The sequence below is a fragment of the Mobula birostris genome, chromosome 2 (assembly GCF_030028105.1).
Source record: "Mobula birostris isolate sMobBir1 chromosome 2, sMobBir1.hap1, whole genome shotgun sequence".
Taxonomy (NCBI): domain Eukaryota; kingdom Metazoa; phylum Chordata; class Chondrichthyes; order Myliobatiformes; family Myliobatidae; genus Mobula; species Mobula birostris.
Window position 1 is genome coordinate 53868196 of NC_092371.1, and position 72089 is coordinate 53940284.

Genomic DNA, 72089 nt, shown 5'->3' on the forward strand with positions numbered 1-72089 from the left:
TACCCTATGCCGTAGCCTGATGCGCACCTCCCCAAAAATGTAACGATGCGTCGTGGCGACGCAGACCGCAACAACTGTGATTGGTCTGCTTGGTAGCATCGCATTTCCTCCTATGCTGCAATAGCTTCCCATTGGGCAACTGAAGGGCAGGGAAGGAACTCTGGCTGCAATGCTTTCTATAAAGCTTTGCAGACCTCAGGAATTATTGAGGACCCTGTGCTTGACGCCAGTTTGTAGCTGGCTGCTCCAGCCTGTTGACTTCCACCTGAAGCTAAAACTCGAATGGTAATTGCCAGTCTCTGAGGATACTGTGCGTACACTGATGCGAAAGAAGTGGTTGGAGACAATGAACCGAATCATCAAATCTACCTGCTGACACCTGAGAATATTTGAAATGCATTTCTTCGTCCATATCTCTCAGTGGCCGGACAAGCACAGAAAATTCACCCTCCTTCAGGTTCAGTCGCCATTGTTTGAAGTTTGAGTTTTTTCGTGTTGAGTTTCAACACGAAGAAACCCAACACTGTGGCATAGAAACCCCACCACTAACTAGCATTTTGGCGGTGAATTGCAGAGCGACGCAGACACACCAATGCACAAGTATAAATGCTCACAACGGTGTAGCCCACTTGCATAGGCTACGGTGTAAGCTAGTACGTACAAGTATAAATCAGCCTTTAGATTCACACTATTGCAGCGTGAGCAACCTGGGTTCCATTTCCTAGCGTAAGGGGCTTATACATTCTCCTTGTGGTTACGTGGTTTTCCTCTGGGTGCTTCGGTTTCCTCTCACCTTCTAATAAGGGTTAATAAGTTATTTGGTGACATGGGTGGAACTGGGCAGCACAGCCTCGTTGGACTGGAAGGGCCTGTTCCTTGCTGTATCTCTAAATAAAAATAAAATTCAAAGATGCACAGGTACATTTATTATCAAAATATATATGCAGTATACAACCCTGAGATTCACTTTCCCGGACAGCCAGAAAACAAAGAAAAACCAAGGAACCAGTTCAAAAAAAATCATCAAACATCAATCCACCCCCATGCACAAAAAAAAACCACATTGCACAAATCGTAACGAAAGAAAACAAGTGAAAAAAAACATAGAATATAAAAACACAAAATCGAAAAGAGTCCAAGCATATTCAGTTAAGTTCAGTATTTGTTTTTTTCACAGGATGCCCCTACTCAAAATCACCCAAAACAGCAACAAAAAAAAAGGAGCAACAGGAAACCAGAAAGACATCATAGTGTGAACTACAGAGTCCAATCCACAAACTACATCAATTAAACTTTGCCCAAGACCCATGGATTCCAACACTATTGAGAGATCATTGGCATGCAAGAACCTTCCTTTGGGAGCAGTGAGCAAAAGAGAAAGAGAGACTGCCACATGCAGACACCTTCCTCTGGTAGCAGTAAGTGATGGCACTGAACACCCGCTCACTTTCCACCTTCATCTTGATGATTTCAATCTTCCCCAGCACTTTACCAGCAAGACTGGCGAGAAATGGAGTCGATCATGGGCTCATGCCCCACCTCCAGACTTCATAACCTCAAGGCCACACACTTCATTGGAAAATTCAAAGAACCCTCTCAGAGACATCAAAGCACCAGATCGTTCAATCAGCCCGACAGCACACCACCAAAACACAACCCAGCAATACCTGAATAATTGTTTTAGCAATTAAAAAAGTGATGGTGTTCGAAATAAGTTTTGAAAGTCCTCAATAAATTCTTTTGGAACTCCGATCAGAATTATTTCTGGAGTTCAACAGATAACTCAAATATCCAACATGTCTGGTCAGTTTTACCAGCAAGCTTTCATGTAATTTTCAATCAACTCACCAGTGATAGGTAGGAAAATTAAAGTGTCAGAATTTGATTACCGTACCAGAGCAAATCTAACTCATGGATTATAAAGACAGAAATTTGATCCAAGAATGCCTTTTTCATGCATAAATAAAGTATAAAAATTATTTTAACCAGGGTAGACCCTACTAAGGATATTTTTTAGATGAAATACCACCCATTTTGAAATTGGACCGTCATTTTCTTCAAGAATCGTGTTGAACAGATGTTGACACAGTTGTCAAGTTGTGGCTTAACTAGAGCTTTATAAAGGTTCTCCATAATCTCACTGCCATTCATAACTTTGCACAATATGCCCAACCATTTCAACTATTTATGTACATATAAATCAGCATCATCCTGCTTTTGTATACCCTTGACAATTGTGACATTTAGTGTATATTGTCTATTTTTATTCTGCCTGCCTAAATTTCATCTGCCATTTCTCATTACCCTATGCCTGCCTCTTTAGTACTATTCCCCATTATTTATTATACTTCCAGATTTTGTATTGTCTTCAAATTTTTGAAATTCTACTCGTATCCTTTTCAAGTTAGTAAAATACTGTATATGAAAAAATGTAGTCTTAACACTGAACGCCAGCAAATATCACTCTCTGCCATCCCCCAATCTGAAAAAAGAGTTATTTACTCTCTCTGTAACACATACAAAATGCTGGAGGATCTCATCAGGTCGGGTGGCATTTATGGGTAGGAATAAACAGTTGACATTTCGGGCTGAGACCCTTCATGAGGACTGGAAAAATCTGAAGTGCAGAAGGACTTGGAGAATCCTCATGTAGGATTCCCTAAAAATTAATTTACAGGTTGAGTCAGTGGTGAGGAAGGCAAATGTGATGTTAATATACATTTCGGAAGGACTAAAGTATAAAAGCAAGGATAAGATAAGATAAGGTAGATATTTTATAGACCCTGAAGGAAATTACAGTGTTGTTGTAGCATTACAAGTGCACAAATATGCAAATAAATCAAATATTAGAAAAGAAGTAAGAAAGAATGAAAAATAATTTACCTCAAACAGTCTAACAGGAAGGGATCTTCACTTCCTTGACTATAGGTTGATTGATTATAGAGCCTAATCGCTGATGGTAAGCATGACCTCATATAGTACTCTTTGGAGCAGCACAGTTGTCTTGTTGAAATGTTGAGGCTATATACAGCACTGGTGAGGACCCACTTGGAATTTTGTGAGCAGTTTTGGCTGACATTGGAGAGGGTTCAGAGGAAGTTCACAAAAATGATTGCTGGATTGAATAGCCTGTCATATGAAGAGCATTTGATTTCCCTGCGCCTTTGCTTACTGGAATTCGGAAGAATAATAGGTGACCTTATTGAACCAGCAAAATGCTGGAGGTTAACCTTGCGATAGACTGGCATCCTATCCGGGGGGGGGGGGGGTGAGTCTCGTACTCTCAGTTGCTTCACACCACACAAACCAGCATAAGCACTGGCCTGATGGGCCACAAAGGCTGGGGACAAGATTTTTTTTAATTGAAAACTATCAAATGTTGTAAGGCCTCTCTAGAGTGGACATGTAGAGAATGTTTCCTATGGTGGAGAATCTAAGACCAGCATATACAGTCTTAGAATAGACAGGTATCCTTTTAGAATGGAGATGAGGAGGAATTTCTTTAGCTAGGAGTGGTGTATCTGTGGAATTTGTTGTCACAGGTGGCTGTGAAGGCCAATTCATTGAGTATCTTTAAGGTAGAGATTGATAGATTCTTGATTAGTCAGGGCATGAAGGGATACAGAGAGGAGGCTGGAGATTGGGGCTGAGAGGGAAAGTTGGATCTGTCATGATGGAATGGGAGAGCAGACTCAATGGGCCAACTGAGGTCTTGTGAAAGGATGGGGGAAGATGCCAGAACAGAAAAAGGGTAGGGTATAGTGGAAGGGATAGAAGCTTGAATGTGATAGATGGTGGAGGAGGAGTGATGAAGTGAGAAGCTGGGAGGTGATAAATAGAAAAGGTAAAGGGTTGAAGAAGAAGGAATCTGACAGGAGAAGAGAATGGACCATGGGAAGCAGGAGAAGCACCGGGGATCGGGGGGAGGGTTTAGGCAGGTAAGGAGAATGGAAATAAAAGGAGAGACAGAGTGGGGATTGGAAGAAGAGGGAAGGGGAAGGAGAAGAGGTAGAGAAATCAATGTTCATGCCATCAGGTTGGAAGCTACTCACACAGAATATGAGGTATTGCTCTTCCAACCTGAGTGTGACCTCATTGTAGCAGTAAAGGAGGCCATGAACTGACATGTCGGAATGGGAGTGTAGATTGGAATTAAAATGGTTGGCCATTGGGAAATACCGGGAAAAAATGGAGTGAAGATGCTTAACAAAGCGGCTCCCCAATCTACCGACGGGTGTTACCAGTGGAGAGGAGGCCATATCAGGAGCACCAGATACAGTAGGTGACTCCAACAGATTTGCAGGCGAAGCGTTGCCTCACCTGGGAGGACTGTTTGGGGCCCTGAATGGAGGTAAAGAGGTGAATGGGCAGATGTAGCAGTACTTCTGCTTGCAGAGACATGTACCAGGAGGGACAAGGGAATCATGGAGAGATCAGGGAAGGTAAAAATGTGCTTTTGTGGGAATGTCCTGTTGAAGAAGGCAGAAGTCACAGAGGCTTATGGCACGTAGGTAAGGGCAAGAGGATCTCTATCCCTGTCAGTGGGGCTGGAAGATGGAGTGAGGGCACATATCCAGGAAATGGACGAGATGTAGGTGAGGGCAGCATCAATGGTGGAGGAAGGGAAACCTGTTATCTGTCCTCTTTGTTTTCTGTCCTAATGCTGGTTTTCAATCCAGGCTGCCACTGATTCATATAATGAGTCCCTGGATCTCAATTCTCATTGCCAGCCTATTATGTGGGACTTTGTCAATTGCCATTTAAAAATCTATATAGACAATATTTTCTCATTCTTTCCTCAGCTTCCTGCACTATCATGCCAAAAATCAATTCAGTCAATACGATTAACCTTTAATGATTATACACTTTCTCACTTTTATCAATTCAGACTTCTCCATTTGCCTACCTTTTCTCCCCAGATAGCTGTCCCACAAAGCTTTTCCACCAATGAGGATAAACTGACCATTCTGTTGTTACCTATGATTGCCCATACATTTTATGAACGTAATTGTCATAGTTGTCATTTTCCAGTCTTTATCTGCATCCCAATTTTCTAAAGTATATTGGAAGTGTATTTCAAGTCCTCATGAATCTCCATCTCCATTTTACTCACCAACTCAGGATACATTCCATCCTAAATCATTTATTTCATTTAAGCAGTCATCTTTTCCTGTGCTATTCCTTCATCAATTTTCACTCCTTAATCTTATTCCCTGAGGAAAATCAAATCCCCGATCACATGCTCATGTAGAAATGAACCAGTAAACTCCATTTCTTCAAAACTGAGTCATTAGTTCTCTTAACTATTTAATTAACTATCTCTTAATGAAATTTCACTCATCAGCTTCTAACAACATAAGTGCTGAAAAAATTGGTTCATATTTAATAGCCATTCTGAACTAGTAGCTGTAAACAGCAAGTCACCCAAATATATATTTTAACAGAATTTAATTAATTCCAATTTGATTATTTTGATAATGTTACTGGCTCTGTCGTAAACATTGCATATTTGGAGTTCAGTTAGGGTCAGGCCTCATTAGTTAGGTTAAAGGTTGGGTGGGGTAAAATCATAATATGTAGTTGTCTATGCTATCTGTTAACTGAGATGGTAAGCAAAGATCCAATTTGTGTGTTTTGTTTCCTCAGCTAGGTACCAAACATCTTGTTGGCATATTCCATCTCACATTTAAAGAAGGCCAGAAAGCTTGTTCATTCTTACCACTATTGCTTCTTTTCATTTTAGCAGCAAATGAATTTATTCATCTCATTTGCTGCAATTAAATGCATATGGAGCTTCTACACATAATAGTGACGGCTGTCCATTAATAACCCATTGGTAGTTTGGAAAGCTTAAGAACACAGGGTGGACACTAGATAAATACGTTCCCTCTTAATTAGTGTCAGGGAAAGCTAATAGGTTCATTATCATAAATGTATTTAATCAGAAGGCTATTGCTACTCACTACCTCATATTTGCATACCCATTCAAAGAAGTATGAAAATCATGTCATTAGTTAAAAGTTCAGTTTCTCCACAACTCCTATTAGTGGCTAGGATCACAGGCTATTCAGGGACAGTGTCTTTTATCCAGACCAATCCTGTGGGATACACAGCTGTTAACATCCCTAATAGGACAGCTCAGCTGTTTCAATGTTACATCCTGCTTTAAATTGCTTTTCAGTTGAATCAGTAACCAATGTAGCACATATTTCTTTATACATAATCAAAAATGCATAAATTTTTTTGTGCAAGAAGTATTTAAGTTCTGAACAAAGAACAGAAACAGAAGTTGAAACTTTGAAATCATGGCTTCAAATACCCATTGTGGCTTTGAAAGTTGGCATTCTTATTGCATAATACATTAAAAGACCCAGTAGTAACAAAAGTTCTAAAATATTGATTAACGTATGAATCTTCATAACTGAGGAGGGACTTTGTTAGTATGGGGAGATATCTTCAACACTTTTAGAGTGGCTGAATGTAACAACATATGTAAAAGCCACTGGTCAGCCAGGCCCTATCAATAATTGCTTTGCAGACCCAGCCATTCCTTAAGCAAATGGAACTCTGCAAGTAAAGGTTAAGTGGACCCAAGCCATATTATCACCCACAATCTAATTTTTCCACTGAAATTCAATAATCAATGTAATTGAAATGAAAAAAACCAGATGGCTTCGTAAATGTGAAAGTGATCTACAGTGTTTGATTTACATTTAGGCAGCCAGCTGAAAATCTAAGCACAGCTAAATGCCCTCCTCTAGTTCTGTGATTAATTTTCATTGGTATTGGTTTTGTATGTTGCACAAGCGCAGACATGCTGTGTAGAGGTGAACCAAGTCTATATGCTACCCATCCAAAATGTCATTTTTTTAAAGGCGTTTCCTCTGTAGACTTGGGATAACCAATAGGAAATTGCAGCTCCCCTATCTAATTTAACCAAGATGCAATACTTAATACGTTGCCTCTGATCTTTCTGGTGCAGGGATTGCTGCCTAAACCAAGGGGGCTGGAGATACAATTTCACCACCATCATTATCTATATGCGAGAAAACATGAGTTCATTTGATCTTAACACAGTTGTATTTTGTGCTAAAAAGCAATGTATTTATAGCAAATGACTAGAGCACACCATATCAATTATCACTATGTCAGTGCCAGTGTACAGACAATTAGGCTATTTTGTTCCTGTAAAATTATACCTTATTAAGCTTTTTGCGGTTATCAAAAATGCACAACAGGATTTTGGTTTTATTTCACATGCTGTTCTCCCAGACGGAAGAGACATCTGTTTTCTGAGGATTAAAATAGTTCAACCATAGCATAATGTTCTCTGCCACAAAAGAATCAATCTTACAAGGGCCATACTTTCCACTCAATTCTAATTTTTGTGATAATGTAGACGGTAATAATAACAGCAGCAAAATCTATTTATATAATGCTGTAAAATGGCAAGGAAAAGGCCACAAAGATCTTCACGGAAGAATAACCAACCAAAAATAGTTATTATTTCACATTATGAGGAGTCCAAGCAGATGACCGAAAGAACAAGCTCAAAGGAGCATCTTATAGACGGAACAAATATGTGAGGACTGCGTGTCCTCATAATCTAATCTAATCTAATCTAATCTATCTAATATAATGAGACATAAAGGTTTCGAAAAGGAATTCCAGGCCTTAAGACCTGCCAGTTGAAAGCTCAGTACCAGCAGTAGGGAAACTTAACCTGAGGACACACAAGAGTTCAGAATGAAAGGAATGCTGATATCTTGAAGGGTAAAATGACAAGAGGACATTACAGTAAAAGGGAGATGTAAGGTGAAATCAAGAATGAGTAGCCAATGATTTGGTGAATGTGGAGGCTTTCAGGGTGGAAAATGATGACTACAAGAGGCAGGGAAAGTCAGTGAACATCAGAGGTCACTAGATTTTGATGCAACATTGACCAGTCAGCCTACCTGAGCTGGCACCTCTGGAACCCAGGATGGTTGAGAGTGGTCCAGTGTACATGGTTCACTGTTTATGGAATCATATCATGGTTGGGGTATCCAGGAAGTGCGCAGCCCAGAGGAGATATCTTTCTTTCTTTTTCTTTCTTCTCTTCATTAATCTTTTTATTGTTTTTGAGAAAACATATATACAGACAAGGGGAGAATTATCTCAAATATATATCAGAAACAATATAAACAAAAGATAAAATAGATAATATTATAATCATACATAGTAATAAGCAAGTATACAATAGATAATAAAAAGGACAGCTAATTCTCCTCTTATCAATTCATAAAGAGAGGAAAAAAACATTAAAATTAAAATAAAGGAAAACACCACTACACTCAAAAAAAGACAGGGAATAAAAGGGGACTGGGCAGTCCATTCGGAGGATACAACCAAGAAAAAAGGAAAGACTTTCTGATCAAATCTAAAACTTCGAAAAAAATGAAATAATTGGAAGAATAATAAATCAAATCAGATGAAAATATAAAATAAAAGATCACCATATTTGCTCAAATTTAAAGGATGTATCAAATGTCCGACTTCGTATTTTCTCTTAACTTAAACAGGACATAATGAAGGAAAGCCAAAAAAAGAGAGAAGGTGGTTTAGAATCCTTTCGCTTCAGTAATATGGCTCTCCTATCCAATAAAGTCGAAAAGGTTGAGCAGAAACAGGAAAATTTCCTGCTTCCGATGGGATAATCCCAAAAATTGCCATGAGTAAATTAGGTTGTAAATCCAAATCCAGGACTTCTGATAGCATTTTAAAAACTTCTCTCCAAAAGTTATCTAGCTTTATACAAGACCAAAACATATGAGTTAAAGTGGCTACCTCAATGTTACATCTGTCACAAATAGGATTAATATTGGAAAAAATATGTGCTACTTTATCCTTTGACATATGGGCCTGATGCATTTCCTTGAACTGTATCAAGGAATGACGGGCACAAATAGATGAGTTATTAACCAAATGAAAAATTTTACTCCATTGATTATCTGAAAAAGGCTCTTGAAATTCCCATTCCCAAAAGAGGAGATATCTTAGGTGCTGTCCAGTTACATCTTAGATCCATCACTAATCAGGGTGTTCCACTGAACCCATTCGGATCGTCCTGGGCCATCAGGGGCTGGATGTGGGGCAGGGGTGTAATATCAGGCTTGCTAAAGCAGGCTTATCCCTACCTCCGTACAGCTAACAGGAGTCACCTGCCATTGTTTCCAACTCATTACCTGAAGCCAATTTAGACCCAGTTCTCTTCTGCAGCCCTTACTCGCTCATTCAAACCAATCGGCCTCAACCATTTGCTACTAGTGCCTTCAGTTACCTTGTTGTCTTGTCATGATAAGTATCCATTCTCACTTGCTTTGTAGCCTTATGTAACATGTTATTTTACAGTTTACTATTGAAACAGGCACTCACCACTAAATTATCTCCACTGCTCCGCATTTGGGTCAAGCCTTTACTATGCTTCCTGACATCCATCAATTTCCCCTCTCCTGCCTCCAATCCCTCTTGTTTTACCACAGGAGATTCTGCAGCTGTCAATTATCTCCTTTTCATTTGTCAAGGGCTCAAGCACTCTTTCTCATTTGCATATTCTGTACTTCATACCAGTTTGATAAGCTGAAACTGATATTGCCTCCTCTACATTGGGGAAAAAAATCAAATACAGATTTGGTGGCTGCTTCATGGAGTGTTCCTTCAGTCTACAAAAGTAATTCTGACCAATTAGTTGCCTATTGGCTTAACTTTCCATCCCAATGCCATATTGACCTTTCTGTTTTCAGGCTCCTAATCTTCTAATAAATGTTAGTGTTAGTGAAAATCAAACAAACTGCATGTGCTGGAGATTTGCAATGAAAATAGGAAATATCTGAAAATCTCAACAGGTCAGACAGCCACCTATGGAAAGAGAAACAGTCAACAGTTCACCCCAGCCATTCTTTGTCATTCTGGGAAGGAGTCCCAGTTCCTAACTCTGAAGTAGGTTTGCAGACCAAAACCTTGAATTTCTTTTTCCTTAGATGATGCCTGACCTGATGACTATTTCCAGCATTTTCTGTTTTTATTTAAGATCAGTGGAAGCTACGGAAATTTCAATTAGCCAATTTACAACTTTCTGCACTCAGCATAAAATTAAACCATTTCAAATAATGCCACCAATAGGGGTTACAGTATTTATTTTCCTTTGGTAATTTTAGGCAATGACATCTAATTACCATTTCTCCAGACCTACCTTTGGTTAGTTACCACAATTTATGACCCTTTTTGCCCTATTCTACATCATTTAATTTCTTCTGCCTTCTATACTAAGCCTTCTTTGTGGTCTTTTCATTATTTTCTCTTGTTCTCATATTCTTATGAGACAAGAGACAGCCCTTAGTACATTGAGTTTAAGCTGGCTCTTAGAGCAATTTTATTAGTCCTGGCTTCCCCACTTCTCTGAAACTATTCTCTCTAACCTGCTGATCACCTCCACCTGGAAACATTCAAGAAATCATCAGAGAACCTGAATGACTACACCAGGGTCTTTACAGACTTCATTAAAAACTAAGCTGTGGATGAGCGTGTCCCTACAAAATCTACGTTCAGGGTTTTCCCCAATCAGAAGCCCTGGATGAACAATGAAATCTGGAATCTGCTGAGAGCCTGATCAGAGGCATTCAAGTCTGGAGATCAAGAATGCTACATGACATGTAGGTATAATGTCCAGAAAGCCATCTCATAGGCAACGTGGAGATTCCAGACTACACTGGAATCAGTGAGGATGCCCCACAGCCGTGGCAGGGTATGAATGCCATAACTTCCTACAATGTTAGATTTTGCAACATAGGGAACAGCAGAGCTTCATTTCTAGATGAGATCAATGCCTTCTATGCTTGCTTTGACCTGTAGAACAGGGAAAAGCCATTGCTCACTCCCCCCATATCTCCCAATGATCTTTTTGGTTTCAGTATCTGAAGGTAATGTGTGGGCTGCCTTCAAGAGACTGAATCCAAGGAAAGCATCCATTCCAGATGGAATACATGGTCGAGTACTGAAGACCTGTGCTGACCAACTGGCTGGTGTATTCACAGATATCTTCAACCTCACTCCAGCAGTGTGTAGTAGCCATCTGCTTTAAGCAAGCATCAATGCTACTGGTGCCCAAGAAGAATGTGGCAACCTGTATAAATGACTATTATTGGAAAATGCATTGTATTTTCTATGTATTACAGTATTTACTCAAATGCACACATTGTATTTTCTATATTTACTATGTAACCACTGCTAGCTCAATAGAAGGTATTCACTATGTAGCCATGACTTTTGACCTGTTCACTATTAATTCATGAAGAGAACTAGAATGAAACCAAGTAGAAAGATAACGGTGGCGAGTTCGGTGATGAAATATGGGGCAGTATGTCAATGCAAGTCCAGTTAAGAAATAACTGTGGTTAGGGATGAGAGGACATATAGTCTAAAATGTAAACTAGGACATAATTAAGTTGGGGAGTAAAACAATAGTGGAAAGTCGAGAGCAGATATATTGATGATATGTAATCACAGGCCAACTGGATATGATAATGTAGCTAAGATAGGAAATTGCTATAAAAAATGCTGTATACAAGCCTCGACGGGCAGTCAGCTACTAGCTTTCTGATTGTCTCAGCTTTGATTTGCAAATTAAAGTTTAAAACATCTTGACGAGTTTTCTGCGTCTCTTTGTCGTTTGTGAGAAATGAGAAACCACAACACTATCACCCAGTGGCACTTACATCCACAGTGATAAAGTGTTTCGAGAGGCTGGTGTTGAAGCATATCTGCTCTTGTCAGTGTGGCGAGTTGGATCTGCTCCAACTCGCCTACTGAAGCAAAAGGTCAACAGCAGTTGCTATCCTGGCTCGTTGCAGAACCTTGGAACATCTGGACATCAAAGATGCATACATCAGGATGTTCTTTATCAATTACAGCTCAGCATTTAACACCATCATCCCCTCAAAAGTAATCAACAAACATCAATACCTGGGCCTCAATACCCCCTTGTGCAATTGGTTCCTAGATTTCCTCACTTGTAGACCCCAGTCAACTCAGACTAGCAAAAGCATCTGCTCCACAACCTCCATCAGCACACGAGGCACCGCAGGAATGTGTACTTAGCCCCCTGCTCTACTCGCTTTACACCTGTGACTCTGTGGCTCTGTACAGCTCCAACACCATACAGTAGTTTGCTGATGACACCACCGTTGTGGGCTGTATCACAGGGGGTGATGAATCAGCATACAGGAGAGAGATTGAAAACTTGGCTGAGTGGTTTAATAACAATAACCTCTCACTCAATGTCAATAAGACCAAGGAACTGATTGTAGACTTTAGGAGAGCGAAACCAGAGGTCCATGAGCCAATAATCATTGGAGTATCAGAGGTGTAGAGGGTCAGTAACTTTAAATTTCTGGGTGTCACTATCTTAGAAGACCAGCCCTGGACCCATCATAGAAATATTATTGCAAAGAAAGCACAACAGCACCTATACTTCCTCAGGAGTCTGCTGAGATTCAGCACCTCTTCAAAAACGTTGGCAAACTTCTATACAACACACATAAAAGTTGCTGGTGAACACAGCAGACCAGGCAGCATCTCTAGGAAGAGGTGCAGTCGACGTTTCAGGCCGAGACCCTTCATCAGGACTAACTGAAGGAAGAGTGAGTAAGGGATTTGAAAGTTGGAGGGGGAGGGGGAGATCCAAAATGATAGGAGAAGACAGGAGGGGGAGGGATGGAGCCAAGAGCTGGACAGGTGATAGGCAAAAGGGATACGAGAGGATCATGGGACAGGAGGTCCGGGAAGAAAGACGGGGGGGGGGGGACCCAGAGGATGGACAAGGGGTATATTCAGAGGGACAGAGGGAGAAAAAAGAGAGTGAGAGAAAGAATGTGTGTATATAAATAAGTAACAGATGGGGTACGAGGGGGAGGTGGGGCATTAGTGGAAGTTAGAGAAGTCGATGTTCATGCCATCAGGTTGGAGGCTACCCGGACGGAATATAAGGTATTGTTCCTCCAACCTGAGTGTGGCTTCATCTTTACAGTAGAGGAGGCCGTGGATAGACATGTCAGAATGGGAATGGGATGTGGAATTAAAACGTGTGGCCACTGGGAGATCCTGCTTTCTCTGGCGGACAGAGCGTAGATGTTCAGCAAAGCGGTCTCCCAGTCTGCGTCGGGTCTCGCCAATATATAAAAGGCCACATTGAGACCACCGGACGCAGTGGCCTTTTATATATTGGTGAGACCCGACGCAGACTGGAAGACCGCTTTGCTGAACATCTACGCTCTGTCCGCCAGAGAAAGCAGGATCTCCCAGTGGCCACACGTTTTAATTCCACATCCCATTCCCATTCTGACATGTCTATCCACGGCCTCCTCTACTGTAAAGATGAAGCCACACTCAGGTTGGAGGAACAACACCTTATATTCCGTCCGGGTAGCCTCCAACCTGATGGCATGAACATCGACTTCTCTAACTTCCGCTAATTCCCCACCTCCCCCTCGTACCCCATCTGTTACTTATTTTTATACACACATTCGTTCTTTCACTCTCCTTTTTCTCCCTCTGTTCCTCTGACTATACCCCTTGCCCATCCTCTGGGTCCCCCCCCCTTTCTTTCTTCCTGGACCTCCTGTCCCATGATCCTCTTGTATCCCTTTTGCCTATCACCTGTCCAGCTCTTGGCTCCATCCCTCCCCCTCCTGTCTTCTCCTATCATTTTGGATCTCCCCCTCCCCCTCCAACTTTCAAATCCCTTACTCACTCTTCCTTCAGTTAGTCCTGACGAAGGGTCTCGGCCTGAAACGTCGACTGCACCTCTTCCTAGAGATGCTGCCTGGCCTGCTGCGTTCACCAGCAACTTTTATGCGTGTTGCTTGAATTTCCAGCATCTGCAGAATTCCTGTTGTTGGCAAACTTCTATAGATGTGTGATGGAAAGTGTGCTGACTGACTGCATTATGATCTGCTTTGGGAACACCAATGCTTTTGAGTGGAAAATCTTACAAAAGGTAGTGGATTTGGCCCAGTACATCACAGGCAAAACCTTCCCAACTATTGAGCACATCTATATGAAAAGTTGCTGTAGAAAAACAACATTTATCATCAAAGATCCTCACCAGCCAGGCTATGCTCTTTTCTCACTGTTGCTACCAGGTAGAAGGTACAGATGCCTCACGACTCACACCACTGGGTTCAAGAACAGTTACTACTCCTCAAACATAAGGCTCTTGAACAAAAAGAATTAGCTACACTCATTTAAGGACTCTTCTATCTTGTTATTTCACGCTCATGATTTATTGCTATTTATTTATATCTGCATTTGCACAGTTTGTTGTTCATTGATCCTGTTTACAGATACTGTTCTATTTATTTGCTACGAATGCTGGCAGAAAGAGAACCTCAGGGTTGTATGTGCTGATGTGTATGTACTCTGATAATAAATTTCACTTTAAACTTTGAACTTTCTCCTGTCATCATCTGTGCTAGTAGTGCTTACAGTAGTCAATTATGCTATCAATCAACATGCCTTGCAATATGATAGAAACCGGACCATCCAGGGGAAGCACCAAGTAAGTGCAAAGCCCAAATCCAATTGTGATCCAAGGCCAGAATTGATCTTGGGCTACTGTAGCATTACTGCCACACCAATGTGCTACTGCTGTGTTCTTTGCATATTTCATCTTTGTTCTTTTCATCTCAGTTGTAATGCAACATCGTTGACTTGTAAATGAACTCTGTTCCTCTCTCCAGAGAGACTGCCTGATACGCTGAGTATTACCAGCATTTTATGTTTGATTTCCAATTGCCTTTTGTGCTTTGCAGTTCGCTCGAGGTGAAGGCTAACATTCAATTAGCATTTTTGATTGTGGTTTGCCGTCTACTGGCTTTGAATTATTATGTACTTTGATTATACAATCTGCACAGCTTCTAGTCTCTCCACGGTCAGGTGGAACATTTTAAATTGCACAGATATTCTGTATAATTTGTCAATTAATAGTTTTCTCATTATCTGAGCTCTGTTTGAAGAAGATATTTGATTAGTTATTAATGTGCCCTAGCTATAAAGACTAATGAGTACAAGTTAATAGAGGGGGGAATGGTTTCCTTACCACATAGTCATTTTACATAAAAGTACTCTAGAGGAATTGGTACACGACTGCTCAGAATATCCTTCACGGTTTCTATTATCTTTTTCTTCTTTGTTGGCAGTACTTGGGCCAGGGATTCACAGGAAATGAAGCAGAAATTGCATGCTTTAAAAACACTTTGAGGACATTGTTGAATCTTTTCTTGTTTTAGAAGATGCCTGTGGACAACATGAATGGAAATGACCAGGTACTTTGTGCATTAGATGATAAATAAAAAAGGGAAGAGATACAAAAATACAAACCTATGAACCATGCTATAAATTCTGATTTTTTGTTCACCATTAGTCTTTCATTGACTTCACACAGCACATAAAAAATATGATCCAATTTCTTGACAGTGGTACTTATTCACTATTCTGACCTTCCTTTCTAAAATCACTTAGAAAGCATCAAAGCTCATTTAGAATTTAGCTTGTTTATTCCAGGCTCTAGACCAAAAATAACATATTGCTTTTCATTGAAAAATAAAAATAGTTACAGATGTGAAATTGCACGTGATATTTAGGGTGATGCATCTGGTGTGTGATGTATGTGAATTAGATGTAAGAGTTCTAATATTTATAGTTTAAGAACAGTATTTGATAGCTTTTATATGTGCCAAAATAGCTTGAAGTAAATAATAACTTACTAGAATAGCAAGGACACAGGAGGCAGATAGAAAATTTGTCTGAGCTGTGTAATAATTATAACCATAGTCATAGCCATAGCCATAGTCATACTTTATTGATCCTGGGGGAAATTGGTTTTCATTACAGTTGCACCATAAATAATAAATAGTAATAGAACCATAAATAGTTAAATAGTAATATGTAAATTATTCCAGTAATTATGAAATAAGTCCAGGACCAGCCTATTGGCTCAGGATGTCTGACCCTCCAAGGGAGGAGTTGTAAAGTTTGATGGCCACAGGCAGGAATGACTTCCTATGACACTCAGTGCTGCATCTGGGTGGAATGAGTCTCTGGCTGAAAGTACTCCTGTCCCCAACCAGTACATTATGTAGTGGATGGGAGACATTGACCAAGATGGCATGCAACTTAGACAGCATCCTCTTTTCAGACACCACCGTGAGAGAGTCCAGTTCCATCCCCACAACATCACTGGCCTTACAAATGAGTTTGTTGATTCTGTTGGTGTCTGCTACCCTCAGCCTGCTGCCCCAGCACACAACAGCAAACATGATAACACTGGGCACCACGGACTCATAGAACATCCTCAGCATCATCCGGCAGATGTTAAAGGACCTCAGTCTCCTCAGGAAATAGAGACGGCTCTGACCCTACTTGTAGACAGCCTCAGTGTTCTTTGACCAGTCCAGTTTATTGTCAATTCGTATCCCCAGGTATTTGTAATCCTCCACCATGTCCACACTGACCCCCTGGATGGAAACAGGGGTCACCGGTACCTTAGCTCTCCTCAGGTCTACCACCAGCTCCTTAGTCTTTTTCACATTAAGCTGCAGATAGTTCTGCTCACACCATGTGACAAAGTTTCCTACCGTAGCCCTGTGCTCAGCCTCATCTCCCTTGCTGATGCATCCAACTATGGCAGAGTCATCTGAAAACTTCTGAAGATGACAAGATTCTGTGTAGTACTTGAAGTCCAAGGTGTAAATGGTGAAGAGAAAGGGAGACAAGACAGTCCCCTGTGGAGCCCCAGTGCTGCTGATCACTCATAACCTCTCACTCATTGTCAATTAGACTAAGAAACTGTTAGGAGACTTCATGAGAGGGAAACCAGAGGTCCATGAGCCAGTAATCATTGGAGGATGAGAGGTGAAGAGGGCCAGTAACTTTAAATTCCTGGGTGTCACTCTCTCAGAGGACCTGTCCTGGACCAATCATATAAATATTATTATGAAGAAAGCATGATAACATCTCTATTTCTTCAGTAGTCAGTGGAGATTCGACATGTCATCAAAAATCTTCTGTGGTGGAAAGTGTGCTGAGTGGCTGCATTATGGCCAGGTATGGAAACACCAAAGCCTTTGAGTGGAAAATCCTACAAAAGGTAGTGGATTTAGTCCAGTACCTCAGGCGTAAAATCCTCCCAAACATTGAGCATCCATCCTCAAAGACCCTCACCACCCAGTCCATGCTGTTTTCTCACTGTTGTCATCAGGTAGAAGATACAAGTGTCTCAGGACTCACACCACCAGGTTCAAGAGGAGTTACTGCCCCTCAACCATGAGGCTCTTGAACAAAAGGGTATAACTACACTCATTCTACTTCTGGTGTTCCTACAACTGATGGTCTCATTTTAAGGACTCATTTATCTTGTTATTTCATGCTCATTATTTATTGCCATTTATTTATATCTGCATTTGCACGATTTGTTGTCCATTGTTACTGTTCACAGTTACTGTTCTACAGATTTACTAATTATGCCTGCAGAAAAATAATCTCAGGGCTGTATGTGGTGACATGTACAATAAATATTTACTTTGAACTTCTGAACTTTGAAGAATTAATGGAGAATTTTGTAAGAGTAAATTATGAATAGATATACTTCCTATACTGTATGTTATAATGCTGATTATCACAGAATGTAAATACAGGTAAACCTGGTTTAGCTAGTTTATTTGCTAGTGAAGCCAAGTTTCTAGTGGAGCAGGAGATGTTGGGTAACACAAGTAGTTTCTGAAAAAATGAAAACCATATGCTTTTACACCCTGCATTATGTTTTATATCCTAGTTGTGGATTGTGTTTAAGAAGGCATACGGTGCATTGGCCTTCATCAATCGTGGGATTGAGTTTAGAAGCCGAGAGGTAATGTTGCAGCTATATAGAACCCTGGTCAGACCCCACTTGGAGTACTGTGCTCAGTTCTGATCGCCTCACTACAGGAAGGATGTGGAAACCATGGAAAGGGTGCAGAGGAGATTTACAAGGATGTTGCCTGGATTGGGGAGCGTGCCTTATTAGAATAGGTTGAGTGAACTCGGCCTTTTTTCCTTGGAGTGACGGAGGATGAACTGAGAGAGGTGTATAAGATGATGAGAGGCATTGATCATGTGGATAGTCAGAGGCTTTTTTCCCCAAGGCTGAAATGGCTAGCACGAGAGGGCACAGTTTTAAGGTGCATGGAAGTAGGTACAGAGGAGATGTCAGGGGTAAATTATTTACGCAGGGGTGGTGAGTGCATGGAATGGGCTGTCGGCAACAGTGGTGGAGGCGGAAACGATAGGGTCTTTTAAGAGACTTCTGGCTAGGTATATGGAGCTCAGAAAAATAGAGGGCTATGGGTAACCCTGGGTAATTTCTCAGGTAAGGACATGTTCGGCACAGCTTTGTGGGTGAAGGGCCTGTATTGTGCTGTAGGTTTTCTATGTTTCTATGTTCTAACTGCTTGAAGTATAATAGCTCTGGGCAGACTCACTTCCTCTGGGAACCAAATTGAAATAGCATCATAGCAGGTGGATATATGGTGGCAACATTGTTGAAACATTTATGCAACAGTATTAACTCGATTAAACTGTTTTAGAAAATGCCATCTTCGAACATTTGCACTGAACATTACTTGTCCGTGTTTGCAAGGAAAAATAATGTTGATAAATTGGAGATCTTCCCACTTAACGGCATCAATGCCTGGTTGAAGAGTATAGTCTCTGCCAGGGTATTCCAAAAGTACTCAATGATGTGTGAAACATTCCCTTTATTTTTTTTACAGCTATGCAGATCAACCTGTAAGCAGGAATTTTTTACACAGTCTGAAAGCTGCACTGTACTTTAATTTTTTTTTGTAATCTGGATACTATGAATATTTGGAATGAAAACTGAAAGATCACATACTTTTGATTTTATTTATTAATTGAAGGGTAAATGAAGTACAGATCAACAAAGAAAATCTTTCACATTTCATAAACTATTTCTCGTCTCTCTTTATTCCAAATTCATTAGCTCTAAACATTGTCTAGATTTACTGTTGTATCCAGATTAAAGATACGTCTTAATCCTCATTAGCTCATCCAAATGTTCCCTTCTAGTTTGTTTCTGGATTTAACATTTTATTGAATTCATAAGACTGAATCCAGGTTCGTAGTCAGCACTAGAAGCTTGAAATGTTTCAAAGATGTCAACAAGAGTTGATAGTTCCTCAAATTCTAAGCACGTAGTTCAATATATCAGTGAACATCTTAATTAAACCAGTCATAACTTTTTCAGAAATGACAAATTTGAAATCACTGTATTGCTGTGATATTTTGCTTTTGTCGTAGTTCGTAATAGTAGCTGAGTATTATTTTTTTGCTAGTCATACAACATTCTCTTTTCCAAATACAAAATTGGTTTTGTTTGCAAAGCAGCAGGGTCAAAAGATTGCCATTCTCTTAACTCATCATCTGGAAATCTATTATCCGGTTACACACATGTTGAATGAATCAAATAATAGATACAGTATCGAACTCAGAATTTTTAGAAGCAAACAGATTTTTCACTTTGCCGCTCCAAAAAGCGGTATCATCAAGATACTATAATTGTAACTTGTTTATTTTTGCTTTGCATACTGCAGTGCTTCAATTGTTTTCAAACAGCTTTTCTGAAAGAATTTGCAAAGAAAGGTCAGATCTTCTAGAACATCATTAAGGACAGTTAATGCCACTCTATTGTGGATTGATCAAAATAATCAGGCAACGTTGTTGATTGGATCATAACATTGATTAACTTGCTCTTTGCAATACTGGATCAAAAGTTCGTAAATCCTCATTAAAACATTAACAGCAAAAGTTACTAAATAAAACATTATATCAAAGAAAATTCCAGCTGTGCAGCAACAAATGCAATGTGTGCGAAGGCATTTTAGTTAATGTGTGGCTGTGCACCCGCACGGCTTAGAGGAAACAGTAATTGTGTGGAGTGGCTACTTTTTCTCAGAAATTGAGTCTACATGTCAGGATGATCTTTAGACCATTAAGACCATAAGATATAGGAGCAGAATTAAGCCATTCAGCCCATCAAGTTTGCTATGCATTCCATCAAGTCTGGTGTATTATTCAGCTTCATTCTCCAGCTTTCTCCCCATGACCCTTAACATCCTGACTATTCAGAAACCTATTCACTTCTGCTTTAAGTATACCCAATGACTTAACCTCCACAGCTGTCCATGGCAATGAATTCCACAGATTCACTACTCTCCGGATAAAGAAATTCCTTCTCACCTCTGTTCTAAATGGACATCCCTCTATTCTGAGGCTGTGCCCTCTGATCCTACACTCACCCACTGTAGGAAACATACTCTCCACATCCACTCTATCTAGGCCTTTCGATATTGAGTAGATTTCAATGAAATTCCCTTTCATTCTTCTACACTAAAGTGAGTACAGATCCAGAGCCATCAAATGCTCCTAGTACATTAACTCTTTCATTCCTGGAATCATTCTTGTGTACCTTCTGTGGGCCCTCTCCAGTACTAGCACATCTTTTCTTAGATAAGGTGTTCAAAACTAATCACAATACTCCAAGTACAGTCTGAACAATGTTTTATAAAGCCTCAGCATCACATCTTTGCTTATATATTCTCATCTTTTTGAAATGAATGCTCACATTGCATTTGCCTTACTTACCACCAACTCAACCTTCAAGTTAACCTTTAAGGAATCCTGCACAAGGACTTGCAAATCCCTTTGCACTTCAGTTTGTTGAATTTTCTCCCTATTCAGAAAATAGTCTGTGGCTTTATTCTTCTACCAAAGTGCAGGACCATAAAATTCCCTATACAATATTCTATCTGCCAATTCTTTGCCCATTCTCCCAATCTGTCTAAGACTTTGTGTAGACTCCCTACAACTTCAACACTACCCCTCCCTCTGTATCATTAGCAAACTTACGCACAAAGCCATCAATTTCATCATCCAAATCATTGACATACCATGTGTAAAGAAGGAGTCCTAATACTGACCGCTGCAGCAAACTACTAGTCACAGCCGCCAAACAGAATGGGCCCACTCTATTCCCATTTTTTTGCCTCCTACCTCCATGTCGGTATCTTTCCTGTAATAACGTGTGCTCCTATCTTGTTAAGCAGCCTCATGTGTGGCACCTTGTCAAAGGCCTTCTGAAAAACAAAGTAAATAACATCCACTGACTCTCCTTTGTATATCCTGTCTGTTATTTCCTCAAAGAATTCCAATAGTTTTGTCAGGTAAGATTTTTCCTCAAGGAAACCATACTGTCTTTGGCCTACTTTATCAAGCATGTCCAAGTACCCTGAGACCTTATCTTTAATGATGGATTCCAACATCTTCCCAACCACTGAAATCAGGCTAACTGACTGATATTTTCCTTTCTTCTGCCTCCTTCGCATCTTAAAGAGTGGAGTGACATTTGCAATTTTCCAGTCCTCCAGAATCTAGTGAATCTTGAAACATCATTACTAATGATTATACAATAAGTACACAATCTCTCCAGCTCCCTCTTTCAGAACCCTGGGGTATAGTCCATCTGGTCCCATCTATCTTCAGACCATGCAGTTTCCTAAGTACCTTCTCCTTAATAATAGCAACTGCACTCATTTCTGCCCCCTGATATTCCTGAACTTTGGGCATATTAGTAGTGTCTTTCACAGTGAAGACTGATGCAAAATAGTTATTAAGTTCATTTGCCATTTCGTTGTCCCTCATTATTACCACTTCAGCATCATTTTCTAGTGATCTAATATCCATTCTCACCTCTCTTTTACTCTTTATATATCTGATAACAGAGCCACCTCATCCCATCAGCCTACCTGTCTGTCTTTTCAATGCTATGTGTATCCTCGGATGCTAAGCTCCCATCTATGATCTTTCAGCCACAACCCAGTGACGCCCACACCTTCCAATTTCTAACTGCGCAACAAGATAACTTACCTTATTCCATGTACTGAGTGCATTCAAATATAACACATTCAGTTGTGTATTCATATCCTTTTTTTTTGATTTTGCCCCCATGTTAGACAGCACCTTGTCTATGATGCCCTAGTTATTTTATCAATTACAAATTGTGGCACTTCAAATTGCACTCATAAATTTTTTTTCACAATTGTCTGTGGAAATCCTGATTAGCACAGTACTTGAAGGAGCAGACGGCTTGCAGATGCTAAGCCATAATCGATGTACAGTACACACAATAAACTTCAGGCAGCAGATTTTTCAAAGCAGATGCACCAATGAAAACCTTATCAGGTTGATGAAAGTAAGCTGGTGTGGATTCCAGCAAAGTGCAGCCAGTGGTAATCTTTCAGGCATGCCCTTGCACAGGAAGGACAGGTAATCAATGCATGTCTGAAAGTTTAATGAAGAGAAAAAAAAATCCTCCATCCTTTCATCTGCTCTCGAGTGTTTATGCGGCTTTTACAGTGAGATTTCAGTTCCCCAGGATGCTGAGGGTTCTGATAATGGTAATGCCATTGGATGACTTTTTCTAGTCAGCATTATCATTGCTCAGTATCCATATGGTCCCTTGCCACTTTCAGCCCAATCCAAGTTATTAGGTCTGATTGTGTCTTTCTTACTTCCTTGTGTGCATATTAGCATTCAATAGAAAGATTCCTTGCTAACACACATTCAGTCAAAATCACACTGATTTCAAAGAAAGTCACTTGCAGTTCTGCCCTAGAACTCCACTCTCTGTTTAAATTAAGGCTGAGCCAAGGACTGCAACAGAAGTTTTATAACAAACTGAGTGTGGCTGAGCAAATTATTAGTGAGAAGCTACTGTTCAATAAAGAGAATAATAATGACCTTCCATTCACTTAGCGAACGTTTCAGAGTAGGCAGATAGCTTGGTAATGATGTTTTAGATTTGTCTTGCTTTTGTGAAGAGAACATCATGAGGAATATCTCTACACTGCAAATGAAATTTGTGAATTTCAAAAGCCATATTTGATAAGTAGATTAGAGTAGTCATTGGAAGTCAAATGCTTTATTTACTCTTTAATGGTGATATCCTACTTGCTCCAAAGAGGTTAATTACATTTCTCATAGCACAGCTTATATTGAGTTAAATGCAAAGCTTTTTTATAGCTATCGGTATTAATGTGTGGAAGCAAAAAATGTTATAATTGGCAAGTATAACATTACATATGCATTTTATGCCAACATTTTTAATGTATAATGAATATAAATTACATTTATTAGTATTGTTTTCACACTGAAAAGGAATGGCACCTGTAAGACTTCACACCAAAAATCTTCTTAGTCAATGTTTTGAACTGAGAATAATTATTAAATTACGTGTTTCAGGCACTTACATCATATCCATTATTTTCTAAGCTACAAAGAATACTAATTCCATTCATTTATTTGAATCATCAGAAACTCATAATGTAATTTCATTTTACGAGATGACTAATATTACTTCCCTGGTATTGTTCTTTCATGCAAAGATGGGAAAATTTTATTTTGTAGTGATACATGTTACAAAGTTAGTTTTGATATGTGGCAAAGTAAAAACTGTGATTCATAAATAAAGCATGGACATAGGCAGTGGAGTGTGTTTTGGAAATTCATTAATGGTTTAAATGCCTCAGAGTACATTTAAACTGATGCCAGAAAAATTGGTGTCCCCCCAGTTTATAAAGCCAATTGGATTAAACTTTCTGACTAATTCTACATAATAATGCAAGTTCCTTTTTATTATACATACAACCAGATTCCATCGAAAGCAATTCTCAAATAATTTGGCATCCTGTATCTGTTTGTGACTGTTATGTCATAATTTAATTCTGCTAATATCTGTTCTGGAGGAAAAAATGTATACAAATGAAAGGGTAAAGTAGATAACTTTAATTGCTCTTCACTTACTTGCTCTTCATTTTCTTTTAATGTGCATGTTAGTTGCCATCTAGTACAATTCATTTCAGATCACTGTAGGTTTTGTTGTCAGTATTTCATTTTTGTTATAGAGTCTAAGCTACCACTGAAAACCATGCACTGAATTTGTCATGCACAATTGACCCATGTGCATTTTGCCCACATACAACTCTGCTGTAATCTCTTCTAACACAACTCCCTCTGAATTGGAGGAGAAAGTTCCATGTAGGGGATCTATGTCCAATACATCACCAACTTTTCAGAAAAGCACATTGGCCATCATTAGAATGGTTATGGCAGAGTCCATAGTTGGTGAGGAACCAGAGACCTTTCAGAATGCCATGGCCATGCCTTATGTTCTTTCTCACAGTCCGTTTGCCCTTAATACCACAGTCTGTTCTAAATACAAGCTGTAATAGAATAAACAAGCATCATTCACTTGCTCTTGTCTCAACTACCAATCTTATATGATAACATAATGTTGTGATTGGCTAAGCATTCCCACCTGACTTAACAGCAGTTGACATCAAATGGGTTACTTCTTCTTTGACAGTCACTCTGGATTGGAATGATTTGCTTTCACTCCTGCACTGCGGATTCTCAGATGATTGATGATACCAGTAAGGGGAAAATGACATGTCTATAGATGGGGCAGAGGTGCCTGACGGGGCCGGTAGTTGGGTAGCTTGGGGAATGCTTTTTCTCCCATTCACATTGCATTTCCCAAATTCTCCTTTCCTATGACTGCTTTGAGTGGTCATGGGCCAGGCATTCCCAGGAGTCAGTGGGAATGTCGTACTTTCTCGAGGAGACTTTGGAATTCTCTTCCTGTGAAGGGTGTTGAGTCTCAGTCATGATAACAAAACTCTGTGCAAGTTGATATTGAGTTGTAATTGCTTCATCACATTGAACACACAGGCCTTAAGGTAGAGCTTCCTGAAGCAGAAGCATAGTACCTATGGGGATCTTTCTGTTGCATGTGAAAGCAAAGAGAGAGCAAAGAGCAAAGCGAAGAGCTGACAGGAAAACATCCTTTAGTGAAGGCAGTAGCTTTCAACAAAACTGAAGTATCTGAGAACAACAATGTTTGCTAAGAGATACAGACTGGTTTAGAGATTAACCTTATAAATATGTATAAGAGATGAAAGCCTCTGTATTTGAATCATACTTGCAGACAGGTGTGCCATCTCTGCTTCCATCTTCTGAAAGGGTAACTGCATTCGCGACCCAGGTCAGCATGCTGGTCTGCAAGTATGATTGAAAAGCAGAGGCGACCCCAGCTCCTGATTATCCTGCTGGCAAATGTACAGTCTCTGGAAAATAAATGTAACCCAGCTTAATTAAACCCAAAATATGTAATGTTGGAAAGCTCCACCTATGGAAGGATGAAAATAAGGGTTACCAGATTAAAAAAGAGAACTTGAGAAAAGCTATGCGAGAAAAAGGCATGGCTGACACAGGCATGGAAAAGCAACAGAAAACACAGTAAACTATTAAAAACTAATTATAGATAAAAAACTGTTAAAAGTGGAAATACTAGTTATTATCGCTATCCTACTTAGTGGGAATCCTTAGGGTGAAACTGCTGGAGGGGAGACGATATTAATAAAAGATTTATGGAAGCTACACCTATAACAAGTATAAGCTATAGCAAGACAATCTTGGCAGAGAGTAGTGTCCAAGATCTCTACTGTGTAACCAGGAATTAGTTCTGTTAAATAATACCAGGGGACTTGCCCAGGTTTTCTTTCAGGCATTGTGATACGACTTTCCGTGGATGATCCAGCATTTCATCCAACAAAACAAGAAGGTGAGCCACCCCAAGATCAAAGAACCAGCGTGGGAATGAAATGTTTCAAGATTTAGAGGATTTAATATGGTTGGACGTATAAGGTTATTTCTCATTTGAAGGATCTGAATTTGATTTTCTGGAAGAACTAATTATTTTTTGTAAAGACTTTGATATGTTACTGAATTTATTTTGTTTAAAAGTTGTGATAGAAAAAAAAACCTACAGCAAAATAATTTGTCGTGACAGGACTTGAGCTGTGTGTACACACATACACACTTATTTTTTTATTTATTCATTTATTTATTTTGGGCGGGTTGAATTTGAATTTATAGACGTACTGACCTAAACTGAAACTGAAGTTAACTAAAAATGCTCAAGAATAGGAATTTAATTAATTTCCTAACTAACTAGGGATAAATAGAAAGGAAAATATTACTTTGTAAACCTTAAAAGGGGAATAACACTAGATCTAATTAGTTAGAAAAATTGGAGTAATAAAGGTTATTCTAAAGAATCTCACTGATTCTAACTAAAAAAGGAATTTGGTTTTCATTTGATATCTGAGATTTGGAACCTAAGACAGATATTGGAATTTTAAATTGTTCTTGCTCATGTAAATATTTTGTATACATTGCTATTTTTTATAAACAAACTTACCTCCAGAAGAGAGTGGTTTCTATTCACGGCTTCCTTCTAATACCTGGAGCCTCCGATCTCCCACTAACACCTGGTGTAGTTCTATATAATTTGATTTTCTCATAAAGGGTGCGACAACCAGTCACACTAGATAAAACAAGCACGACACAGGTGTTACATAAAACTGAAGACCTCAGAGCAAAATTGTTGTACCAGAGGGGCATCAATTAAACTATTTACAATTTATGTTCATATGCAGTTTTAACTTTAACTAATTATGAACTTAGTCAATCTCATGTGTTCAGTCATTGAACCCTTCACTACAAAGTGCACTTGAAACTCTGAAGCATCTGCTCCAGTCACTGATAATTCCAGAGTGTCACTTCCGCAGGTATGCTTTATATACACCAGGTCTCACAGCCTCTTCTGCGATTGTTGCCTCATCATAATTGTAAATTTGAATACATTGCATTATATAGTCTGAATCACCATCTTGTGTCACTTGCAACCGATATAACACAGAACTCAATAACTAGTAATAATAACTGTAGCAGCAGTTACTGTATATTTTATTTGGTAATGACTGAATATCTTGAATACAGTTGCAACAATTTATCCTTGTTTCCTAATGTTCCTCATTTTTGGTGGGTCTGTTTTCAGATGACCTTGTTTCCTGACTTTAAATCTGACATCATAAATACTGTGCCTTTCTCCTTTCTTACTGTTACGTTTAAGGTTACAGAATCATCTCCTCTAATGTTCCCTTTCTGCAAGGCAGACAAGACAGGTTTCAGTCTTTGCCGCATAACAATCACTATATTAATAAATTCTTATCAGCCACAACATCTTTCAGGGGTTCTTCAGAACTCCTCAGTTGCTTCCATCCACATTGCCTGGCAGTCCTCTCTGAAATGATCCAACTCTGATTGTGCCCGATTCAGTTCTTTCACCAACTATGGGGATTGTGCCTATAGGTACTGAGCTCTTTTCCAGAGCTCAGTCTCAATTTCTCTGTCTGTATTGACTTTGCTTAACCCAATCAATAACACTTCACTGCAGCACTACATGCTGAGCCTGTTGTTCTTTTTGTATCGTCACACAGCTGTTTTCTTAAAATAGCTGTGAACTGACTGTCTCATCCTGCTCAAATTACAGAACCTTCCTCTGAACTACCTGACTTTGAGGAATCAGAATCCTGTTGTGCTGAAATTGCCAAGGCAATGTCAAAGTGATGGCTCTGAGATGGTCTGCTTGTAATGGGCCCTGGACTTCACTCTGCGATACTTCTCCCTGGGCCAGTTACCTCACTAACATGTTATTTCATTCTGCAAATCTCTCTCTTAATCTTATTGCTGTTTTTGCAGGTGCCTCTGTAATTAAAGACATTTGTCCTAATATTTCAATATTTCACCTGCATTATGTTTCACTAGTTGGCCAGCAACATGTAAGTGTTTAATACCTGATAAATGAATAATCAACACTGCAAGTCCAAGACTCTTAAATAGTACTTTAGGAATGTTCCTTATATATCTGAAAGTATGCCGTTTGTCCTTGCCTCTCCACGGAGGGCTGCAGAGGGTTGCAATCTCAGCCAGCTCCATCAAGGGCATCAGCCTCCTAGCATCGAAGACATTTTCAAAAGGCAATGTTTCAAAAAGGTGAGATCCATCATCAAGGACTTTGTCTTCCAGGACACACTCTCTTCTTATTACTGCCATCAGGGGCACAGTCAATGTTTTAGGGACAGCTTCTACCTCTCTGCAATCAAATTTCTGAATGTGAAATGAATCAACACATTATCACTACCTCACTATCTTTCCTCTCTTTTGCATGACTTATTTAACTTAAAATTTTATTATATATTTCTTATTGCATTTATAGTGTTTTATATATTGCACTCGAATGGCACACTTACATTTGTTGATGACACCACTGTCGCTGGCCGAATCGAAGGTGGTGACAAATCAGCATACGGGAGAGAGATTGAAAATCTGGCCGAGTGGTGCCACAACAACAATCTCTCACTCAGTGTCAGACCAAGAAGCTGATTATTGACTTCAGGAGGAAGAAAACCAGAGCTCATTGAGACAGTTCTCATCGGGGGATCAGAGATGGAGAGGGTCAACAGCTTTAACTTCCTCCGTGTTGTCATTTCAGAGGATCAGTCCTGGGTCCAGCATGTAAATGCCATTACAAAGCAAGTATGGCAGCCCCTCTACATTCTTAGGAGTTTGCAAAGATTCGACATGTCATGTAAAACATTGACAACTTCTATAGAAACATGGTGGAGAGTATAAAGGCTGGTTGCATCAAAGCCTGATATGGAAAAACCGATGCCCTTGAATGAAAGAGCCTAAAAAAAGTAGTGGTTATGGCCCAGTCCATCATTGGTAAAGCTCTCCTCACCATTGAGCACAGCTACATAGAGCACAGTCGCAGGAAAGCAATATCTATCATCAAGAACGTTTACCATACAGACAATGTGCTTTTCTCACTGCTGCCATCAGGAAAAAAGTACAGGAGCCCCAGGACCTGCACCACCAGGTTCAGGAGCAGTTACTACCCCTCAGCCATCAGACTCTTGAACCAGAAGGGATAACCATTCAACTTCACTCATCTCATCACTGAACAGTTCCCACAACATATAGACTCACTTTCAAAGACTCGTCATCTCATGTTCTCAATATTTATTGCTTTTTTTTTACCATAACAGTAATTATTATTTTCTTCTTTTTGTATTGGCACAGTTTGTTGTCTTTTGCTCATTGGTTGCTTATCCTTCCTGTTTGGAGCGCTCTTTTGTTGATTCTATTGTGTTTCTTGTATTTACTCTGAAATCCTGCAAGAAAATGAACCTCAGGGTTGTAGATGGTGACATATATGTACTTCGTTAATAAATTTACTTTGAACTTTGAATATATCAATAATATTAAACCTGATTTTGATTCTGACAGCAGAAGATTGGGTGTTCTCATTCACTACCTTAACAAATTTCATGTCACATGATGGTGATAATAAACCTGATTCTGATTCTAATTCCTCACCAGCTTGCCTGCTCTAGAAACAGCAGGATCCTGTTAAGCTTGAAGTCAGCAAACACTACCACTTCTTCCTACAAGTTCAGCCAAAGTAGAGTACCAAAACTACCAGAAGATCTAGGAAAAAAATAATTAACCACATTGCAGAAGTTAATCAACAGTAAACTAACAGGGGTGCCACCGTAATGTAATAGTCAGTGCAATGCTATTAAAGCTCAGGGTGTCGGAGGTTGGAGTTAAATTCCCACACAGTCTGTAAGAAGTTTGTACACCCTGCCCGTGAATGTGCGGTTTTCTTCCAGGTGCTCCAGTTTCCTCCTACATTCCAAAGTTGTGATGGTTAATAGGCTAATTGGTCATTGCAAATTGTCTTATGATTCGGCTAGGGTTAAATAGATGGGTTGCTGGGTGGTGTGGTCTGTACCTCCAAATGAAAATAAATAAATAAGTTAATGATGATCTTGTTATATATGCAGGTATAGATTCTGTTCTCCTGACTCCTTCATTCAAATACATCACATGGCTTAGTTGCTTCCCTGAAGCTCAATTTGTTAATGCCAACATTAAATCAGTGTGGCATATTGATTCATATATAGCTCTATCTACTTTGCATATCTCCAGATGGTGATGACATTCCATGAACTAACACCTTAATCAATAAGAAGGCTGGCTTTGCATATGTGCTCACATTCATTGGACATCCTATTAGCGCCAATTTTTCACCCACTATTGGAACCTAGGTTCCAAGGTTGTCAAGCCGAGGAGTGGCAGTGGGGACAAGCTCCCACCACCTAAAAGTTCTCCTCACGGCATCCTCCTTAAATAGCCTCTGACAACCAAGTCCAACCCCTGGCTTTCTCGTGTGGCTTAGCCTCTAAGCCTGGCCGAATTGCTTCTACTGACAGGAGATGGGGTGAAGGCGGGTCCCGGCGCCTTAAAACCAGTGCTTTGGGTGGATGGAGCTCGTCAGCCTGGGAAGGCAGACCATCTAAGAGAGGGAAAACTCTGATTTCAAACCTCCGCTGCCTTGTGGCCATACCCACTCATGGGAAAGGCTTTGGGAGTAAACCCTGAGGACAAATCCAGAGCTGGAGTCCCTAAGGCAGTCCAACGTTGCCTTCAACCTTGTTCTGGCAACTCCTGTGACGACACTGGTGCCAGGCTGTATTGGCCCTTGCCCTTCCCTTGGACAACATCGGTGTCATGGAGAGGGGAGACTTGCAGCATGGGCAACTGCCGGTCTTCCATACAACCTTGCCCAGGCCTGCGCCCTGGAAACTTCCAGGGCAAGATCCATGGTCTCGTGAGACTAACTCATGCCACCACCATTGGAACCTATTTTTGTTAACCTTATCTCAGAATACGCTAATAGTAGCAACTATCAATATTGAAGAAAGATAACGGCACATTGATGGCAATCACTTTAATTTTAAAGTTTAGTAAAGATATTCATAGGTAACAATTGTGTAGTTAAACTTACAGAAAGTATACTTTGTTGTTTGATTATTATCAGAATGACAGTTGACAATAGAGGCATTGTTGATTTCAAATTTATTATTGAAATTATTTTCACATGAGTAATGAATGAGCAAAAAATGAAACTTCCCTCCAAATGATCTTTTAAATTATAAATATATAGATATGAAGTAAACATAGTATCAAACTTTTCCATAAAGAAATCAGAGCTGAATGTTTATGTGAGTCTTAACACTTTTTCCCAAGCCAAAACATAAAAATGGTTTTCCAACCAAAATCTGTAATGAAAAGGTCTAAGTTATCCAAAACCTAAGATAACAACACATTAATTTGTCATAAAGAAAAGCAGAAAAAGGATGCTAGATCTCCAAATGTGTTCACTCATTTGACAATGCAGCCTCAGATATTCGTCCAATCCATAGGAAGAGCAAGACTCAACAAAAACTGAGTGTTAAAATGGAATGACAAATTAGGCAAACCACTGGAAAATTCATTTTGGGGTTGATAAGACAATGAAACACACTCCAAGAAATAGCAAAATACTACCTGGAGAATGTCTTGCTTTGGCCTCTGTCTTACCCCTTCCCTCCTTCTCCCTTTATATTGGCAATCTTCCCTCTCCACTCATTTCTTGACCAAAATTACGATTGGTATTCCCCCACCCCTCAGATGCCGCCCAGCTGGCAGATTGATTTTTGCTCCAAATTCCAGCATCTTCAGTATCTTCTGTCTATATGTCATGGCTATTTGGTCAAAATGAAAGACTAGGTCTTTTTAAGTGAAGAGAAATAACATTGTAGATGCTTAAACCAAAAAAAAAAGTGCTGGAAAAACTTAGCCATTCAAGCAGCATCTGAGGAAAAAACAATTCATTGGCACCTCTTCCAATTTCATGCACTGGATTCAACGTTCATAATGTGGTCTCTTCTACATTGGTGAAACCAAACGTAGAGTACCTTCACTCTGTCTGCAATAGTGACCCTGAGCTTTGTTTAGTCTGTTATTTTAATTCACTATTTTAATCCCATACTATCCTTTCTGTCTGTTGTCTCCTGTACTGTTATATTGAGGCCCAAAGTAAGCCTAGGAAACAACATATTGCAGCTTGCAGGAGTTAATATTGCACTCTCCAACTTCAGGTAACATGCTCCTGCTTTCCAGGCCTGGCCAGTTGTGCTTGCCCTATGTCTTCCCGGCCCCAAACTTTATTAAACACTTAATTTGTTTTCTTTAGCCTGCTCAGCATGTCTCAGTGGGCTATAACTTTTTTTACTACAGCAAAATAAACTTAGTTCATAATAAAAGTAATTATTTACATGAATAAACTGCGCAATGCTTTTTCATTCTTACATTCATAGTCAATGCACTAAGTAATGTTTTATTACATTCCTTAAAACCAATACGATCATGGCCATTCATGTGGCCCTTTGGAGTTGCACACTACTACAATAACTGAAGTGTTTCCTCACCCAACCTGCCCCTCTCTGCCCAGTAACAGAAGAGCCCTATAATGTGGATCCTCCCTCGCCGAGCGCTTGGGGTGGCTGCAGCAAGTTTCGGTGCATCCCTCAGCACAGACTCCTCAGTGAGCAATGAATGAGAGAGAAAGCATCACCCTGACTTCACAACATTAGCCATATATTACACAGACAAAGGAACTTTAACTGCCAGTTTAATGGCTACATTATTTCACCCTATTACAGACATCTACCATTGCCTCTCCCACCTTCTCTGCTACTTGGATCCAGCTGCTTTCTCTTTCAGTTGTAAGGACGGGTTGACAACCTGAACATTTAACTGGTTTCTCTTTCTTGCTTAATTGGTTGAGATCTTTTAAATTTCTTAGAGCAGCAGATCTACACAGCTTTTGTTAAATGGAAAGGCAAAAGGTCGCTAATTGTAGTCTTTTGCTTTTATTGTCAATAAGCTAATAGGTATAAGAAGGGCAGGTTGTTGCTTGTTTTCCCTTATTTTGGATATTGCTTTTAATTGTTGGCAGATTTTTAATAAACCTGAAAGTATTTTATTAACAAGATAAGGAAAATGTAACAGTTTTTACCTGAAGCAACACACACAAAATGCTGGTGGAACGCAGCAGGCCAGACAGCATCCACAGGAAAAAACACAGTAGACGTTTCTGGCCTAGACCCTTCATCAGGACTAACTGAAAGAAGAGGTAGTTAGAGATAGTCTCTAACTCTTCTTTCAGTTGGTCCTGATGAAGGGTCTTGGCCAGAAACTTCGACTGTGTTTTTTCCTGTGGATGCTGTCTGGCCTGCTGCGTTCCACCAGCATTTTGTGTGTGTTACTTGAATTTCCAGCACCTGCAGACTTCCTCGTGTTTGAATTTTTACCTGAAAATTGGTTTGCACAGCACCACATTTTTGTGCTATGCAGAATGGAAGGGTAAATGTATAACAAGCATTTGGTGGCTCTGGGCCTGTATTTGCTTGGAGGTTAGAAGAATGAGGGGGATCTCATTGAAACCTATTGAATATTGAACTATCTAGATGGAGTGGGTGTGGAAGGAATATTTCCTATATTGGGCGAGTCTAGCACCAGTGGACACAGACTCAGAATAGAGGGGCATCCATTTAGAACACAGTTGAGGAGGAATTTTAAAGCCAGAAGGTGGTGAATCTGTGGAATTCATTGTACAGACGGCTGTGGAGGGCAAGTGATTGGGTATATTTAAAGCAGAAGTTGACAGCTTATTGATTAGTCAGAACGTTAAAGGTTATGGGGAGAAAGCGTGAGAATGGGGTTGAGAGGGATAATACATCGGCCATGACAGAATTGTGGAGCAGAGTCGATGGGCTGAGTGGCCAAATTCTGTTCCTATGTCTTATGGTCTTATAAGTCAGATTCATTGAAAAATACAAATAATGGAAAATTGGTGAATCATTGCACAGATGACAAAAGTTTATGATTTCCCCCCCATCTTCCCATGTACCCACACTTCTGAAGCATCAGTACACAAGAGTCTAGGATATATGTATTGGTACTTATACTACTTTCACTCAGGCACTTATGGTCTGTACCCTCTACATGCCAATCATGAAGAAACAGATCTTCACAGTATCTATGATTGCAATATTATATTACTTAAAAGGAAAACCAGTCTGAACAAGTTCTACACCAGTGCTGACTTGCCAGTATATCCCCTTGAAGTGACTTTGTTCTTAGTAAGGCCTTTTCAATTACAGCCCACCCTTTGCTCTACTAAACACACTGCTCTCACCTGATCCCCTCTTTATCCCATGCAGTGATCCAACCTTTCCACCCCATCAGGGTCACCCAATCCGTCTTGTTATAGTTCATAATCATTTTCCTCAAATACAAACACATGTCTCACTACAAATGCCACAAAACACCACCCTTTTATTCCAGATTACTGGCCCCTGTCCAAATCCCCAACTACCAGCCTTCAACCTGATATTTCTGTCCAACAATTTTCCTTCTGCTGCCTAACTTTGTTTTGCCCCAGATCTTTCTCTCTCTCTCTCTCTCTCTCTCTCTCTCCCTCTCTCTCTGTGACATTGCTCTTGCCCTTGTCCTTGAATTTAGCTCATTTCCTTTGAATATGAAAGATGTGATCAATAGAGGATGTCAGTTTGTCATGGACTTCCCTGTGAACCTGAATTCCATCTGTTCTCACAAGGCAAGTGCCTAACCCTACAGAATTCTCTGGCATCTATTACTTGTTAACTTATAGTCACTTAAAATAGCATCTGTTCTCCAAACCTATATAGATTCTGTTTGAATTATAAATTTCCACTTGCAGAAGGATTATAAAAAAAGGTTAGAATAATTTAATGAAATCCAGGATAACCCACTACTGGAACAATTTCAATGATTGTGCTGTGTCAGATAAATAAATACTTTGCTAAACTACTCAGTTCTGCAATATCATGATAATATAATTCCACTGCATTTTAATATTAACTTTATGTAGCCCAGTGGAACAAAATAAAACTGTAACGATAAATATTCTTTGGAGTCTACAAATAAAATCCCCTAGGTATATTTTACAAGGGCATACTTTACTGTAAATAACTCATTCACATTCCAGAAGGAACTTCTCATTTTTATGAATGATGTAACTTGACAACATGTATTTTACGGACTGGTAGTTATGATGCCATCCCTCTCTTGGCTATTGCCTTGTGAATGATATGTTGATAAATCCAAACACCATTATAACTATCAAGAATTAGCATATTATCTCAAATCTGGAAGAAATTGTCAACTGCATATTGAAGACCTAAATGATAATTCTAAGTAGAATGTACGGGTAAAAAGAAAACCTTCTGCTTATTCTCAATAACAATGCACTATTGCTCCAGTGTGGCCTGTTGATTAGTTTAAAACTGATAAACCTTGGTAAAATGATCTAATTACAAGAATCAGACTCTTCTAATGGATTAGTGATGACTTTGTGTACATCATAATAATGTTACGTGATATTTTAAAAGTTTGTTTGAGAATGAATGACATTATTTGCAGATCTTGATGCTCAGTAGCAATAAGAAAGTTGAAATTAATTGCCACCAAACTGTTGTATTTGTTCTCACAACTTTTAGCTTAATCCTCTCCAACGGCTGATATGACTCTTTTCTGATTCCATTCTTCTGATTATTGATCAAAGTCAAGCTCAGTATCCTAATTATTGGCCAACCAGTGCATTGCAACGTTTGTGCTGAAGTTCTGTGGCTATCCCAATGATCTGATTGTAAACTCTTAACTTCTTTATAGCTTCTAAATGAATGAGCATTGCATTAAGTTGCTTTGCAGAGTGTCTGGCCATTGAAATTGAGCTGCATCCTTGTAACCTCATGAGCATTTATTAGGCTTGGGTTATAGTACTATTTTTTGTTTGAATGGAATTAGTTTTAGTACACAGAAACAGAATTTCAGCCAAGAGTCACATCGACCATTGGAGAGGACTAAACTAATAGCTGTAAAACAAAATACAGCATTTTGGTTAACGTCATCTGTACTTCATGCCTGAGTTTGTAATAAACTAGATAGCTACTTGTGTGAATTCCCAATATATGTAAAACCAAGTGCACACAGTGTAAATTTACCCAATAATGTAATTTCTGTACAATATGTAAGAGGTTTTCAAATATTTTTCTTAATTTTGCATAATTATAAAACTGAGAAAGGTGTTGGGCATGGGGTATTGCACAGGGAATGCAAAATCAAGAAACATTTCAAGTTTAACTCAAGCGCTTTTGGTTAAGACTGCAATGTTCAAATGAGTTAACAAAATTTCATTCAAATAAGAGGAAGAAATATTATTTAGTCTAGACTTATTAATCATTTATTGAAATGTTCCTAACTTTGGGTTTTCATTCAACAGCTAGCTGTAAAATCAAATTTGAAAGTATATTTATTATCAAAGTACGTATGCAGCGTACAATGCTGAAATTTGTCTCCCTCACAGTCACAAAACTAAGAAGAACGGTGGAACCAACTTGCCAAAAGAGAAACCTCAAACATCAAACACTCCTCTCCTGTGCAAAAAAAATCACACAAGCAACAAAAAAAGAGCAAAAACACAGAATATAAAAACACAAAATCAAAAGGCATATTTCAGTACAGTTCAGCTCAGTGTTCATTATCTGCAGGACATCCTGATTCAAAAATTACCCAGAGGAAGCAACAAAAAAAGTGCGACCAGAACTGGGTGTCAGATGTAGGAAGTCCGGGAGGCTCCCAGCCTTCCGGATGGCCACATCTGCATCAGGTGCATTGAGCTGCAGCTCCTTAGGGATAGGGTTAGGGAACTGGAGATGCAGCTCGATAACCTTCGTCTGGTCAGGGAGAGTGAGGAGGTGATAGAGAAGAGCTATAGGCAGATTGTCACACGGGTGCCTCAGGAGACAGGTAAGTGGGTAACAATCAGGAGAGGGAAGGGCAAGAATCAGATACTAGAGAGTACCCCTGTGGCTGTCTCGCTTAACAATAAGTACGCCTGTTTGATTATTGTTGGGGGAGGAGGCTTACATAGGGGAAGCAACAGTGGCCGCGCCTCTGGCACAGAGTCCGGCCCTGTGCCTCAGAAGGGTAGGGAAAGGAAGGAGCAGCAGTAATAGGGGACTCTATAGTTAGGGGGTCAGACAGGTGATTCTGTGGACAGAGGAAAGAAACATGGATGGTAGTTTGCCTCGCAGGTGTTGGGATCCGGAATGTTTCTGATCGCATCCATGATATCCTGCAGTGAGAAGCCAGAGGTCATGGTACATATTGGTACCAACGACATAGGTAGGAAAAGTGAGGAGGTCCTGAAAACAGACTACATGGAATTAGGAAGGAAGTTGAGATGCAGGATCTCAAAGGTAGTAATCTCGGGATTACTGCCTGTGCCATGTGACAGTGAGTATAGGAATAGAGTGAAGTGGAGGATAAATGCATGGCTGAGGGATTGGAGAAGGGGGCAGGGATTCAGATTTCTGGATCATTGGGACCTCTTTTGGGACAGGTGTGACCAGTACTAAAAAGACAGGTTGCACTTGAATCCGAGGGGGACCAATATCCTGGCAGGGAGGTTTGCTATTGGGGAGAGTTGAAACTAGAATTGCTGGGGGGGTGGGAACCCAACTGAAGAGACTGAGGAAGAGGCGGTTGGCTCACAAATAGAGAAAGCTTGGAGACAGTCCGAGAGGGAGGTTAGGCAGGTGATAGAGAAAGGATATGCTCAGACCGATGGTTTGAGATGTGTCTATTTTAATGCAAGGAGTATCATGAACTAAGTGGATAAGCTTAGAGCGTGGATCAGTATCTGGAGCTATGATGTTGTGGCCATTACAGAGACTTGGATGGGTCAGGGGCAGGAATGGTTACTTAGAGTGCCAGGCTTTAGATGTTTCAGAAAGGACAGGGAGGGAAGCAAAAGAGGTGGGGCGTGGCACTGCTGATCAGAGATAGTGTCATGGCTGCAGAAAAGGAGGATGTCATGGAGGGATTGTCTACTGAGTCTCTCTGATTGGAAGTTAGGAACAGGAAAAGGTCAATAACTCTACTGGGTGTTTTCTTATAGACCTCCCAATAGTAACAGGGACATCGAGGAGCAGATAGGGAGACATATTCTGGAAAGGTGTAATAATAATAGGGTTGTCATGGTGGGTGATTGGAATCTCCCTAGAGCAGGGGGGTTAGATGGGGTGGAGTTTGTTCGGTGTGTTCAGGAAGGTTTCTTGACACAAGGTAAGCCTACAAGAGGAGAGGCTGTACTTGATTTGGTATTGGGAAATGAACCTGGTCAGGTGTCAAATCTCTCAGTGGGAGAGCATTTTTGAGATAGTGATCACAATTCTATCTCCTTTACCATAGCATTGGAGAGGGATAGGAACAGACAAGTTAGGAAAGTGTTTCATTGGAGTAAGGGGAAAAATGAAGCTATCGGGCAGGAACATGGAATCATAAATTGGGAACAGATGTTCTCAGAGAAATGTATGACAGAAATATGGCAAATGTTCAGGGGATATTTGTGTGGCACTCTGTGTAGGTACATTCCAATGAGACAGGGGAAGGATGGTAGGGCACAGGAACCGTGGAGTACAATGGCTGTCGTAAATCTAGTCAAGAAGCAAAGAAAAGCTTACAAAAGGTTCAAAAAACTAGGTAATGATGGAGATCTAGAACATTTTAAGGCTAGCAGGAAGGAACTTAAGAATGAAATTAGGAGAGCCTGAAGAGGCCATGAGAAGGCCTTGGTGAGCAGGATTAAGGACAACCCCAAGGCATTGTACAAGTATGTGAAGAGCGAGAGGATAAGATATGAGAGAATAGGACCAATCAAGTATGACAGTGGAAAAGTGTGTGTGGAACCGGAGGAGATAGCAGACTGACTTAATGAATACTTTGCTTCAATATTCACTATGGAAAAGGATCTTGGCAATTGTAGGAATGACTTACAGTGGATTGAAAATCTCGAGCATATAGACATTAAGAAAGAGGATGTGCTGGAGCTTTTGGAAAGCATCAAGTTGGGTAAGTCTTCGGGACTGGACGAGATGTACCCCAGGTTACTGTGGGAGGTGAAGGAGGAGATTGCTGAGCTTCTGGCAGTGATCTTTGCATCATAAATGAGAAAGATCCTGAGAGGCAGGATTTATGAACATTTGGAGAGGCATAATATGATTAGGAATAGTCAGCATGGCTTTGTCAAATGCAGGTCGTGCCTTACGAGCCTGATTTGAATTTTTTGAATATGTGACTAAACATGTTAATGAAGGTAGGGCAGTAGTGTATATGGATTTAGGCAAAGCATTTGATAAGGTACCTCATGCAAGGCTTATTGAGAAAGCAAGGAGGCATGGGATCTAAGGGGACCTTGCTTTGTGGATCCAGAATTGGTTTGCCCACAGAAGGCAAAGGGTGGTTGTAGACGGGTCATATTCTGCATGATAATCAGTGATCAGTGTTGAGACTCAGGGATCTGTTCTAGACTCTTGGCAGAGTGGAGGATCTGAGGGATCTTGGGGTCTGAGTCCATCGAACACTCAAAGTGGCTGCACAGGTTGACTGTGGTTAAGAAAGCATATGGTGCATTGGCCTTCATCAATCGTGGGATTAGGTTTAGGAGCCAAGAGGCAATGTTACAGCCATATAGGACCCTGGTCAGACCACACTTGGAGTACTGTGCTCAGATCTGGTCACCTAACTACAAGAAGAATGTGGAAACTATAGAAAGTGTGCAGAGGAGATTTACAGGGATGTTATCTGGATTGGGGATCATGCCTTTTATGAGAATAGGTTGAATGAACGCGTCCTTTTCTCCTTGGAGCAGTGGAGGATGAGAGGTGACCTGATAGAGGTGTATAAAATGATGAGAGGCATTGATCGTGTGGATAGTCAGAGGCTTTTCCCCAGGTCTGAAATAGATAGTACCAGAGGGCATAGTTTTAAGGTGCTTGGAAGTAGTTACAGAGTTAGGGGTAAGTTTGTTATTCAGAGAGTGGTGAGTGCGTGTAATGGGTTGCTGGCGAGAGTGGTGGAGGCGGATACGATAGGGTCTTTTAAGAGACTCCTGGATAGGTACATGGAGCTTAGAAAAATAGAGGGCTATGGGTAACCCTAGGTAATTTCTAAAGTAAGCACATGTTCGGCACGGCATTGTGGGCTAAAGGGCCTGTATTGTGCTGTAGGTTTTCTATGTTTCTATGTTTCTATGTAAATAGAATACATCATAAACCTGAGAGTCCAAGTCTACAATCCGTATCAATTAAACTTTGCTCTGGCCCCATTATTGGCAGCATTGAGGAAGAGAGAAATCACTCAAGCACAAGGACCTTCCCTTGGGAGCAGTGAGTGAGAGACCACCACAGGTGAACACCTTCTCCAGCAGCAGCGAACGAGAGACTGGTAGATGCTGTTGAACACTCGCTTTGCCCTCTGAACCTGTCTTAATGATCCTCGATCTTCAATCATCCTCAGCACTTTAATTGGTGAGATTGACAAGAGCTGGAGTCAATCATGGATCTGTGCCTCGTCTCCTAGTTTCCTGACCTGTGGAACTCTCTCAGAGACAATAAAGTGCCAGATTGCCCCATTAGCCTAAAATTACACTGCCAGAATGTAAATAATAAGCTCTACCAGTAGCAAAACCATATCTGAAATATAAAGAAGATGTAAAAGGAGGGAAAGGAATTGATTCATGACCCAATTGATTCTTGAGGACTTCAATTTTGGTAGCATTGTGTGTTGATCAATTTGTTTGTTAATCAAATTGCCATAAAATTCTAAGGCCTACTGAATGAAAAAATTGCATGATCAAATAGATAATATCCTTAATAATTATTTTTCTCTTTGAAAGTAAGGAATAGCTGGAGCAATAAAGACTCTGAGATCTCATGTTGCAGCATACTGATATAGGCTTGGAATATGGCTGCTGATTGGGGGGTTTCTGAGATATAAAACCTAAGTACTGCACTTCAATAAGGGTCCTAGTCTGGCATCACATAATACGAAATCTGTTATCTTAGGAGTGTCCCACATATTGAACTAATATCGCTGGCAAATCTAAGAAAGGATAATGTCACCTGTTGCATGTCTGAAGCGAAGTTGCTTTAGATGAACAAATGTAATGCATGGTGGGAAATATCTGAATGAATTATTGAGTGCACGAAACAGTTTGGAAATGGCTATTTTATTCGGTCTTTAGAGTGTTTTCAGAATCATACAGTACAGAAGTAAAGAATACATCAAAATCATATCTCTGGACCGTAGGTGATTATCTGCACAGTAAAAACTTCAGTGAAGTCACAATGCCAAACCAAAAATCAGAGGTGGTCAGCCATACATTTTCTTCCCAGCAGGTCTTCTTCTGTGCTGCCCCCAGATGATCCAGGTCACTTGAATAATGAGTTCTGGCCTCACTAACGTATACAGGCTTAAGTAAAGTATTTCAAACCAATTAATTTAAATCTTTCAATTTTCTAAATTTACAAAAGAGCAAATAGCCACAGTTCTTAAAGTTCATGCATTAAGGTTCTCATGTCCAACAATCACAACTGAAAGCTATTGAAGATTAAATATAAGAATATGAGAAATAGGATTAGGCACCACCTCTACTATTCAATCAGGTCATGAGTGATCTTTTACCATTTTCCTGAACAATTCCTATATGATTGCTGCAATAGTCTGACCTTTATCCATGCACACAAAGTGCTGGAGGAATTCAACACGTCAGGAGACATCAATGAAAGGGAATAAGCAGTTAAGGTTTCAAACAGAAACCCTCCATCAGGAGGGTGTGTGTGTGTGTGTGTGTGTGTGTGTGTGTGTGTGTGTGTGTGGTTTGCTCACATAATGTATATGCGTGATATATTGGTTTCCAATTGTCTTGGACTTCCTTATCACTGGACCAAGATCATGACATCACTCTGTCAAGTATGAAGGGATAGATGGTGTGCACTGGCAACCTCTCATCAGAAGATTTAAGGCACAGACACATTCCACTATTCAGGCCTGAAGTGAAAGCAAATCACCCTTGATCATAATACCATTCTGAAGCTTACCCCACCCTCTTGTCACCCTACAAAGGATAGGGTTCCTCTTGTCCTCACCTACCACCCCACCAGCCTCCGCATCCAGCACATAATTCTCCGAAATTTTCACCACCTCCAACTGGATCCCACCACCAAACGCATCTCTCCCTCTCCCTCCATACACTTTCCACTTTCCACAGGGACGGCTCCCTATACAACTCCCTTGTCCATTTGTCCCTCCCCACTGACCTCCCTTTCGGCACCTATCCTTGCAAGCGGAATAAGTGCTACACCTGCCTCTACACCTTCTCCCTCACTACCATTTAGGGGCCAAAACAGTCCTTCCAGGTGAGGCCACACTTCACCTGTGAGTCTATTGGGGACATATACTGTTTTCAGTGCTTCCGGTGTGGCCTCCTGTATGTCGGTGAGACCCGACGTAGATTGGGAGACCGCTTTGCCAAGCATCTATGCTCTGTCCAACAGAACAGCCGGGATCTCCCAGTAGCCACCCATTTTAATTCTACTTCCGATTCCCATTCTGATATGCCCATCCATGGTCTCCTCCACTGTTGTGATAAGGCCACACTTAGGTTGGAGGAACAACACCTTATATTCCATTTTGGTGGCTTCCAACCTGATGGCATGAACATCGATCTCTCAAACTTCCAGTAATGCCTGCCCCATCCTCCTTTCACCCTTTCCCTCATTCATGTTATCTCCTTGCCCACCCAACACATCTCTCTGGTGCTCCTCCCCCCCTTTTTTCTTTCTTCCATGGATTTCTGTCTCTTTCACCAATCAACTTCCTAGCACTTAGCTTCATCCCTCCCCCTCCAAGTTTTACCTATCGCCTGGTGTTTCTCTTCCCTCCCCTCACCTTTCAAATCTACTCCTCAGTTTTTTTTCTGCAGTCCTGCTGAAAGGTTTTGGCCTGAAACATCGACTGTGCTTTTTTCCATATATGCTGCCTAGCTTGCTCAGTTCCTCCAGCATTTTGTGTGTGTTACTCGGATTTCCAGCATCTGCAGATTGTCTCCGTTTTGTCCTTCTGAAGAAGATGGTCACATTAGCATGCTTTACACCGTCTCCAAGTTCATTCCAGTGAAATCAGCGGAAAGAGTTTTTGACACACAGTGCAACATACTGGCACAACAAAATAGTTTGTTTTGCACTACTAATCAGGAATGAATATCCAGATAATCATAACAGGGCATAGCAGCTCATACACTAACAAGGCAATGGCCTACCTCATATCCTGCCACGGTAAATTTCTGACATGGGATTAGCAGTTAATGTTACACATGAATATATAGAATTTGATTAATTTAAACTTAGATTACCAGAACTTCCAGCCTACCTTCTGTAATGTATTTGTTAAAGATTTACTAGGAAGAAAGACCAATGAAAACTTCAGTTGTTGCAATCCACAGGAACTATCAATCCATCTAAAGACATTGTTTTTGCATTAGCACAAAAATAAGAGAAATTAACATTGATTCCATTCGTATTTGGCTCTACTCCAGTTGATCTGATTGGCCCTGACAACTTCTATTTGCACCTTTTGACTGACCTGATAGGATGTCAATATGAACCTTTGAAACCTAGCAACAGAGTTGATTTTTCTTATGAATCCCTGACAAGAGTGGAGAAGTTGGCCACCTGTTTAAAAAGTTAATGGCTGGCGTTCATGTCTTGCACACACAAATACAGAATACTGGAAGAAGTCACTGTGCCAACCAGCATCGGAGAAGATAAAAGGTGCAAGTTGATGTTTTGGGTTGAAACCCTGCACCAGGACTATTATGACATTGAAGGTCTTCAGTCCAGTGGATCTATGCCGGTTTCTGACAGGAAAAAAACAATCTCACCAGTGTTATCCCCCCCCCCCCACTTCATGTTCCAACTGATCATATAATTTATTCTCTCTGAAATGCCCACCAATTCTCCTTTAATGTTTTGAGCCTTACCGAAACAATCACAGCTTTGAGATGTGGGAGGAAACTAGAGAGCCCTGGTGGAAACCCATGTGATCATGGATAGTACATGTGGACTCACACAGAAAGCACCCAAGGTTGTGTGTGACTGATTGAACAAGGTCAGAGCCTCATTGTTGAGGATATTGGTATAGAACAGGAAACTGCAATGACTTCATCTATCCAAAAAGCAGCATGGGTAGTTTTTCAGTGTTTTCAGGAGCGATGTCTCTCATATATTTGCAAGAAAGCAGCGACCATTTCTACTTGGTATCGGTTTTGAAGTCTTGATTCCTGAATACTCTTTTCATCAGTTGGCCAAAGACCACACTAGCACATTGAAAATGCTGGTGACCTGTACAATTACAGTCTAACTTTGCTGATGGGTGGATCTTCTAAGAATAAGTGGAGGATCTGTTTGGATTTAATACACAGCTTGTAGAGGATCTTTGTCTTCCAGATGTTTAATGTAATGCTTATTTCTTATCAGTGAATGAGATATTCAGACCCAAACATGATATAGTCTATGTGATTATTTATTCTTGAGCTCACAGTTTTTTGGAGACTATGTTGGCTCTTATTTGGTCTCTTGATAGGAATATATGAAATGCATATGTCTACGCTACAATTCTTTTCTGTCATGTTAAGAAAGTCATATAATATAAACAAGTTAAATTCAGGATATTGAGTAAGTTGTAAAGACTCGGGATCAGTAGATATAGACTGGTCAAACTGAGTATATTAATAAATGTTTTATTATAATCAGTGTGGTCATGAAATTCCTCCTTGGGCTTTCTTTTGTGGGAACATGAACATCACCTTGGGCCAGTCAGTAAATTATTTAACATGCAAGTCAGTATTATATGATGAATATAATACTCTAATTGTCATGTTTGGAGAGTATGAGAGAGATAGGCATGGTACACAATCCATCTAGTATCTAGTGTGTCAACAGATTATGATCATGCAGATTAGTCCATGGAATCTAGAGAAGCAGATTTGCAAATGAGGTCAGCTGCCACTCTAGGTTCATCCCGTCTGATCTGGGCAAGCTGAGGTCAATCCACTTCTGTCCACAACCTGCCAGTTTATTGCTAATGGCAGCCAGTCCAATAGTATGGATGGGCTGTCGTTCACAATAGTGAGTAGCTAACTGTTATGTCTGCTGAACCAAAATATAATAGCTACCTTGCTATTCATGCCTAGTGTGCCTTTTTCTTTTGTTTATAATTATAATTAATTAAAAAGCTTCAGTAACAATTATGTCTCGTTATACATTAACTTGCCAAGCCCCAGGTGTACAGCCAATGCAGAAAGAAGGTGGAAAAGAAGGATATTGAAATTTAAAGCTTCACTAAAAATGGAACAATCATGTCCCACGTGGATTGGGAAATTAGGACATAACAAACATTTGGTGCCAGATTGTCCGACTAATTGGATTTCTATCAGCTCTGTATATGTTGGCTGATACAGCATTTGCATTTACCAAGCATTATTGTAAAAGCATCCCTTGTAAATCAAACCAATTTTTAGGTCTGTGTAGTTGTTATATCACATAGGAGATTATTTGCTTTTGACTGGGCAAAAATGAAATTAATAACCGTATAAGGGTAGTTGTGCAGTGACCAGATGGCAGTTTGACTAATTTATATACAAGATGTGAACTAAGCTACAGCTTAATACAGCAAAGAATCAATTCCTCTGATAAAACAATTCTATCATGAATGAATTAAAACAAAAGCTTTCAAACTAAAAATTATATATTGCTTCTCAAGAAACCACATATTAACCATTGAAGTTTAGCCTTTCCTTTATCTATTTCTAAATAAAGGTACTTTTTAAAATTAACAAACCTTTACAAAATCTTTCTTCAGTTTTAAAAACTAAAATAGAATGATATAGAAAAAGCTGAAAGACTTCATTGTTATGACTTTGAATACTTTTAAATGCTCCAGCAGAATAGTTTTAAATGCTTTACATGTTCCAGGACATAAACTATAAAGTGTTTTTGTTTATCTTTTACATAAAACAATTAGTGTTAAAGAATCCATTAACCTTTCAATGGACTGCAGCAAGGTTTTTTACTGTTTCTTCTGTCTAAAACACCAACAGCTATTTCTTAACAACTACCTTTATGTCTTCTCAATTTCTCTACCTAGTTCCTTTGTACTGCATGCCCCTTGCTTTTACCAAAATTTCTGAAAAGTTCTACTTTCTGTCCTTAGTCTACACTTACTATATATCTCTTTCCCACCCTGCGTACAGCATATCAGGATTCCTTTTATTAATCCCAGTGTTTAAGTAGCAGGTACAGATGAATGCAAATTCAACTATATCAAGATAATTTTTCATGGATTTTAAATTCATAATAATTTTATATTCTATGGCATTATTAAGCTTAACTGAAAAACTGCATTAAGGAAAATTAATTTGTGGCTGGACATTCTGCCACACATGACACCTAAGGCATAGGACAAGGTGGAATAAACCTTCGACAGACATGTGCAAATTTCATTGCAGATTGCAGAAGACATAGAGGAAGTATATTAGTGATTGGAATTGGGAGGAAGTGGATGTTGGAGATAGCTGATTGGGGGTGATGTATAAATGGACAAAGAAGAGAATCTAAGAGAGAAAGATTGGTAGAGACATCTGGGGTTATCGTTGGTCGAGAGGATCAGATGGTAATATTGAGGAGTGTGTGGGGAGCATGTTATTGGTATGGTAGTAGAAGAAATTTGGATGGTAGGGTGGAGATGTCTATCTATCAAAGAAGGTGTAAGGTGCTCCTTTCCTTTGTTAGCCAGCAGATCACCCTTGGGCAAGGTGGGGGTTGCACCTGTTTAGCCCCCTGATTAGGATCACATTAGGAAATATTTTCCAAGAACAATCATGGTCATAGAAAGAACATGATCGCCCATGTCATATGACATGGCACATAACAAATGAAGTCGAAGGAATGAATTAAGATAGTCAGGTGGAACACAGCAAGGTGATCAGATAAAGACAGTGAGACAAGTTGAAGAGGGGCTGATAACATCAGTGAGAGGTGGGACGACGAGCAATCTTTACCAATGAATGTTGTAAAGGTAAGAGCAACCCATCTGGAAGAAGACAGATAACTAAGACTCTCAATAATGGCACTGATGAAGTATTTTCATTTAGCAAGTATGATAGGAGGTCTCAACCCTCTGATTAAATCCTGTTTCAGTGCATACAGAACAAACGTATACATCTGAAAGCAAAATCATCATTGCATGCCATTTGATATTTTTAATTTCACAAATTCAAAGTTCAAATTCAAAGTTTAATGTCAATTTATTATTGAAGTATGTATATGTTACAATAGACTACCCTGAGATTAATTTCTTGCTGAAAAAGAAACACAATGTAATTTTACAAGAAAATATTCATAAACAAATACTAAAAAGACACCAATTATGTTAAAGAAGACAAGCAGTGCAAATAAAAATCATACTGGGAATATAAATGGTAAGGAGTCTTTGAAGTTGAGTTTGTAGTCATAGAATCAGTTCAGAGTACTGTTGAATGATGTTATCCACACTGGTTCAGGAGCCTAATTGTTGTAGGTTAATAATTATTCCTGAACCTGGTGGTCCGGGACCTAAGGCTTCTGTACCACCTACTCAATGGTTATAATGAGAAGAGGGCATGGTTTAGATGGTGGGGGACAGGCTGCAAAGCCTGATGGCTCATTTGTATTTCTAGGTCAGAAAAAGACTGTACATGTATTAAACGTTCACCAAATAACTAATGTTTTGATAGTAATTTGAAAGATATATATGCATACTGTAAATAGCTAAGGTGCCAAGGATTTTAGCACAGTACTGTAGTAATATAACGTACTGTACTGCTGCAGCAACAAAAAACAAGTTTCATGCATATGTGAGTGATGATAAACCCGATTCTGATATGGGTCTCTATTGTGGACTGAGAGTGGGAAAGGGGAATCATGGTTGGGGAAAAAGTGAAGGGAGAAGGGAAGAAGCGAGAAGCACCAGAAAGATATTCTGTAATGATCAATTAACCAATTGTTTGGAATCAAATGGCCTTGCCTGTTGTCTCAGAACTGGGTGTGTCTGCACCCACTGCACCCCCCCCCACCCCTGGAAACTCTTTCTCTGCCACCTGTCCCACATCCCTCCCTCGACGCTCTACCCTCACCATTCCCAATGTCCCCCAGATTTACGAACTCACTCTCTACTCCACATTGACAGACAGAGTACTGTGCAGAAACCTAAGCCACATGTGGCTAAGACACTTGCACCATTCTGTCTATATGCTCAGAGGCCAGACTGGATCAACCTGACAAGAAGGTGACTGTAACTCAAATAACCACACGTTACACCAGTGGTGTGCAGAAGAGCATCTCCGAATACACACCGTGGTGAACTTTGAAGCAGATGAGCTACAGCAGCAGAAGGCCACGAAAATACATCAGTGGCGGGTCAGAATTTATTGCCCATCCGTAACTGCCTTTGAGAATGTGGCAGTGAGTCTCCTTCCTAAACCACAGTTGCTCTCCTGTTGCAAGTATTCCCACTGTCCTGCGGAGCATGGAGTTCCAGGATTGTGTTTCGAGAATATATTTATTAAGTACCATCATGGTATGCACAAACTGTGTGTTGTGTGACAGAATTTCTCGGTTAATGTTTGTTGGAATGCAGATGGAGTTCTTAGAAACTGCAAATGGCAAAGTGATTGGAAACTGAAAATGAATTATTTTGCTTTTGTGTGACCTTGACACGGTTGCACATGGAACTCTGGGTCCAAAGGAACCATGCTTACCCAACATGATGAATATAATTAAGCAAGTGCTGACAGCCTCCACTCCTGGGCATTCAGAAGCAGATTGTAGTTGCTAAATTTAAATTCTATTGGTGGGGAAAATTGCTAGTATGCCTACATGTAGGGCACCCATTATAAGAGGAAGTAGTTCTCAAATGTCATTTGCCAACCTATCTACATCACCAGATTAACTAATATTTTCTCCGTGTTTTTAAACAAGTCAGTTTGCTTGTGCTTGTTCCTTTTGAATGCAGGAGTCTTGCAAGCATCTTTGCTATGGATTCTGATGGTACCATCCATATTCTCTTTAGCAGAAGATGGCAGTGTTGTTGCGGAAGATCTGATCATAGGAGGAGTTTGGAGAGCCCTTCTGGGATCCAGAAATCCAGCTTGGCTCACTTCCACTCTATGTCCTGTGATCAAATATCAGAGCTCCATTCAACAGATTGTCTTTCATCAAAATTCAAGATTCAAGTTTCAAGTTTATTCCTCATGTGTACATCGAAACATACAGTGAAGTGTGTCATTTGCATCAATGACCAACAGACCCAAGGGTGTGCCAACATAACATGCCAACAATACTCAACAGAACAACACACAGCACAAAACAGGGCACATCAAGCAACAAGACAACAGTAGCAAAACAAGCTGTGTTCCTTTCCTTCCACACACACACACACATGCACTGTCACCTAGCCCTAGGCCAGGCCTCTAACTTGGGTTCACAGGCATTGGGCTACACCTTCCCCAGACTTGGGGCTCCAGCCAATGGGCTTCAGCTTTCAGGCTTCTGATTCGATCCCCAGCAATGACCCCAAGGACCTGTCAATTACTGAACACCAGGCTTCGAAACTTCAGACTTGCTGATGATGGGACCCTGAAAACTAAGCCTAGAACTCTGGCCCCATGGGCGGGTGGATCATGGGACCTTTTTATTCCTGCCCACAAGGAACTCTAACTCTAGAACCCATTGACAACTCACTAACCTGTGTGTGTGTGGGGGGGGGTGGGCGGGAGGAGGGGACACCATGCTGGTGTTCTGGCTTGACATCTGCCTAGACATCAAATGAGATGTTGCCTCATATCATGGAAGCCTGGAACTTATGAGAATCCCCCTGGGCACTAACTCCTGTCATATCCATATCAATGCAATGCAAATGAAGGTGGCCTTTTGTAATAACCCTGTGCCTGCCACGCAATTGAATATTACTGGGACTTAAACACATGGGCACAACTTTCAATGGAAAGCATACATCTTTCATTTCACATTATCATGTGTCATGGGAAGCAGCTATCCATCAGTTTTTACCATGTGCCAAATAACTGATATTTTTATTGGACATTTAATGTGATGCTGGATTATCTACTTCTCCAGAGCACGAGCCTCCTGCACCTGGTATTCCTGGGGAGGCTTTCATCCCAATACTGACTCGGTCTGTATTTGCTTAACTGAGTACACACAGGGAGCACCATAAGAAGGTAGAACCATTTCCTCAGTCAATAAGAAATTTGAAGTAATCAGCAATCTGAAATGTGAATTAAAAGTAGGGCTGAATTTCTCACCTTTGTCATACACATCTGACGATATTTTTCCATTATGCTTCGGACAGGGTATAAGTACAAACTAATGCTGTACATTTGAAATGTTGCACCAATAGAGGCCACTTTGGAATTCATTATTCCCTCGCGCTATCAGAATTGTTCACATCTGTGTCCTGAAATTACTCAGTGTGATGCAAGCATATAAAATGCTTAACGCTTTCATCTAAATCCATCCCTCCACAATTTTATGAGTTAACACTTCTGCTACAATATCAGAGGAAGGATTTTCAGATTAACTTAATAAACGTTTATATGTACCCTGTGGTGTAATTTCAGGACAATTATCCATTAAATGATAATTTGTCAGCTTCTCTGAAATGAGTTTTTGCAATTATTTGTGCCATCCATGCAAAAGTTGTTTTGTATGTATATTGCCTTTCATGAAATCTGTTTTGTTAAATTCAAAATGCAGCACAGGGTTCTTTTTTTCACTGGCACTACTAAATCTTGCTTGCATTATTTGTAACAATAAAAGACATATGTAAGTATAAACTTACAGTTCCTTTCTTTGAAGCATATTACTTAAGCCTTACCCTCAGTAATCTAGGCAGATATGTCAATATACATTTCCACACCATAGAGAAGAGCATAAGTGACAAATAGACAAACAGCACTATCTATTGTTTTTTGGATTGTAAATTCATTTCAGGAAGTCAGGTGCATTCTAATAATAGAGTCATTGTTCAAAACAAAATTAAATAGCAAAATCTCTAGTTCACCAATTCAGGGAGGAAATTGAAATCCAATTTTTACTGTACTACATGGGTGCATTTACTCTCAAAATGCCATGGCAGAGAAGCGTCAGAAACACAATCTTTCTTTCTCAGCAACTCAAAATGGCAGATCACAGTCCCACATTTTGGGCACCGCCAAAGTGCTGCAGTATTACTAAGCATAGTCATTTTCTTCAAATTAAAATGAGAGGCTGATTAGCAGAAAATTGCTTCTGTACTTTGCTTTCAAGAAAGCTGCCTTTATAGATCCACAAAGGAAACAACATCTCCAGCTTAGCTCATTCGCTGTGTCATTAAGCTATCTTTTTCACCCTGTCTACATTTTAATGATTAGTTAGGCTGTTTCTGGCTTTCCATTTTTCCCCTTTTAATGTGTTACTGATGTAGCCCCTGCATGGCTGTGAGCGTCATGTACTTGTCAGGTCTTGTGATTTTCAAAGCAGATGGCCACTGTTGCAGCAAAGGTCTTTGCCAGTGCATATTGGGATACGTACCTCCCCTTACGGAGCAGTGTGTGAACAGAATACTAATCAGGCATCAGAGCAGAATCCCAATCATTAGGCACCATTGCCTCAGCATGAGACTGCGCAGACTCGCACAGAGCAGAGGGTGGAATCACTGTGAAACTCAGATTATGCCTCAATTTGTCCACTCTTTATGTTGCTTGTCCTTTTTAACCCTTGTGGGTTGGTGCCTCAGCAGTTTGCAAATGTGTTATGCCTTTGGAAATCTGTGGCTTCCCCAAGCCATGCAACATCCATCATTAGAACCGCTGTAATCATATCACGCCCAAAAGTAACAAGTTAATGTTGCCATAGCAACTATAAGAATGATGTTCAGTGAAGCTGGTACTGTCCCAATGGTTGGGAGCTCACGCTGTGCTGCAGTGAAATGTTGGCTCCAGTAGGAGGCAGCACTGGTTAAGACTCGTAAGCAGCACCCTGAAAGCTGCCACTGAATTTTCCACATATCTGAGTGTTCTGTCACCATTACTTTTACTTCCATCATACAAATATAGTTATTCACAGATTTCCTTTCAGCTGTTAACATCATTCATGTTGGACCAGGTCTTGCTGAATCCAAGCTGCTGCCCACCCAGGCACCAGACCTTGGAGAATTCCCACAAGGTAGTCAGACTAATCTCAAACAGCATATTACCACGGCCCTGCCCCAGCATAAGACTGAACAGAAACTCCTGTCAGTTGATTAACTGCCAAATGTTTTGAACTTTTTTTCTAATTTCACTGATATCCAGAGACATTTAAAATAGTTCAGAACACAAAAGTAATTTTAAAAAGTTTTAAAATTTTCAAAAATAAAAATAAATGTTATTAAAGCATCACAAAATTGGGAAATTAAAACCATATTAATAAATGAAATAAAATAAAATAAAGCTTTTAGCTGTGCTAATTTCGTTACCATTTTAATAAATGGAATGGTCTAGCCAGTCATGGTCTAGGGTTAAGAGGCCAGATGACTGCCAGTGCTCTGCTGCTCATTGTTGACTCGCAGCTGATCTCCAGGTTATTTTGGATTCCATCAATGGTCAAACATAAATGGGACTCTGAAATAAAGCAAACTGCCAGCCCTTTACCTTTCCCACCTGTCTGGCTTCACCTATCACCTTCCTAATACCCCTCTTCCCCTTTTCCTTCTCAGTTCTGAAGAAGGGTCTCAGCCTAAACATTGATTGCTTATTCATTTCCATTGCTGCTTCCTGGCCTGCTGAATTCCTCCAGCAGTTTGTATGTGTTGCTTTGGATTTCCAGCATCTGCAGGCTTTCTCGTGTTTATGGTTGTCAGCCTGCTGTAAATTTGTCATTGCAAATTTTACATTGCTGTGCAGAGTCAAATTGTGCTTATAAAGAACATTCCGCTAAACAGGTGATCAGGTCAATGATTGCCGCAGAGCCCAGCACAGAGCAACATCTGCAGTTTAGTGCTCGTGTTGAGTGCATCTTCCTCACACAGTTATTCTATGAAAAAGGTCGGATCATGAATGTTTGGTAATTTGATTTGTTCATTGCAGTTTAGCTCTTTTTTGGATTCAACTGTCCTTTGTGGACTCTGCCGTGAATCCACTAACAAGTGGAAGAAAATGATTTATGGTAACCAAGAAGTGCAGTACACTCAGTGGCCACTTTATTGAGTACACCTGTACCGCTGCTTGTTCCTGCAAATATCTCATCAGCCAATTATGTGGCAGCAACTAAATGTGTAAAAGCGTATGGCCATCATCAAGAGGTACAGTTGTTGTAAAAACCAAACATTAGAATGAGAAAGAAATATAATTCAAGTAAGTTTGAGCGTGAAATGATCGTTGGTGCCAGGCAGGGTGGTTTGAATATCTCAGTCTCTACAGTTTACAGAGAATGGTACAAAATTTTTTTTTTAAATCCAGTGAGCAGCAGTTGTGGGGGAGAAAATGCCTTGCCAATGAGAGAGGTCACAGGAGAATAACCAGAATGGTTCAAGCTGACAGGAAGGTGACGATAACTCAAAGAACTACACATTACAACAATGCAGTGCAGAAGAGTACCTCTGAATGCACAACATGTCGAACCTTGAAGGGGACGGGTTACAGCAGCAGAAGACCGTGAACATACATTCGGTACACACTTTATTAGCTACAGGAGGTACCTAATAAAGTGGCTACTCAGTAGATATTGAGCTCCATCCTTAACTCCTTGTTAACTCTGACCAAATGAATCTATTAGATTTTGGATATTGTTACAATCCCAGCACTGTAAAGAAGGATCAGCAGAGAGCCTAAATAAATAGTCATACCAGATATTAGAACATCTGTCAAGGAGTCTGTGTAGAGTCAGCCAGTGCTGAGTCACTGCTTGGCAGCGTACTTTTATTGGTTTCCATGGACAGAGAAGGTACATTCTCACATCAGAATACTTGCAAATTTTTTTTGACATTGGCACAGTTCCCTCAGGATAGATTGGTGGACAGCAGAGGTAAGTATGCTTGTGGTGTCATTTAGCACCTGCAGTTTTCTCTCCCATTGTGGCAATAGAAACCGATAAGGGAATGGCAGTAGTGTGTCGAGTGTTCTAATGAATCTCAGAATAGCAGCACATTGTTTCCCTGCCATTCCCTCTCTGCTGCCAGAAGTTAGACAGGACCAGATGTTCCCAGGTGCGTGGCAAGATCCAGCTTGACCAGCCTATCACTCCAGAGCCCAGCAGTTGAAGGCAATAGTTTTCTTAAACTTCACAGCTTTAACCTCACTCAGAAAACTAATTTTTTTCCAGCTGACCTGCCTACAGATCTCTCTATCCAACATATCTTAATGGTTAGATGGCTAGTAATACATAATAAAAATATTATTTAAAAAAACAGTTCTTAACACTTCCATAGAGTTACTAAAATAATTCAAATCCCAGGATAGCCTTCCCGAAATGAAACTTAATATAAAGTGCAGATACGCAAACACAAAGAAATCTGCAGATGCTGGAAATTCAAGCAACACACATAAAAAATGCTGGTGAACGCAGCAGGCCAGGCAGCATCTATAGGAAGAGGTACAGTCGATGTTTCGGTCCGAGACCCTTCGACAGGACTAACTGAAAGAAGAGATAGTAAGAGATTTGAAAGTGGGAGGGGGAGATCCAAAATGATAGGAGAAGACAGGAGGGGGAGGGATGGAGCTAAGAGCTGGAAAGTTGATTGGCAAAAGGGATACAAGGCTGGAGAAGGGAGAGGATCATGGGACAGGCGCCCTGCCCTCAAGTTTACCTGGTCCATTTCCGACACCTCCCTTCCCTTTCTTGATCTTTCTGTCTCTACCTCTGGAGACAGCTTATCTACTGATGTCTACTATAAGCCTACGGACTTTCACGGTTACCTGGACTATTCCTCTTCCCACCCTGTCTCTTGCAAAAATGCCATCCCCTTCTCGCAATTCCTCTGTCTCCGCTGCATCTGCTCTCAGGATGAAGCTTTTCATTCCAGGATGAGGGAGATGTCCTCCTTTTTTAAAGAAAGGGGCTTCTATGGTGTGATCTCTGAGTTACTACTTGTGCCATGTGCTAGGGAATCTAGAAATAGGTTAATAATATGGTTTAACATATGGCTAAGGAAATTACATGGGAGGAAGGCTTCAGCTACTTCAGTCATTGGGATCTCTTCCAGGGAAGGTAGGACCTTTACAAATTGATCTGTTTGCACATGAACTGGTGGGGGACCAATATCCTTATGGGAAGGTTTGCTGCCGCTGCTTGGTTGGGGGAAGATACTTAAACTAGAGATGGAGGGGGATGGGAAGCTGAATGCCAGAGTAGGTAGTGGAGTAGTTATGAGGAAAATGGATGTTAAGCTCACAAATGAAGACAGGAATCAAGAGGTTGAACATGTTGGTACTAATATACTGAGTTGTGTCTATTTCAATGCAAGAAATATTGTAACTAAGGAAGGTGAGCTTATAGCATGGATCAGTATGTGAAATTTATGATATTGTAGCATTGAGTGAGACTTGGTTGCAAGAATGACAGAAGTGGCAGCTCAGTGTTCTGGGGTTCTGATGTTTTAAATGTGATAGAGGGAGAGGTATTAAAAGTGAGGACTGGCATTACTCATCAGGGAAATTGTCACAGCAGTGCTCAGACAGGGCTCATCTGCTGAAGCTATATGAGTGAAACCAAGATATAAGAAAGGGATGACCATGTCAATAGACTAACCAACAATTAGTGAGATTTAGAGGAGCAAATTTGTAGAGAAATGGCAGGCTGCAAGAAAAATAAGGTTGTGATAGTAGGTGATTTAAACTTCCAACATGTTGACTGGGAGTCCCATACTGTAAAAAGACTAGATGGGATAAAGTTTGTCAAATCTATTCAGAAAAGTTTCCATAATAAATATGTAGATGTCCCAACTGGAGAGAGTGCAGTACTGAATCTCCTATTAGGAAATTAGACCGGACAGATGCCAGAAGTGCGTGTAAGAGAACATCTTGGATCTGGTCACCATAATTCATTAGGTTCCAGGTAATTATGGTGGAAGATAGGTCTGGGCCTCAGGTTGAGATTCTAAGTTGGAGAAAGACCAATAACAGAGGATCTGGCAGGTGTGGAATGGGACAGATTGTTTTCCGGCAAAGGGATGCTTGGTGAGTGGGAGGCCTTCTAAAGTATGTTCTTGTTGGAAGAAAAGGCCAGGCTAATAGGTTTAAGGATCCTTGATTTTTGAGAGATATTGAGGCTCTAATTAAGAAGAAGGAGGTGCATAGCAGGTACAGACAGCAAGGAAGAAATGAGGTGCTTGAGGAGTAAAAGAAATGCTAGAGAACATTTCAGAGGGAAATCTGAAGGGCTAAAGGAAAGCAAGAGATTGCTCTGGCAGATGAGGTGAAGGAGAATCCCAAGCGTTTTTACAGATGTTAAGAGAAAAAGGATAGCAAGGGACAAAATTGGTCTAATTGAAGATAAGCAGAATCATCTATGAATGGAGCTGAAAGAGATGGGAGAGATCTTAAATGATTTTTTTTTGCATCTCAGAAGATGCTCACAGAGCCCATAGAATTGAGGCAAAACAATAGTGAGGTCATGGACCATATCCAGATTACTGACGAGGGGATGCTTGCTGTTCTGAGGCAAATTAGGGTGGCTAAGTCCCCAGGACCTGTAAGGGTGTTCCCTCGTATCTTGTGGGAGGCTAGTGTGGAAATTTCAGGGAGCCCTAGCAGAGATATTTAAAAAGTCCTTGATCACTGTTGAGGTGCTTGAGGACTAGAAGATAACTAATGTTGTTCCATTGTTCAAGAAAGGCTCTAAGAATAAACTGAGAAATTATAGACTGGAGAGCCTGATGCCAGTAGTGGGTAAATTATTTGAAGGTATTTTAAGGGACAGGATATATACATATTTGTTTATACTGGACCTTTCAAGCTTTTCATGCAGGTTACCAGAAAAGTTGGTGAAGGAAAAGCAGTGGACTTTGTCTACATGGATGGTTTCAGTTGATGTTTCCTCTCTGACTGAAGGCCGGTGACTAGGGATGTACTGCTGGGATTGGTGCTGGGTCTATTGTTCTTTGTCATCTATATTAATGATTTGGATGATAATGTGGTAAACTGGATCAGCAAATTTGCAGATGACTTCAAGATTGGGGATATAGTGGACAACAAGGAAGGCCATTAAAGGTTAGAACTTCATTGCCTGGAGCATGGGAGAATGAAGAGAGATTTAACAGGGGTATACAAAATTATGAAGAGTGTACAGAGGGTAAATATGAGAAGGCCTTTTCCATCTAGATTGTGTGAAACTAGAACTAGAGGTCATAGGCTGTGGGTGAAAGGTAAAATTTAAGGAAAACCTGTGGGGAACTTTTTCACTCAGATAGTAGTGCAAGTGTGGAATGAGCAGCTAGTGAAGCGGTGGATGTAGTTTCAATTGCAATATTTAGAGAAGTTTAGATAAGTACATGGATAGAAGGAGTATAGCAGGCTATGGTATAGGTGTGGGTCAATGGGACCAGGCAAAATAACAGTATGGCAAAGACCAGCTGGTCCAAAGGGCCTGTTGCCGTGCTGTAGAGCTCTATGACTCTATTATTCTATTAGGCAAAATTCATTTCTGGTTCCAGAAGTTAAATTAATTTTCCTGTCTTACTAACCTCAACTATTCCTTAAACAAATAGAAGAAATGCTTAATAGCAGCTTGAATCTGACCACTTCAATTAACTTAATGGTAATTAGACATTTTACTGTTAAAGGCCTTCATTGCGAGCTTAAGAGCTGAAAAATGTATTGTCAATGATGTAATCCTCCTGCTCTTATAAGGAGGTATGTCATTCAAACAACTGTGAAGCATTATGAGAGAGCACAAGAATACTTTTATGAAATATATCTGTAATCTGCTAGAGAGATCTATGGCAAGCTAACATTGTATCATACTTTAAAAACATTTGTCCAGTTTTTCACTGGATGGTTTCATTTTGTTAAGTGCAGAGATGTTGGAAAAGACCCAAGAACGACTTCAAATGCAGTAAGGAGTTAGACAGGAATCTTCGGGTATAGTTAGGAGGCAGCACTCACAATTTAATGCCATTCTTTACTTAAGGAATTGGCATCAATTTTGCTGGAGGGGAGGAAAATAGCATTTCATTTGCAATTGCTGATCCAGAAGCTGTCAAAATAGATCTCAGCAAGGTCAGATATTATTCTGAATCATCTCATTTTCAGTGCCAAAAGAGAGCTGATTCATCCATTGAACTGGGTCCTAACTGCTAATGTAAATGAAGTGTATTGATTGTAACAGAGTAATTCTTGATGACGCAGGGTATTTACAGAGATGTTATCACCTCAATTAGGAGTTTTGGCTCAGCTCCTAGCAAATCATGGAACCACAGATTTCCCATTGCTTCAGGACTTCTTGAGCTCTGTTTTGGTGAGCTGCATAGATAAATTCCACATAGACCTTCAATTTGCATATTAACTTGAAATGAATGCTGATGTTTATCTGTATATACCTTAAGATGTCGATAGTAATAGGTACTGATGATTTGATATTAAGAATTATTTAAAACTCACTCCTCTCTCCTGGGCGCCAAAGCTCTTCTCTGCTCTGATGCTTGGTCTATTTAAATATTGGCCCAGGTAGACTGATAAGACAGGGTTTCAGGGCAGGATGTGAGCCGATTTTGGTGCTGAGGTTATAAAGACTGCCCCGGCTGCTGTGCTCCATATCTGCTAATACGATGAACTGATGAGCCAGGCTTTGGGCCTACTCTGGGCTGCTCTGGGGTTTGGATCTGAGGATTCAGTTTTGGGTTGGAGTGCTGTTGTTCGCTTCAATTGTTTGCAGGGTTTGTGTTTTTTCCTCCCCTTCTCCCTTTTGCACAGTGAGTGTACGTCTTTTAGTTTTATTCTTTTCTTCTTTAATTGGGTTCTCTTGTGTTTCTTGTTTTGTGGCTACCTATGTGCAAGCAAATTTAAAAGTTGTATAATCTATACACTCTTTGATAATAAAAGTACTTGAAAAGGGTATAGAGACTACTAAAAGTCAGGATCAACAAAATTCAATCAGGACACGTGCAGGTGAAAACTAATACAAAAATCATAATATGAACCATAATATGTATCATGGAGCAGATTGCTAGATATTGTTTCTTTAAAACTCTGAATGATAACTTTTTCATTTTCTCTTATGGCTGAGGAAGGCCATCATGTTTATAAAGAGGAAGACATTATTAAAAAGGTAGTCTGAAGACGGTTAGAATATAATGTTTAAGATACAATTATAAGTAACCCATGTTTCATCTCACTTAAAGTATTGTGTCCGTGTCTCAATACCATACCCAAGATAAATATATTAACCAGGGGTAAAAGTACTAAGTTTTGGTAAAAAGTTGCCTAGAACAGGCCTTGATTCATCATCATCATTATGTGCTGTAGTATGTTGTGGGTGATCATGGTCTTATCCATGGCCATAATTGTTCTTGGCAAATTTTTCTACAGAAGTGGTTTGCCATTGCCTTCTTCTGGGAAGTGTCCTTACAAGACAGGTGTTTCCAGCCATTATCAATACTCTTCAGAAATTGTCTGTTTGACATTAGTGGTAGCATGTCCAGGATTTGTGATATGCACAAGCTGCTCATATGACCATCCATCACTCCGATTGTGGGGACAAGCCAGTGCTACACATTGCCTAAGGGTGGCCCTACAGGCAAGCAGAGGGAAGGAGCACCTTACACTTCCTTTGGTAGAGACGTATCTCCACTCCTCCACCGAAGGCCTTGAATATCAAACATTAAAAGGTGATTTAAGGACACTTAAGATGATTAAATCTTAAGAGATTTAATGAGAGGGATCAGAAGAGAAAGGTCAGACTTATTTAAGTTGACAGGAAGGTGATAGTAACTCAAATAATCTAACATCTTTTGTAAGCTATAAAGAACATTCAAAGCCTTCTTGCAAAAAATACAACAATCTCTACTGACTTATAAAAATTTTTGGTGCATGACTGCTCTACCTGGAGAAGAAGCATTCAAAAATGGCATTGAGAATCTTCAGTCCATTCCATCAGGAGAGCACGGCAGCCCCACAAAACGATGGAAAGAGGGCACTATAGAAAAGTCTGCTGTTCTAATATTGACCTCTTCAGTCACTTCGAAACTCTCAGAAACAGAATCAAATTATCTTTGGTCCTGAGTGACTGCTGAAAAAGAAGAAGAGAGAAAATTAAAGGGATTTTATAAAGAGATAATGCTATGAATATTCTTTAAGCTCTATATTTGTGTTTTAACTAAAAAGTAACTGTTTAGAGGATAAATATGGACCCTGGTGGAGAACTTCGTCAAGTGGTGAAAGCTGAACCATCTGCAGCTCAACATCAGTAAGACAAAGGAGGTGGTGATGGAATTTTGGAAGACTAAGTCTGCTCTGCTCCCTGTTACTGTTGATGGTGAAAATGTGGACGTGCTGAGCACCTGCAAGTACCTGGGGGTGCACCTGGATGACAGACTTGAGTGGAGCACCAATACCAAGGCTGTGTACAAGAAGGGCCAGAGTTGCCTCTACTTCCTGAGGAGCCTGAGGTCCTTTGGAGTATGCAGGCCTCTCCTTCACATGTTCCAGCGGCCTATTGTCGCCAGTACAATCTTCTATGTGGGGGTGTGCTTCGGCAATAGCAGGAAAGCGGGTGATGCCAACAGGCTCAATACACTGATTAGAAAGACCGGCTCTGTTATAGGAGTCAAACTGGACATACTGGAGGCTGTGGTAGAACAAAGGACCCTATGGAAAATCCTGGCAATTCTGGACAATGTTTCTCACCCTCTGCATGCCACCTTGGCTGAACAGCAGAGCACTTTTAGTATTAAACTAAGAGTGCTATATCAGGTCATTCTTACCCTTGGCAATTAGGCTCTATAATGAGTCAACCTATAGCTGGGGGAGTGATGACCCCATCCTGTTAGACTGTTTGACATAACTTATTTTATATATTTTTTTACTTCTCTTCTAATATTTATATCTTTGTATATCTGTGCTCTTGTAGCGCTACTATGACACTGTAATTTCCTTGGGGATCAATAAAGTATCTATCTTTCTAACTATAACTTATACTGGAAAATAACTCACTTAATTCTGATGCTTAAAGGTATATATCACATCTGATAATACAATTATTTTACTTCCCCTTCCTTCAACCAAATATTTCTGTCATAATTTCATTTTAATTATGTTAAATTTTCTGAACACATTTTCTCTGCATATTTAAGATTAATTAAAGTACTGTTCTAAAAGGCACTGGTTATATGACTGGAAGCTAGTGATAAGCCCAATTGCACAGACATCAATGAACATTCTGTCAAACAATCAGTACAAACAGGCAAAACTGTTCATGATTCAAGAAGGAAGGATTATGGTGCCTGTAGCTGGGACAATAACAACTGAGATCTGTTGTTGAAACCTGGGAAGAACATCACAAATCCGATTGAAAATTTTTAATTTTAAAAATACTTCAATCAATTCTTGACATTACAGACAAATATATCTCAATGTCTTGAAAGATATTGACAGCACTGAATTTAATTTGAAATTATTCTGGTGCTTAATATGTTGCAAGACTGAAAAATTGATGCATGTTGTTTCCTTCGAGCCCCCTTGGAAACATATTCAACAATACAGCTTGGAATCTGGATGCTTGATAGTCACACACAGTTCGACAGAGCTATCCCAGAATTAATTCCCAAACCCAGGAAAACATCATCATAATCATTTTCAAACTGTTTAGTTTGCCATTTAAAGAGATTCAGAAATTAAAGGATGTTTTTCATAACTTAAGTAGGATAAAATTTTAGAACCATTTCCTATTTTATATTCTTTGTAATTTTCCAGAATAGCAATTAGTCAGCTAATGACTTCAGGATTTGACCCATTTAGCTGGTTTTCCAACATAGTGGTTCTGATGATACAAGCTGACAGTATATAAACTACACACGATCTTCATGGTACATCACCAGCAGTAGACCAGATTGGAAACAAAGCATAATTGACATAATCAAAAAATAAATTTCTGTTAAAAAATTAAACTTTATACTCCAAAACGATTATAGATAGATGTTGGAAAATAAATATAATTGCTGTATTAGTTTTGATGGCATGTTAAAATTTGCTTTTTAAGCAGTGTCTTGAATTCTTTTTAAATGCATAATTCTAGAGTTAAAGGGCAAAAGTTTCGGGGCAACATGAGGGGGAACTTCTTTACTCAGAGAGTGGTGGCTGTGTGGAACGAGCTTCCAGCAGAAGTGGTTGAGGCAGGTTCGATGTTGTTGTTTAAAGTTAAACTGGACAGCTATATGGACAGGAAAGGAATGGAGGGTTATGGGCTGAGTGCAGGTCGGTGGGACTAGGTGAGAGTAAGAGTTTGGCACGGACTAGAAGGGCCAAGATGGCCTGTTTCCATGCCGTAATTGTTATATAGTTATATGGTTATGTAGTCTCTATTGATACAAAAACTGTATCAACTTTGAACAGGAAAATGGGATTCCTGCAGCGAAGCCCCATGTGGAAGGAGATGGTGCTAAAAAAATGCAATGTGCATTCTTTCCTCCACTGGAGAATTTGGAAACTTTAGAGAAGTGATAGATTTAAGATTCAAGAAAATTATTGTCTCCAAAGCAACAAAGTGAATGCAATTTAAAAGCAGTTTATTAAAAAATGTTAAATATTATATTGAAATAAATCATAATCTTTATTTTGCACTCCAAAGCACATCATATTGTATCAATAAGCTTAATGCAATAAAATTGCAGAGTAATGAAACAAAGAATTTCCTAAGTTTAGATTCAAATTTGTCCTATATTTCATGGGGCTCTTTTACAGTTTTCCATTTTATATATGCCATGAACCCACCTTTTTTTGATACAATCATATTCAAGAGGAACTATTGTATGATATTATCTCTATACTTGTATTAACTTGACTGTTATAAAGATTTGCATTATATTCCCTACTTGGAAGGAATTTGTAAATACTTTCAATTTCAAAAGGTAGGTTAATCCTAATGCAAGTATGTGGCTCTTGCTTTCAAGGAAAGCAATTAGTAATGTAAATGACAACATAGCACATGACAATATTTGAATCACTACACAATGGATTACAATCTAAACAAATGTAATGTAAATGGCCATGAATCCACAAGGAATCTTGATCAACGAGAAAAAGATTGGGAAATTGATAGGCCTCCACAGTTTTGGATTACTTGTTACCTTTTGGTTAGTTGGCACCACATTACCATCTCAGACTGGAGAGCAGATAGTCAGGTTCTTATGGCAATGAGGGAACGTGAGCTGTGGGGGATTGTCAAATGACAGTTTAGGAGTTTTAGCATTTTATAGTGGGTAACAACTTGTATTTGGTTAATGCTACCCTGGATAACCTCTCACTATTATTAACACGATCATGCAAATCTTGTTAATATCTGTTTGTAGTGATCCTGCACAATTTAAATATTCAGCCCACATATTAGATTCTTCCTTCAATGTTTACAAAGTAGCTCTCTGTTTAAATATTAATTTGATTTCTTGCAGCTTTTTTCTGGCTGTAGCTGAACTAGAACTGAGGTAATGATTTGCAACCTTCAATTTTCGTTTTAAATTAATCCAAAGCAAAGAATAATGCAGCTCCTCTGTAGTCTTCAATGTGGTTTCAACATTAAATTTTGTGGTTTTGCCTTCTTCAAAAAATGATCAAACATCTGTCACTATAGATACAGGACCTGCTGAAATCTTGTTATTTATTTAAAAATACAACATGCAACAGGCGCTTCCAGCCCAATGAGCCACACCACCCAATAGCCCACCTATTTAACCCTAGCCTAATCAAAGGCCAATTTACAATGACCAGTTAACTAACCAGTACATATTTGGACTGTGGGAGAAAACCAGAACACCTAGAGGAAGCCCACGGCATTTAGATGAAGGATGTACAAACTTTCTTAGAGGGGATGTCAGAAATGAACTCCAACGTCCCAAGCTGTAAGAGTGTTGTACAAACCACTATGCCACTGTAGCACCCAAAAAGTTTTGGTAATTCCTAAAATACATGGCTTGCACTTTACAATCAGTGGCCACTTTATTAGGTACCTCCTGTACTTAATAAAATGGCTGCTGAGTGTATGTTTATGGTCCTTTGCTGCTGTAGCCCATCCACTTCAAGGTTTGATGTGTTGTGTGTTCAGAGATGTTCTTTTGCACACCACTATTGTAAAGCACAGTCATTTGAGTTACTATCGCCCTCCTGCCAACGTAAGTAGGTCTGACCTTTCTCTTGTGATCTTTCTCATTAACAAGGCAGTTTCGCACAATTCATTGTTAACTCTAGAGACTGTTGTGTGTGAAGATCTCAGGAGATCAGTAAGTTGTGAGGTACTCAAACCATCCCATCTGGCACCAGCAATCATTCCACAATCAAAGTCACATTTCTTCCTGTTTCTGATATTCGGACTGAACAACAACTGAACCTCTTGACCATGTCTGCATGCTTTAATGGATTGCGTTTTTGTCACATGATTGGCTAATTAGATACTTTTTATTAACGAGCATCTGTACAGGTGTACCTAATAATGTTGCCACTAAGTATATTTGCTCAACTGAAACTGAAAATACAAGTTTCGGAAGTTTCCTTCTCCCTGGGCCTCCTGTTCCATGATCCTCTCATATCCCTTTTGCCAATCACCTGTACAGCTCTTGGCTCCATCCCTCCCCCACCTGCCTTCTCCTATCATTTTGGATCTCCCCTTCCCCCTCCTACTTTCAAATCTCTTACTAGCTCTTCCTTCAGTTAGTCCTGACGAAGGGTCTCGGCCCGAAATGTTGACTGTACCTCTTCCTAGAAAAGCAACTTTGATCTGGGTTGCTTGAATTTCCAGCATCTGCAGAATCCCTCGTGTTTGCGAATACAAGTTTCAGGACTATTTTGAATTTTTGAAGTGGTAGACAAAATGAATGAATCCCATGACCTAAAAGCTTTTCTTTACACAGCAAGAAAGCCTTTAAATAGCAATATATCCACTTTCTGCCTTTAAGTAGCACAGTTTTGAATTTCTTACCCAGCTTTACATGCTGCTGAGCAGCTGACAGTGAAAGATCAATTAATGGATTCCTCTGGCTGTATGATCAACAAACAGTGAGAAGTTATGATATATATACAGTATATATAATAATTCAGATCACACATGAATGATCGCTGCTAAGTCATAGTGAATAAAAATTACAGTTCCAAACCTCAAAGTTAAAGTTAAGACATCATTTTGAAGCCTAAGATAGTAATTGCTAACAAAATGAGCCAGGTTCAACCATTATTTTAAAATATTCACTGAACAAATTATGTATCCATTCAATTTTATTTTGTGACACAACTATCTGACCCCTTACAGCTGAACTGAATTGCTTCCTTTGTAAGGCTAACATTTGCATTTAATAAAAACAATCCAAAATGGATGTTGTTATTAACATAGGTTTTTAAACTATATTACTTATGTGATTAACATGCAAAAATCAAGCCTTAGTAGATTGATAGCCTAGACAAAAGATAAGCTGGATACTTTTATCTTTCCATGGCTTCTTCTTCTTCTTCGGCTGTTCATCGATTTCGATGTTGACTGTGCTGAGAGACAACATGGCTTATAGTGTTAGGAAAGAGCTATGGAGTGACAGAGCAACTCATCCACCTTGCAGCTTTGGTAATTTTCCATTCTTTAGCAAAGTAAAACATGCTTTTACTGTAAATGACATTAGTTGAAAGCTGCTCCATTAAGATCTCAGGGCAACAATGGCCAGTTCCTGACCGATGTAGATACCCTAGATAACAGACATAAAGCAGCTTACTTTCAGAACCAAACTGTGAAGACAAGTTAACTAAAAAATATACTTTAAACAAAACATCTTCAATGAATTCTTCGAGTATTCTTGTGGATGATATCAGAAGAAAATAGAACTTGCTTAAATCTTGTATTAAGTTCAGGCTTTAACCAATCATTTAAAAGAGGGAAATATATCTTCAGAAGCTAAAAATCTTAAATTAAAAAAAACAGAAACTGTCAGAAACATTCATTAGTTGTGGTGATATCACGGGTCACGTGTAAGAACGTAATTGAACAGAATTCTGAGCATGCGCAGAAATGAGAGAATGATTTACAAAGCATTGCTGTAAGAAATGTGATTCCTGTTTCGTGTTGTAAATAAAAGTTCCAGTTCTTATTCTCCCAGAATATGGTTTGTTCTTAGTAACCCACGGTACGTATAAAGAACAAAACATGGAGTCAGAAGTCGGGCTGGAAGAATAATATGTTTCACTAACACGGGAGAAGTGAAGATAATCAAAAAGAAGAGTGTGAACTTTTTCGTTGTTTGCTAACAGCTTTAAAAATGGAAGTTTTGCAATTCCTATCGACACTTCAGCTGACTGGAAACGTAGCTGAAAACTGGAAAAGATTTAAATAGCGTTTTGAAATTTATTTATCAGCGATTGGAGCAGATAATAAAATGGAAAAACGAAAGCTGCATTTCTACTCCACATAATAGGGGATGACGCAATTGAGTTACATAACCATTTTACTTTTGAAAATGGAGATAATTTGAATCTAAAAGCGGTAATCGACAAATTTGATGCATTTTGTATACCGAAGCATAATGTGACGTTTGAGCGCTATAAATTTTTCAAATGACAGCAGAGACCTGGTCTAACGATTGATTAATTTGTTACAGAGTTGAGAAACCACAGCAAAAGATGCGAGTTTGCAGAGCTTACAGACTCTCTCATTAAAGACAGAATTGTTTGCGGCATCCTGGATAATGGTCTGAGAGAAAGACTGTTAGAACAAGATTTGAATTTGGAAAAAGCTGTGGCACTCTACAAAGCTTCTGAGACCGTTATGTCGCAGGCTAAAGAGCTTTTTTTCGAGAACGGCTGCGTAGATGCTGTAAAGCGTGAACATATTAGAAAAATAATGCAACAACAATGAAACCAACAGAGAGCAAAACGTCATCTGAAAGAAAAAAAAACTTTGTGATCGCTGTGGGTGGCAACGTCATCTAAAAAAGTGTCCAGCGTATTGGAAAATGTGAAACACCTGCAACACCTGCAGTAAGAGTGATTATTTTTCATGCTGTTGCAGAAGTAAAAAGGAAATAAAACACGTAAATGCAGTGCTTGAAAATGAATGTGAGGAGTTTTAAGCAACACACATCAAAGTTGCTGGTGAGCGCAGCAGGCCAGGCAGCATCTCTAGGAAGAGGTACAGTCGACGTTTCAGACCGAGACCCTTCGTCAGGACTAACTGAAGGAAGAGTTGGTAAGAGATTTGAATCTTTCAAATCTCTTACTAACTCTTCCTTCAGTTAGTCCTGACGAAGGGTCTCGGCCTGAAACGTCGACTGTACCTCTTCCTAGAGATGCTGCCTGGCCTGCTGCGTTCACCAACAACTTTGATGTGTGTTGCCTGAATTTCCAGCATCTGCAGAATTCCTGTTGTTTGCGAGGAGTTTTATATAGATGTGCTTCATGAAAACAACTGAAGTAAGAATGACTGGACTATGCCATTGCAAGTGAACCAAAACATTATTCTGCTTAAATTGGATACTGGAGCACAAGTAGCACAAGTAAGTTTTCTTGCAGCATCTGAGTTTAATGTATTAAAGCCTAGATCAAAGTTACATCAGACAAATATAAAAGTGACTGGGTATTCAGGTGCAGACATTCCAGTTAAAGGAACATGTGTGGCAAAAGTATCACACAAAAATATGGTACACATGCTTTCATTTGTGGTGGTGTCAAAGAATGTACAGTCAATACTGGGTCTATCTGCCTGTGAGAGACTGAATTTGGTGAAAAGAGATTTGTCCTGGACAATGACGCAGAGTCAGAATACAGTGACTTGATGAAAGAGCAAGAGAGAACAGAATTTGATTCCAATGCGGCAAAAGTAAAAGAAGTCATAAAGAAAGCTCCCAGACCCATCCCTTTGTTACCAGCATCTGACAAAGCATTGCCACCAAATCCAGGAGTTGCAGGAGGACAGAGACCAAACTTGTCTGTACAGTACAATACTGATCTGACGCCAAAGAGTGACAAGAATCAGGATCCAATTGAAGAAGTGAAAGCACAAGTGAAGGAAGTGAGAAGTTTTATTGAAATGATGACGTCTCAGCATAAAAAAGAAATTACACAGATAATGAATGAATTAGATGAAGAAAAGAAGATTTGTATTTCATTACAAATGGAAGTGGAAGGAATTAAGAAAGCTACAGTACTTGAAGAAGTACGACCTAGATCATACGTGGTCCAAACAGAAGAAGGAGCAGTGTTAAAAAGAAATCACAAAGACCTCAAGAAAGAGCCAACTTCAGAGTTTCAGTTAACTGATGCAGACCAGACAACACATGAAAGTAACAACGAATCACTTAGAAGGTCTACTCATGTTCGTAAACACCCAGAGAGACTGATAGAGACATGTTAAATTATGTACCTTATATTCCGGAGTATAAGCCGACCCCCCCCCCCATTTTCAAGGTTAAAAAAGTGACTTTTTCATGTTACCTTTGTATAAGCCGACCCCTTTTGTAGAGGTTTCTGACTTAACCAGAAAAGATCCCAAGATCTCACATGCCGGTACTCAGCTTTACTGGATCCAGAACCTGGAAATTTTGTGAACCAGTACCTGCTAAGAAAACAGGCCTAAACATTGTAGAGCGTTAGAAGCGAATTCTTAATCAATAAATCGGGGAGGGAAATTTTGGGTTAGGTCTCCAATGGTAAAGAATCCTCTGGAATGTAACCCCCGTGAAACCATTTAGCACCCATCATAATCTCCTTAAAACATAACATGGGGTGGTGGGATCAGTACGTGTAATCAGTATTGAGTTTGCAACCACCATGTACAAAAGATTAAAACGAATGCGATATGATGCTGGCTTCAGCTGAAGGTTGTTGATTTTGCTAAAGGAACGAATAATTCTGAAGCTGCTAAGAAGCTTAGTGTAAATGAGAAACAAGTGAGAAGTGGAGAAAGGCGGAGGACACGCTGAGGGAAATGCCGAAGACGAAATGTGCAAACTGTGGGTAAACATGCCAGTGGCCAGAACTGGAAGAGAAAGTTTCAGAGTGGGTGAATTACCAGCGATCGTCTGGATCTATTGTTACCAGAGAAATGATTCAAGTTGAAGCGTTGAAATGGGATGAAAAACACCGGGAGGTCAGCGAAAATTTCAAAGCTACGCGAAGTTGGTGCACCCGATTTATGAATAGATGTGATCTTGTGTTGAGACAAAAAACAAAGATTGCTCAGAAAATTCCCGCGGAGTGTTGTTGTTTATGTCCAAAAACGCTGCTGGATGGACGAAGCGGGTTGCTTGAAGCGGGTTAAAGAGGTGCGGTGTCGATGTCCCGAAGGTTTCGGGAAGGAAGGGCCGCTATTTGTCTGGGACATGTTCAAAGTGCACTTGTCGGGTGAGACAAAAGCAGCATTGAAAGCTGAAAATACGAACATTGCAGTCATCCCCGGTTGTTTCACATCCGTGCTCCAGCCACTAGATGTGAGTTTAAAAAAACATTCAAAGAATTCATGTGTCGACAGTGGAACAAATTTGAATCAAAAACAGCCAATAAATATGATCTGTCTTCCGTGTATTAGTTTTCCTAAAGTTGGCACCCTCTGTATAAGCCCACTCCCTAATTTTAGGACCAAAATTTAGGGCCAGATTCTCGGCTTATACACCGGAATTTACGGTATTTGTTCTGATTAATGTTGTTAATTGTTTTTCTTTTTAAGGAAAGGAAGATGTGGTGATATGAACTTTGAACATAGAACAGTACAGCACATATAGGCCCTTCGGCCCACAATATTGTGCCGACCCTTAAACCCAGCCTCCCATATAACCCCCCACCTTAAATTCCTCTATATACCTGTCTAGTAGTCTCTTAAATTTCACTAGTGTATCTGCCTCCACTACTGACTCAAGCAGTGCATTCCACAGACCAACCACTCTCCGAGTAAAAAATCTTCCTTTAGTATCGCCTTTGAACTTCCCACCCCTTACTTAAAGCCATGTCCTCTTGTACTGAGCAGTGGTGCCCTGGGGAAGAGGCGCTGGCTATCCACTCTATCTATTCCTCTTAATATCTTGTATACCTCTATCATGTCTCCTCTCATCCTTCTTCTCTCCAAAGAGTAAAGCCCTAGCTCCCTTAATCTTTGATCATAATGCATACTCTCTAAACCTGGCAGCATCCTGGTAAGTCCCCTCTGTACCCTTTCCAATGCTTCCACATCCTTCCTTTAGTGAGGCGACCAGAACTGGACACAATACTCCAAGTGTGGTCTAACCAGAGATTTATAGAGCTGCATCATTTCCAAACTCTATCCCTCGATTTATGAAAGCTAACACTCCATAAGCTTACACTCCATACATAGTGTAGAGGATTGTCAAAGATTGCAGAGAGACATTGATAGGATGCAGAAGTGGGCTGAGAAGTGGCAGATGGGGTTCAACCCGGAGAAGTGTGAGGTGGTGCACTTTGGAAGGACAAACTCAAAGGCAGAGTACACAGTAAATGGCAGGATACTTGGTAGTGTGGAGGAGCAGAGGGATCTGGGGGTACATGTCCACAGATCCCTGAAAGTTGCCTCACGGATGGATAGGGTAGTTAAGAAAGCTTATGGTGTGTTAGCTTTCATAAGTCGAGGGATACAGTTTAAAAGTTCCGATGTAATGATGCAGCTCTATAAAACTCTGATTAGACCACACTTGGAGTACTGTGTCCATTTCTGGTCACTTCAATATAGGAAGGATGTGGAAGCATTGGAAAGGGTACAGAGGAGATTTACCAGGGTGCTGCCTGGTTTAGAAAGTATGCATTATGATCAGAGATTAAGGGAGCTAGGGTTTTACTCTTTGGAGAGAAGGAGGATGAGAGGAGACATGATAGAGGTGTACAAGATAATAAGGGGAATAGATAGAGTGGATAGCCAGAGCCTCTTCCCCAGGGCACCACTGCACAATACAAGAGGAAATGGCTTGAAGGTAAGGGGTGGGAAGTTCAAGGGGGATATTAGAGGAAGGTTTTTTACTCAGAGAGTGGTTGGCGCGTGGAGTGCACTGTCTGAGTCAGTGGTGGAGGCAGATACACTAGTGAAGTTTAAGAGACTACTAGACAGGTATATGGAGGAATTTAAGGTGGGGCTTATATGGGAGGCAGGGTTTGAGGGTTGGCACAACATTGTGGGCCGAAGGGCCTGTACTGTGCTGTACTGTTCTATGTTCTATGTTCTATGTTCTTTCTTAGCTACCCTATCTACCTGTGAGGCAACTTTCAGGGATCTGTGGACATGTACCCCCAGATCCCTCTGCTCCTCTGCACCACCAAGTATCCTGCCATTTACTTTGCTTTCTGCCTTGGAGTTTGTCCTTCCAAAATGTACCACCTCACACTTCTCCGGGTTGAACTCCATCTGCCACTTCTCAGCCCACTTCTGCATGCTATCAATGTCTCTCTGCAAATTTTGGCAATCCTCTACACTATCCACAATACCACCAACCTTTGTGTCATCTGCAAACTTGCCAACCCTCCCCTCTACCCCCACATCCAGGTCCTTAATAAAACTCATGAAAAGTAGAGGTCCCAAAGCCGATCCTTGTGGGACACCACTAGTCACAACCCTCCAATCTGAATGTACTCCCTCCACCAAGACCCTCTGTTTTCTGCAGGCAAGCCAATTCTGAATCCACCTGGCCAAACTTCCCTGGATCCCATGCCTTCTGACTTTCTGAATAAGCTTACCGTGTGGAACCTTGCCAAGTGCCTTACTAAAATCAATGTAGATCACATCCACTGCACTACCATCATCTATATATCTGGTCACCTCCTCAAAGAAATCTATCAGGCTTGTTAGACACAATCTAACCTTCAGAAAACCACGCTGACTGACCCTGATCAGACCATGATTCTCTAAATGCCCTTAGATCCTATCTTTAAGGATCTTTTCCAACAGCTTTCCCACCACAGATGTAAGGGACACAGGTCTATAATTACCCAGATTATCCCTACTACTTTTTTTGAAGAA